Below are 72089 nucleotides of genomic sequence, written 5' to 3' on the forward strand. Positions count from 1 at the left end.
GCTCTGATATTCCAGACTCCCATCCCTTTCAAAATTGCCAAGGCCCCATCTACACTGCCATATAATGCAGTTTGAACTACCGGCTGTTGGGAATTGTGGGAGTTCAAGTCCAAAACACCTGGAGGGCTGAAGTCTGTCCATGCCTGTACTACACTGTTAAAGCACTGTTATTCCCCTTTAACTTCTATGGCTGCCTTCTATGGAATCCTGGGATTTGCAGTTTAGGGAAGGTCCTTTGAATTCTCAGTCAGAGAGGTACTGAGCCTCTCTAAACTACAAACCCCAAAATGCCACAAGATGCAAATGGAGTAGCAGCACTTTATCAGTGTAGTGATGGTATTATCCAGCCCACATTGTGCAAGTTCGGTCCCGTTGGACAGTCATCCTTAATGTGTCCATTATCTATCGCATGGCCATCATCTACTGCTGTATTGTTGTCCTTGAAGCTCCAGAGCTTGGAATATCTTAAAGAAGGAGCCCAAGTCTGAACATGAAATTCATTTATGTTTCCTATACATCTTATAAACATAGCTCGAAGGTAATATTACATTGTTGAAAACAAGACCACAAAATGATGATGAATTAGGGAGCCTGCATGGCCTTTACTCCTAGTTTCTGAATTATTTTCATTAAGCCCTGGGACTGTTGCATAAACACACTCTACACACCTCAAACTTCAGAGGATTGCAACATCTCAGGTCCCTTCCACACAGCCATATAACCCAGAATATCAAGGTAGAAAATCCCACAATATCTGCTTTGAACTGGGTTATCTGAGTCCACACTGTCATATATTCCAGTTCAAAGCAGATGTGGGATTTTATTCAGCAGGGTGGAAGGGGCCTTAGTTAACATAATCCCGCACAATGCCCCAGGAAGTCACATGGGGTACACAATGAGCCTTTGGGTCTTTTCTTGATATGATCTGACTTATTCCTGGGAATGTTTCCTCATCCCTGTCACCAAATTGAACCCCTTCCTGGGGTTTCCATTGATACAGCCAACATCCCGAGCACACTTTTGTTTACTGGAATGGCACCTATTGTATTAACCAGAGCTAAGATATCAAAACCCATTTCAGCCTATTATTTCTTTCCCCACCACATTTGTTTCCGATTGCACCTTTCTCCAGGGCGGATCAATAAATGGACACAAATCTTCAAAATGATCCAATGACAGCTTTGTAAAGTTTCCCACCATGATCACGCGAGCGGTCTAGCCACTTCATTTAGTGCCAGGGGAAGTCTCTGAGTTCTTTGGTTTCCATCACAGATAATCTCCGATGCCAGCTTGACCGGGGCGGGTCGGTGTTGCTTGTGTTATTGGATCTCACAGCAGCATTTGACACAGTCGATCACAATCTTCTGACCCACCGCCTTGCCGTTGCTGGAGTTAGGGGGACAGCTTTAAATTGGCTGGCCTCCTTTCTTCACAACCGTGGACAGCGAGTGGAAGGGGGGGGCCTGGTCTCTGAGAGGTCCCCTCTACATTGTGGGGTTCCTCAGGGGGCCATTCTCTCCCCTCTGTTGTTTAACATCTATATGCAACCACTTGCTCAGCTGGTCCGAGATTTCGGGCTCGAGTGTTATCAATATGCTGACGACACTCAGCTTGTGTTAAAGATGGAAGGCCAACCGGAGTCTGTACCCGACAGTTTTCACCAGTGCCTCGAGGCCATTATTGGATGGTTGCGTTCCAGTAGGTTGAGGGTGAATCCAGCAAAGACGGAGATCCTATGGCTGGGCCGACCGGGCAGTGGGGATATCCAGGTGCCAACCCTGGATGGCGAAGTGCTACGCCCGTCTTCACTAGTAAAGAGTCTGGGAGTCCTCTTGGACCCTTCACTGACGATGCAGGCCCAGGTCTCCGCCGTTACCAAAACTGCCTTTTTTCATCTTCGGCAGGCTAGACGGCTAGCCCCCTATCTATCTAGGCACAACCTGGCTACAGTGATCCAGGCTACAGTCATCTCGAGACTGGATTACTGTAATGCCCTTTACATTGGCCTTCCTGTGTCGGTGATCCGGAAGCTCAAATTGGTGCAAAATGCAGCTGCCCGGCTCCTTGCGGGAGTCCCGATAAGATGCCACATAACACCAATCTTACGGCAGCTGCACTGGTTACCAATTGAGCACCGGATCACTTTCAAAGTGATGGTGCTTACCTTCAAGGCCTTACATGGTCCAGGGCCGATGTACCTGAGGGACCGCCTCACCCCCTACAAACCCCAGAGATCCTTCCGTTCTGAGGACCAAGACCTGCTGGAAGTCCCCAGTTTTAAGACCTTACGTCTAACTGCAACTAGACGCAGAGCCTTTTCAGTAGTGGCGCCATCTCTGTGGAACACCTTGCCACCTGAAGTTCGTGCCTTGCGGGACTTGTTGGCCTTCCGCAGGGCATGTAAGACACACCTGTTTTGGCAGCCTTTTGAATTCTGTTGCTGATGTTTTAAAAGGTGCTTTTAGGATGTTTTAAAGATTTTTTTTAATGATGTTTTTAAAATGTTTTTTAAATTGTTGATTTTAGCCGGTTCTTGTAAGCCGCTCCGAGTCCTAGGGGAGTGGCGGCATATAAGTTTTAAAAATAAATAAATAAATAAAATAAAAGCCAGGTCCCTGTACAACACAAAGGGCTCTTTGCGAACCTTTGAGCACAACATCGCAGACAATCTGCCAAGAGCTGCCAGTTCTGACATCACGAGCCGCTTTGTGACTTCAGGAAAAGAGAACATGACCTCTGCAGACTGAAACAGGTTTCTTCCAACTAGACTTCTTAAGGAATTCTGCACAAAGCAACGCTACAAGGAGGCAGTATTTGGCTTGCTCAATCTCAATGGTGCCCAAGCAATGCACTAACTCACGGAATAACAAACACACTGCGTTAGATCCATTCCCAATTTAGTGCCTTTGGGATACGTTGGACTACAACAACCATCACCCCAACAGGCCAAGAGATGGGATAGCAAATACGGAAGGCACTGGAGAGCTATAAGGAGGTAACACCCGACTGGTTTTACACAACTGTTGCATGTACATGGCTTTCAATACAAAATGCCCTTACTGTCCGCAGAGGTTTATTATTTATTTATTTATTTATATTCCGCCCTTCTCACCCCGAAGGGGACTCAGGGCGGATCACAATATACACACACATGGCAAACATTCATTGCCATATGAACATAGAGACAGAGACAAAGACAAAGAGGCAATTTAACCTTCTCCAGCTTCCTGAGGGTATGCTTGATTCCAGCCACAGGGGGAGCAGCTGCTTCATCATCCACTGTGACGCCGAGTCCTTGGATACTTCCTCATTCCAAACGCTGCTGGATGATTTTATGGTGTCATTAATTAGTTAAATTAGCCTCCCCACATAAATGGTACCTACATTTCCAACTTGATAGATGCAACTATCTTTCGGGTTGCTTAGGTCAACAACGGGCAGGGCTATTTTTTTATTTTAATGTTCAGGTCCTCACTCCGACAAGGGCTGGCCTCGAACTCATGACCTCTTGGTCATAGTGATTTATTGCAGCTGGCTACTAAACAGCCTGCGCCACAAGTTGGGTTCCGGGATCCAAGATATCTTCTTATGTTTTTACACTCCTATGACTGATGTAGTGCAGATGTTGAAGTTTTAGTATATCATGGTAGCAAAGGACAAACACACAAGCAGCTGTACTATTGATCCATATCAACAGTTCTAGCACTTTTAATCCCTGCAGGTCTTTCCTAACACTAATGAATCATTACCTATTGAAAACTATGGATTATCTGCTTTGATATGGCAATGTAGAAGGGACCAGTATGACTTGGCCAAGGTTATCTGTGGGTTTCCATGGAAGGGATCTGAGCCATGTTTTCCATAACTAACCCAACATTGTTAAGATACCCTGTTGCCAGGATATCGCCTTCCTAGTTTCTGAAAAGAACGGAGGAGCCAGGGATGAGTTGGAGTAACAGATAACGTCAGCATATCTTCTTATCAAAGAGTCTTGGTACTTGAACCCTATTACATTTAACTCCTGATATAACACTGTTCAAGACCCCATATGTCTTCATACACAAAACTCCATAAATAATAGAACAAAGGAGGGTGGAGGACCCTTCCACTCAGCTGTATAAAATCCACACTGAACTGGATTATATGGCAGTGTGGGCTCAGATAACCCAGTTCAAAACAAATATTGTGGAATATCCGCCTAGATATTCTGGGTTATAATTTATATGGCTATGTGGAAAGGGCCTTCCTTTTTCCTTCCTCTCCTTCTTTGTTTCCCTTCCCTTCCAACTTTCCTTTTTGTCCTTCTTTCCTTCCTTTACCTTTTCTTCCTTTCTTCCCATCTTTCTTCCTTCTTTTTCTTCCTTCTTCCTTGTCTTCCTTCTTCCCTTCCCTTCATTCCTTTCCTTGAACATGACCATAATACAAAGGTTTGATACTTGAACCTGACTATAATCCCAATGTCTTGAAACTTGAAACAAGATTTGTAATCCCTTCCTTCTTTCCTTTCCTTCCATTGCTTCATTGATCAGGAAGCAATGAAAACTATAAAGATTAAGACAAGGTCCTTTGCAGATCAAGGTATGAAGTAGAAAACGTGCAGGTTCGTGTGAATGCTGAACACGTCTCCTCCTTTTTCCCCCCTCAGAAATCCTTCCCGCCTATTTGGTGTCTCTTCTGCACATGCGCCACATTCTGCCCAGCCTTGACAAAAGGGCTTTTCCACAGAGAGTCGAAAAGCGTCCCTTTTACGACAAGGAGGAAGAAAAGGACGGAACCAATGACAAAACCAAGTGATTCCCCCTTTTCCGGCGTGGTCTGAGTTAGCCGTAAAACGCGAGCGGGCGCCATGGAAACGGAGGGAAGGAGGGAGAGAGAGCGAAACGGGCGAGGCCACGCCCTCTCCTCGGCTCGCCTCCGCCCTGTCTTAAAGTGAGGCCACGCCCCCTTGTAGTCTTTTTCTTCGTTTTACAGCGAGGCCACGCCCCCTCCTCGGCTCCCCCGCCCTGTCTTAAAGCGAGTCCACGCCCCCTTGTGTTCATTCCCTTCGCATTTAAAGCGAGGCCACGCCCCCTCCTCGGCTCCTCTGTCTTAAAGTGAGGCCACGCCCCTCCTAGTCTTTTTCTTCGCTTTTACAGCGAGGCCACGCCCCCTCCTCTGCTCTCCCGCCCTGTCTTAAAGTGAGGCCACGCCCCCTTCTATTCTTTTCCTCGCTTTTACAGCGAGGCCACGCCCCCTCCTCGACTCCCCCGCCCTGTCTTAAAGTGAGGCCACTCCCCCTTGTATTCCTTCCCTTCGCTTTCAAAGTGAGGCCACGCCCCGTCTTATAGTGAGGCCACGCCCCTTCTGTTCCCTCTCTTCTCTCCTATAACGAAGCCACGCCTCCTTCTGAACCCTTCTCAGGCCACGCCCCTTCTCCTTTCCTCGCGAGCCAGCCGTAAAGCGAGGCGCCGCCGCCGCCGTAAAAACACACACACACTTTGGTCGCGGCCTGGTCCTGACAGGAAACCTCTCCCTCGCTTTACGGCCGCTGGATAAGGCGAGCGGGAGGCGACGCGGCCGCTGCTGAGGAGACTTCGGGGTGAGAACCAGTCCGGGCTGGATCTGTTTGGAAGGGGAGCTATGATGATTATTTGACGGAAGGGGAGTTTCAGGAGGTGTTTGTTGACTGAGGAGGTGCTTCTTTCTCTCTCTCCTCCTCTCAGGACATGGCGGAGGTACCGCCGGGGCCTAGTCGCAGCCTGCTCGCCTCGCCGCCCTCGCTGCTTCCGCCCTTCCCTGGAGCCGCCGAGGAGGAGGAAGAGGAGGAGGAGGAGGGAGAAGGGAGGAGGAGGAGGAGAAGGCCCGAGGAAGGGGAAGGAGGACAAGGCGAGGCCGGGGATGAAGGCCTCCCTCTCCGCCGCCCGCCCTGCCCGCCGCACCGCCTCCACCACCAGCTCAACGGGCTCATCGCGGGGCCCCACTTGCGGGGCGCCCTCAAGGGCAAGGCCTTGACCGGCAGCAAGGCCGCCGCGGGCCACGAAGAGCCGCCCCACAGCAACCACCGCCGCCGCCTCTCCCTCCCCAAAGCAAGGACTGCCCCCCAGCACCACCACCGCCGCCCCTCGGCCGGGGACAGGAATGGGCTGGCCCTGGGCGCCGAAGGGGACGACAGCGAGGAGAAGGACGACGAAGAAGGCGAGGAAGAGGAACAACAAGAGTCCCTGCTCCTCCTGTCCAGGTCTTTGGCCCAGAAGTGCTCCACCGGCCCCCCCACCGCCACAGACTCTTCCTGGCCCTCGGGGCAAGGGGAGGAAGGGGAGGAGGAGGACCCCACGATACGATACGTGCGCTACGAGTCCGAGCTGCAGATGCCAGATATCATGAGACTGATCACCAAAGATCTGTCGGAACCCTACTCCATTTACACATATAGGTATTTTATCCACAACTGGCCTCAGCTTTGCTTTTTGGTAAGTCGGGGGTGGAGGACGGGGAGGAAAAGGTGTTGGTGGTTGTACAGGTTGGGGAAGGGTGGGTCAGTGTGGAAAAACGTTGCCTAGAAAACCAGGTTCAGTTGATATTAGATGGCAGATACCATGAAGCCAGGCATGAGCCAACTTGGGCCCTCCAGGTGTTTTGGACTTTATTTAGTTACAGTATTTATATTCCGCCCTTCTCACCCCGAAGAGGACTCAGGGCGGATCACATTACACATATAGGGCAAACATTCAATGCCATAACATAGAACAGAGACAGACGCAGGCACGGGCAGGCCTCGAACTCATAACCTCTTGGTCAGAGTGATTTGTTGCAGCTGGCTGTTAACCAGCCTGTGCCACAGCCCAACTTCGGCTCCCACTATTCCTAGCAATTGCATATACCATGAAGCCAGGCATGGGCCAACTTCTGCACCTCCAGGCGTTTTGGACTTCAACTCCCACAATTCCTAACAGCCAGTAGATAGATTCTTAGGAATAGTGGGAATTAAAGTCCAAAACACCTGGAGGGGCCAAGTTGGCCCATGCCTGATGAAGCTGATCACCAACAATATGTCGAAACCCTACTCCATTTACACATATAGGTATTTTATCCACAACTGGCCTCAGCTTTGCTTTTTGTTAAGTCAGGGGTGGAGGACAGGGAGGAAAAGGTGTTGATGTTGTACAGGTTGGGGAAGGGTGGGTCAGTGTGGAAAAATGTTGCCTAGGAAGCCAGGTTCTGTTGCTATTAGATGGCAGATACCATGAAGCCAGGCATGAACCAACTTGGGCCCTCCAGTTGTTTTGGACTTCAGCTCCCACTACAGTGTTCCCTCACTTATTGCTGGGGTTAGGTTCCAGGACCACCTGCAATAAGTGAAAATCTGCGAAGTAGGGACACTGTATTAATTTTAATATTTATACATTATTTTAGTAGTTATATACTATTTTAAGTCTTGTGTTGATAAATCGCCTCCTCCTCCTGTTGCCGCTTGGGCTCCTTTTTTCTCCCTTTGGCTTCTCCTTCCTCCCTTCCTTAGGGTGTAAATTGTAATTTTTTTATAATTTATAATATTCTTTTAGAGCTTATTGAAAAACCGTGAAACAGCGAATCCGCGAAAAGTGAATAGCGAAATAGTGAGGGAATACTGTTCCTAGCAGCTGGCATATACCATGAAGCCAGGCATGAGCCAACTTGGGCCTTCCAGGTGTTTTGGACTTCAGCTCCCACTATTCTTAGCAGCTGGCCTATACCATGAAGCCAGGCATGGGCCAACTTCTGGACCTCCAACTCCCACAATTCCTAACAGCCAGTAGGTAGATTATTAGGAATAGTGGGAATTGAAGTTCAGAACACCTGGAGAGGCCAAGTTGGCCCATGCCTGATGAAGCTGATCACCAACAATATGTCGAAACCCTACTCCATTTACACATATAGGTGTTTTATTCACAACTGGCCTCAACTTTGCTTTTTGGTAAGTCGGGGGTGGAGGACAGGGGAGGAGACGATGTCAGAAGTATATGAAAGGGAGAGAGGGTTTGTGGCTATGTGTCCACAAAGGGTGTAGTCTGTTAAAGAAGTGGTCTTGCTGGTCATATTTTGCACCTAACTTGCTATGAATTCGAGCTTCAGATGGCAGATATCCATGAGACTGATCACCAAAAATCTGTCAGAACCCTACTCCATTTACACATATAGGTATTTTATCTACTGCTGGCCTCAGCTTTGCTTTTTGGTAAGGATGGATCATTGTGGAACAAAGTTGCCTAGAAAGCCAGGTTCTGCGCCTAATTTGCTATTTAATGGTGGATACCATGAAGCCAGGCATGGGCCAACCTCAGGCCCTCCAGGTGTTTTGGACTTCAACTCCCACTATTCCTAACTGCGGGTAGACTGTTAGGAATAGTGGGAGTTGAAGTCCAAAACTACTAGAGGGATGAAGTTGGCCCATGCCTGATGAAACTGATCACCAAGAATCTGTCAAAAGGATATGTAGGGAGGGTTGATGATTACACAGGTTGGGGAAGGGTGGATAGAGTAAAAGAAGTGGCCTCGCCAGTCATGTTTTGCACCTGACTTGCTATGAATTCGAGCTGCGGATGTCAGATATCTCTGACCTGTCAAAACCTTGCTTCATTTATACATATAGGTATTTTATCCACAACCAGGCTCAGCTTTGCTTTTTGGTAAGTCAAAAGAGTTAAGGAAGGATATGTAGGGAAAAGGGAGGGTTGATGGTTATCCAAGTTGAGGAAGGGTGGATCACAAAGTTGCCTAGGACATCAAGTTCTGCACCTACTTTGCTATTAGATGGCAGATACCACGAAGCCAGGCATGGGCCAACTTCGAGCCCTCCAGATGTTTTGGACTCGCTACTCCCACAATTCCTAACTGCCAGTTGAAGTCCAAAACATCCGGAGGGCCAAAATTTGTCCATGTCTGATTAAACTGATCATCAAAGATCTGATGGAATCCTACTCCATTTACATGTATAGGTATTTTATCCACAATTGACTTCAGGTTTGCTCTTTGGTAAGTCGAGTGGAGGAGGGGGAAGGAGACGGTGTCAGAAGGCTATGGAAAGGAGGGAGGGTTGATGGCTATGTGTCCAGTAAGGGTGGACCGCGTGAAGTAAGTGGCCTCGCCGGTCATGTTTTGCACCTAATTTGTTATGAATTTGAACTGCAGATGGCAAATATCCATGATCTGTCGGAACCTTGTTTCATTTACATATACAGTATAGGTATTTTATCCACAACCAGCCTCGGCTTTGCTTTTTGGTTAAGTCAGGAGAGGAGGTAAAGAAGTACAGTATATGTAAGAAAGATGGTTATACAAGTTGAGGAAGGATGGATCAGTGTGAAAAAACATTGCCTAGGAAGCCAGATTCTGCACTTAATTTGTTATTAATCCAAGCTGTAGATGACAGATATCATGAAGCCAGGCATGGGCAAACGTCATCCCTCCAGGTGTTTTGGACTTCCAATTCCTACAATTCCTAACAGCCGGTTGAAGTCCAAAACATCCAGAGGGCCAAAGTTTGTCCATGCCTGATTAAGCTGATCACCAAAGATCTTAGGAAGCCTAATCTGTTTACACATATAAGTATTTTATCCACAACTGGCCCCAGCTTTGTTTTTTGGTCAGTCAAGGGAGGAGTCATTATCAGAGGTATATGGAAGGGAAGGTCGATGGATATAGGTTGGGGACAGGTGGACAGTGTGGCATTGCCTAGCCAGGCATGTTTTGCACCTAACTTGCTATGAATCCAAGCTGTAGGTGCCAGGTATCATGGAACTGATAACCAAAAATCTGATCACCAAGAATTGTACTTCACAACTGGCCTCAACTTTGCTTTTTGATAAGTCAGGGGTGGACTTTGGGAAGGAGCCGCTGTCAAAATATGTAATAATAATGGTAGTAGTAAATTTTATTTGTTACCTGTCTTCCCTCAATTATCGAGGTGTTGCACAACATAGTTATGAATCTGTGCTGCAGCTGTATATAAAAGGGAGGGTTGACAGGTATTGGTTGGGGAAGGATGTAAAGTGCAAAAGAAGTGACGTGGCCAAGCGTATTTTGCACCTGACTTGCTATGAATCCATGCTGCAGATGCCAGATACCATGAGACTGATCACCAAAGATCTGTTGGAACCTTACTCCATTTATACGTACATAAGGGTATTTTATCCACAATTGGCCTCAGCTTTGCGTTTGGGTAAGTCAGGAGCAGAGGTGAGGAAGAAGTTGCTCAGAAGTACGCAATTCATAATTTTAGTAATTTATTTCTTAACCAGCCTCTCCTCACAACTTGAGGCGGGGTACAACATTGTTAAAAATATCTCATAAAACATTCAGCAACATGCATATATTAAAACATATTTCCAGCATATAACCAACACTGTGTACTTTGCTTGGAAACTAATTGGCAGCCAGTGGAGTGATTTTTAAAATAGGTGTAATATGCTCACTCCTAGATGTACCCATTACCAACCTGGCTAGCAAATTTTGAACTAACTAGCATTTCTGAATCTAGCATGGAGGTAGCCCAATCTACATCATGTTAAAGAAGTCCAGCATTGAGGTTGCCAGCACTGGCACTATGATCTTTAGGTCCTCTGATTTTAGGAAGGGGCATATTAGCCAGAAGTGATAATAAGCAATCCTAACCATTGCATCTGGAGGTGGGTAAAGGGGAGGGCTGATGGTAAAGGGGAGGGCTGAGGGCTATAGGTTGGGAAAGGGGAGATAGTGTAAAGTAGGTTGCTGAACAAAGCCAGATCCTGCACCTAACTTACTATGAATCCAAGCTGCAAATGCCATATATGAGATTCCGTCAAAGATATCTTGGAACCACACTCCAGATAGATACGATAGGCAGGTATTTTAACCACAATTGCCACCAGATTTGTTTTTTGGTAAGTTGGGGTGGAGGTGGGAAAGGAACTGCTGTCTGACATAGGGGCTTAGAAGAGAGAATAGATGGTTATATAGTTGGGGAAAGGTAGTTTAGTATGAAAAAGTAGCCTAGAAATTCTGCACCTGACATGACCACTGTTCTTTTCAAGGGTAAATGAAATGCCACATAAGCCTGTGATATCTGTGGCTTGGTTGAACCGACATAACAATGTAAATGCTCAAAATACAGGGGATCTGTATAACCCAAACTCTGTATAACTCTTATTTGTAATGAAAGTTTGTGTATAGGGAATAAGGTTTTTCTGACTATTTTAGTTCTTGAGGCCAGGATGTTAAAGCTCAATCACACAGTGAACTCAGAGAATACTGCTATTGATTTTTAGCAATGTTTTGAGCTGTTCTTCATTGTTCTCAGTTGTTTCTTAATTGTGTCTACCACTTTCCTTTGGTTTAAATTTTAGTTTTTATCACTCAATTTTAGCTTGGTAAATGGAGCGCCCAGTGACGCAATGGATTAAACCCTTGTGTCGGTGGGACTGCTGACATGAAGGTTGGGTTGCTGACCTGAAGGTTACCAGTTCTAATCCAACCCGGGGAGAGTGCAGATGAGCTCTCTCTGTCAGCTCCATGCGGAGACATGAGAGAAGCCTCCCACAAGGATGGTAAAACATCAAAAACATCTGGGCGTTCCCAGGGCCACGTCCTTGTGGACGACCAATTCTTGCACACCAGAAGTGAATTACAGTTTCTCAAGTCGCTCCTGACACAAAAAAGCTTGGTAAACATGAGATATAGCCGTATTAAAAAATAAATTAAAACATACTGAATGTGACAAGGATTCATATTCTATCTGTAGAGTTGATTCTTCAGGATTTTAACTTCTGAAATCATAACATTTCATCTATGCAACATTGTCTAGTCCCATTTTCCTGCACCCTAGGATTAATTTCAACCAGCATAAATTCTCAAAAGCAATTACAATGTTAAGAACTTATAAAATAGGTATCCCATAGTATTCAGAATACTAATTATGTATAGTTGTCTTAGTCACTATGCAGTCTCTTGCATTATAATAAGTTCATATTCTCCCAAATTCAGTATTAACAATTACTTATCTTTTTATAGATTCAGAAATGTTGCCTTCTTAGTCTTCATTTTAAGTGATTTCATTAATTTACTTTCCATTCTCCCAGGATTTTAAAAAGATTGTTATTTTATGATATGAAAACAGATACAGTAGCAAGGCAAAGAAAAGTTTCAGAAAGTGGAAATAGAAATGACAGCAAATTACACACTTGAAGGGTTTTAAGTTTTTCTGTAACACATAACTTCACTTGGTCCATCCAGGTAACTATGTGAGTATAGCCTTAGGGAGATTTTTCTTTGAAGTGCAGCTTTAAAGAAAGGGTTGTATCATAGAAGAGAAGGAAGAGGAAACCTGAAAGCATAGTCAAGTGATTCTGCCATGCTATATATGTTAAACTTGTTTATCCCTTAGGGATAGCATTCCATTTTACTTCAGACTGACAATCATACCACATGGTTACACCCCAAATTTGCCAGTCCTTCTCATATTTCATTTAATAGAAGCTTATAAAAACTTCAGAGTTAAAGCTGTTCTTTTCTCAGAAGATGAGCTATTGAAGAGTAGTGGTGAACAGTCTTTAATGGAAGGGTAGTTCTTCTAAAATGTGTCTATGTAAAAATGAAATTGAAAACTTTTAGAAGAATTTGATAGAGTGCTTTGTTCTTTAATACCTGTGGAGGTATTTTGTTTGGTTGTACTGTTTTCATATTATTATGGGGCAAACTTTGTAAGAATCCAGTAAAATGTTTGCATAATCTTTCCTAGAGAAAAATAAAATAACCAGTGGATATTGTTCCAGCTGTCCTAAAGCTGGTGTGATGTTTATGAGCTGCTGGTAAGTTAGAGGTTTTTAAGGATTTAAAATATGTACAAACACTGACAAGACTGTAAGTGATGGACAAGTTTGAATGGTTGATTGCATCAGGAAAAATGATGCCTTGAGAAATCTTCACAATTTTATCCATTCATACTGACATTGATAATAAGTGCTCATTACCTTTGTCTTTTGGTACATGAATCACACATTCTTTGTTTGTAGCATCAGAACTCAAATAACTTTATTGCATATGTGATTTTAGAAGCTCAGCAACAAAACGGAATGTGCTTCAGTATATTGCTGACTTCATGCTGCATTTGGTAAAAGGGCTGAGGATGTTCACAGACATCTGCTTTTCAGAAAAGTGATTAAGCATTTCAGCTTGAGTCAGCCAGTGTTGTTGTTCAGCACAGCTTCTGGCATTTGTGAGGCTTGTCTCTAAGTACCTATTTGTAAGGTTGATCATCCAGAAAACTACACAAAAGCAAACTATAAAACAGCAGTTTCAGAGGGATTCTAGTCCTGTGTGTATGAATTTCCATGGGTTTCAGTGTTTTATCACCTCAAATAATAGTTCTAAAGAAGTTCTTCCTAAATCTAGATTATTTTTGCACTTCAGACATAGTCAAGCTAACATTTCTTCATGATGCTTATTAATATTCAATATCTTGCCTCAAACAAAATTAATATCTGTTCAGTGCCTGCTTGATATCACTCAGCATCACAATGAAGTACTGAAAAGAAATACTTCACTTCTCTGTATTAACCAAATTTCTTGCTATAAATTTTAAAAAGTTTTGATGGCATGCCATAGTTATCTCTTGCTTATATGTTTAGATGTCCAGTAATTTGAATTCTTGTAAAGTTCTGGGCATTATTTTCTGGGAACACATCAATATGAAATGTGAAATTGCTTGAATGAGACACATCTGCATTAAACTAAAAGGGACTTGTAGTTCTGTAAAGTTTTAATTTGGTTGCACTCTGTGTTTTGAAGAATAGTGGTTCATTTCAGCAGTCCCGTTAGCCATCCTATACATTGACTATTATTTGGTAATCAGAATGCAATCTATTCTCCCGTCTCTTATGATGGATTCCACTTTCTTTCATGTTTTGTTTGTTTCAGAGCTCACAACAAATAATTGCTAATGCTAACTAGAACTGCTTCCAAGCAATTATATATGAGTAAATATAAGTTCAATTTATATCCCCTTTCTCCTGGAATGTAAATCAATTCAACGTACAACAAGGCTTGAATAAGATAGAGCTTAAAGGGATATAATGTAATTTTAAAAGCCATCTGATTAGAACACCATTAATTTTAAAAATGTAAGATCACTTAAAAAAACAATAAAGATAAAATGCATCAAAACTTTTCCGTAAGAATACTTTTCTGCACAGCCAGTTAGCCATCACAGGTCTGTTTAAATAAACAAAAGGAGATCAGAGGAAACCTAAACTTCAATGAAAAGGAATTTGACATCATGGGAGTAGTCACTGACAAGGCCCTTTTCCATGTCCTCTCCAAACAGTTCTGTGACTGTAGAGGGAATGAGAGAAAGCCTTCTCTTTGGGATCTTAATATAGGTAGATACTGTCTGTTAGTTATGGTATACAAAGGACACAAGGAAGAAAACAAACATTTATGCATCAGAGAAGAATACGAAAATAGAAACCTATGGCAATATATAACCCTTGAAAGGTGTTTTGTAACTTGAGCTGGCACGAAGTCTGAATCAGGCACTGATTATGAGGACTCCCTGGACAAGTAAATTTGAAGTTGATTTCAATTACAGTGCTGTTCAGGTGAATTATATTTTAGCTTTGTTAGCAGAAAGAAAGATTTAAAAATCTCTTATTTTCAGAGAGAGCAGTCAGAAATCCATAATGCACAGAGGGTTTCCAGGGTTGTTGTGATTTTGGTTTTTGTTTGTAGTTGTGTATCTTTACAGTTGTTTGTTGTTTCATTATAGAGTTTGACCTGGAGTTGTTCCTGCTGTCAGTGAAAAGACAAACCAAAGTATTGAATTGAGCCTGGTTTGAACATCATGGTAAACAAAACACAGACAGAAGGTTTCTGATTTGTTTACCAAATAACAGTCAGCCTGCATATAAGATGACACAGACCTGTCCACAACAATTGAGAATTCTTTAGATTTCTAGCTGATTGCAACATTTGAAAATGCTTTGTCTCAGAAGGAAGGGCTTTATGGTTCTATCATAAGTCTGATCAGTTTTTGTTCCTGCTTCTTAAAATTTTCATTAAAGCACTTGTTAGTTGCTGTTGCCCTAAGGGATCTTCTAATACTAATCATAATCATATTTGTTACTTGCCTTTCCTCATAGCTTGAGGCAGGGTACAACACGGTTAAAACAACCAGATAAAACACAATATCTTTAAAATATATGGGACAAAGATGGAAACAACATTACTAATAAAATGTAATGTTAAAATTCATTGTTTAAAATTGACTGTGTGAGTCTGCCAGAAGAGATAAGTCCTTAATTGTGTCTTAAGTTTTGATAGCTCGTTTAGCTGTTGAATCTCTTCTGGCAAGTCATTCCACAGTCTAGGGGAGCAGCTGATGAAAAGATCCCCTGGATGACAATTGCCAATCAGGTTCTAGGTGTTTAAAGTAAATGTCCCCAAAAGGACCTATGTGTTGGGCACAGAAACAAGAACCTAACTGAAGGCACAAAGTTGGCAGCACAAGCTTTTGTAGAACTGAGGGCACATCTACATAGGCTGTCAATGTCCCTCTTTCCCCCTCCTTTCTCCAGTTGCCTTGCCACTCTGGCTATCATTATTGCATGCAACAAGGGGGGAGATTACTATATTCGTGCCCAGTGGGCACTGCAAAAGCCAGATCAACAAGGTAGGTGCCATCTCCTGTCCCCAGGTGACCCCAGCCCGGGGAAAGTGGGATAGCAGTGTAAACAGCCACAGCCACTTCCCAAATAGGAAGCGGCCCTACTATTTACACTGACCCAAAATGCTGATGAGCTCAGGAGCTTAAGGAAAGTTCCAGTGAATGGCCCCTTTGCATCATATGGATGCTACAGAGTCCATTGTCAGCTGACTCATATGTCTATGAAGATGGGCCCCATGTTACCTTCCACAAATACACCTGCACCACATTTGCCTAACTATTTTTCTGGGTGATTAACAATAATTAATTGGTTTCGTCTTACAAATTGTGACATTGGTTTGAGTGTGAGAGTGGAATCTGAAAGATGGTAGCTTGAACTTCCATTTATTGTGTGCCACTGCACAATAAAATCAGCTCCGTCTGCCTCTCAATTATGCAACTTTAACTCCTGTAGAGTAAGAAACAGAATATAAGAGAGCAGCTGTGCTAACGTGAGGATGCAAAATGCTTATGTTGTATGCCAGCCTAAGCATTTTAAAGATCACTCTACCAGTTGTGTTCACCCTGCTGAGCAAACACTGGAAGTTGGCAAGACAAGTGAGCCTATTGTGTACTGCCATGTGGTGCGCCCTTGAACTCCTTACATGAATATACTTCCTGCAAGAAGCTTGTCAGGAAAAGATGCCACACTGATCTCAGACTTTTAAACACCTGCTTATTTCAGGCCTATGGGATGTCTGGAAAAAATAGAATTTAATTTTTTAAAAATGTTTTAAATAATGTTATAGTATTTAACATGTTTTGTTTAAATGCTGTAGTCAAACATAGTCAGAGCTTTATATGAGCGTTGTTTTTTGACATATATACTTTTTCCTGAAGTACAGTAGAGTCTCACTTATCTAAGCTAAATGGGCCGGCAGAACCTTGGATAAGCGAATATCTTGGATAATAAGGAGGGATTAAGGAAAAGCCTATTAAACATTAAATTAGGTTATGATTTTACAAAGTAAGCACCAAAACATCATGTTATACAACAAATTTGACAGAAAAAGTAGTTCAATACACAGTAATGCTATGTAGTAATTACTGTATTTACGAATTTAGCACCAAAATATCACGATATATTGAAAACATTGACTACGAAAATACCTTGGATAATCCAGAACCTTGGATAAGCGAGTCTTGGATAAGTGAGAGACTACTGTATAACGAATACTTTCTACTTGTGTTATTAACTCTGCAATATTAGCCACTACTGTTTCAAGTCAAGAAATACACTGATTCAGTACCACAGAATGAACATTTTCTTTCACTAAAGGGCACAGAAAACCTGGCACATTTTGTCTTGATTACCAGTACCTGGGACTGATTGATAGGTAGAACTTTCTGTGAAATAAAAACATTTTGTGTGTTTGTTAATCTGTTCCTCAGAGTACTAGGGTTTGTCAACACGTTTTTCCTTAGAAGAATAATACAAATGTAATATTCTGTATTCAGCTTATTTGACATGATTGATGCAGTGAAATAGTTCAGACAGCTATAGATAAACATATAAACATACATACACACATGCACATTTATTTATATATACTTAAAACACACTGGATTTTTTTCACAGAAAAATATAAAATAAAAATCTACCCCACATCTTTGGTCCTGTTGATGGGCTTAGGAGTATTTGAAACTTACTGAATTTTGCCATTGGTCCACAAAGCTTTATGATCCCAAGAGATACTGGATTTTCACTGTATGAATGTCTTTAATAAAGCAATTGGTTACATATTGATATAGTGATGGTATTTTGCACAAAAATACTCTTTTCAACTTCTTCATAGCCTACAGTTGATTAAATTGTGATATCTTAAACATTTAGGGACATCTACTAAATTAAGAAAATATAATGATATTTAATTTTAAATCCAGTTTATTTGGTTCAAAAGTGAAATTTCTTAGATGGGTCTTTGGTTTTGGCTTGCTATGGGCATTTTAGCAGATGTGGTAAACAAGAGGAAAAGAGTACAGATAAAGGTTACTCTATACTTCGGATATGTTTCTATAAATTCAAAATGTTTAAGGTTGCATAATGCTATTGTACAACATGTGTTGGTTGTATATTTCTATGTTTTGCAAGCTTTCCCTTTTTGCAGTTTCTGTCTTTCTAGTTAAAATTCATTGTTCCCTAAATGAATGTGAAATGTACAGCTGGCATCACTCAAATATTTTGTGGCTTAGTCTAGTCACCACTGAATGACATTTTTTTAAACCACAGGACGCTTAAGCAAAATTACCATCCATATAGATTGTGATATCTGAATGCAGGAAGGGGGGGAGATTATTGGCTGAATTTTTCAAAAGGGAAATTTATAAAGAGATTTTAAAGATGTTAAGATATTAATTATGCTTAAATTAGAGTTGACCAAACTCTATTTCAGATTCTGATTTTAGCTTCAGAATGCACATGGTTTTTCCCATCAACTTCTTAGCAAATTGTTCTAGAATAGTCTCTGGAGTCATCCCTTTGATTCCAGTGAGAAAGTGAGCAGCCTTTATTTAATTCCAGTGTGATATTTATTAAAGTAATACATGGATATTAAATAATAAGAGGTAATGATTTTCTGTTTAGAATTTTGTAAGTTCTCAGATAGTTAGAAGGTGCACGTGAAAATATTGTACTAATTTTATGCCCTTTTTCAAAATAACATTTGTGGAATCATTTATGTTACTTAGGAATTCTGGGTCAAACAAGTATAATCCAGTGGTTTGGATTCTGAGTTTCTTATAAAGGAATACTTTTTCTATATTTCTGCTTGTTGGGGTGATCAGGAAATCCAAATAATAGCATGAAATACATTGTGTAAGCTTTGAAAGCTTCACTGACGTCTTTTTAAAAATATACAGGAAAAAAAAGTTGTCCAAAATAAGTATTGCTGCTTGTAGATTTTGAATTTTCTTATTTTTTGCCCAAATGGCTCCCCCTGAAATGCAAAGGACTACAAAATGAGTGGAATACGGTACTTTGTGTGAGCTTCATTCCAATTGTCCTTGGTAGTTCCCTGCTCTCTCAGCAGCCACCCATGCTTCATCCTTGCTGTTTTAAATAGATTATCCTGAACCTTCAAAGTGACTTGCTCTGCGGTAGTGAAGACAGCACACAAGTCTGGTAAAAATGGAAAAGTCTTGTACAAGCTTCCTTTTCTTTGTGCTACTTTGAATCCATGCCAATGAGTGTAATACTCCTTCTTTGAAAAAGCCTATCTATAACTTAACATTCAACAGAATTTGCAGTGGATGCTTTTTGTTGCTAGGAGATACATCTATCTGTATAACAATTTTCTGCATGAAGTCTTTTCATAAATATGTCTACAAGATTGTCGGTTTTGTGGTAATTCTTTACCTACAAAAATGTGTTTGGGTTCTTTCTTCCTTTTCTTTTTTAAGGCAATGGTAGGAGACGAGTGCGTAGGTGCCATCGTCTGCAAGTTGGATATGCACAAAAAGATGTTTCGCAGAGGTTATATAGCCATGTTAGCAGTGGATTCCAAATACAGAAGAAAAGGCATAGGTAAGAACTGTGCTTGTGTACTTTTAAAGCTCACTTGAAAGAAATACAACAACCAGTTGCTGTTTTAATATCAGACATGAGGAAATATCCTTCCTTGTTATGGATTATTTTGATCCTTATCATTGACCTTTGCAGCATCTATCACTTCTGTGCTGCAAATCAGTCTTTATCTTGAGAGTGTACACTTTCACCTGGTATACTTATGGCACAAGTGAGAGACAGAGTGTGATTAACTGGGTACTCGTCCCTTTCTATGATTTCCCAAACACACCATCTTAGGGAAGTTCTGAAGACGTGGTGCACCAAGCATGGATTTTGCTTTGGTGCTTAAAACCCTTACCTAAGCTGCTTTGAGTTCTTTCATGGAACAAAGGCAGAATATGCACACTGTAATCTTTTTTTTTCATTATAATAATTGCATAATTATATTGTGCAATGCTTAAGAGTTGTATTGTGGATGAAAATTATATGCTGCTCATATTAAGTGCCTATTGTTGTGTGCCTTCAAGTCATTTCTGATTTATGGCGAACCTAAAGCAAACCTATCACAGGGTTTTCTTTAGCAGAACTTGTTTTGGGGAGGTGGTTGCCATTATCTTCCTTTGAGGATGAAGGAGTGTGGGTTTCTATGTCTGAGTGGGGATTTAAATCTGGGTCTCCCACTGTCCTAGTCCAACAATCAAATGTCTTTGTATGCGTTTGTGTGCCCTAAGCAAAAGCAAATGTGTAAAAGATAAAGATGAAACAAAGAATGTGTGAAACCAGCAAATATACTGTCATTTTCTCGTGTTTCTTACTGTTTTTGTGAAATATGTTGCATATATTATAGATATATTTTGGAGAAGTTTTATTTATTTACTTACTTACTATATTTATACCCCACTCTTCTCACCCCAAAGGGGAGTCAGAGCAGGTTACAAACTATGGCAAAAATTCAATATCTCATCATACAAACAACAACAAACATATATCCAATTATAAACAGTTAAAACTAGAACATCTCTAGTTTGTAGCACAATTCACCTAGATGGCTGTGGCACACAAAACCTGGCCTCTTCATTTATAAAATTGCTTTCCCTATGAGAACAGATAACAACCTTTTCTTCCAGTTGCTGATCTCTGGATTCTACTGGACTCAACACTTCCAGAGTCCTGAGATAATTACCAAATTTCTACCACAATTTTTAATGCCTGCCCCTTTGTTATAAATGATTGATAAACTTAACATGATATAGAATTATGCTATTCTCCCACTTCTTATTTTGGCAGTGTTTCATACAGGATTGGTAGGCTTCTACTCTGGATTTCTTTCCAGAAATTTGTAATTCTAGCTGTTTAGTTAAACCACATGTAAACATGTTCTGGTTGAAAAATGATCCTTCCCACTGACCCAACAAGAAGGAGGGGGTTATTAGAAGAAGTGTGTTTTAAATTGTAGCAAATAGATATAGGCCACTGCTTCAGACCACTTAATAAAACATATTTAAGCGATACTAAGTCCTTTTGGGCATATGCCATGAAGTCTCACTTTTCTCTGTTCACCTCATCAGCAACCAGGCTCTTTTTCTCTTGTTCAAAACATCAAGAACCTCTTTCTTTTTCCAGTAGCCTATAACTAAACTGACGTCTTACTTCGGGCACACCATGAAACAATCTAGTTTTAGAAAGATAATAATGCCCAGCAAAGTGGAAGACAGTAGGAAAACAGGAAGACCACATTACAGATGGGTGGACTCAATCAAGGAAGCCACATCCCTGAGTTTAAAGATCTTAGCAGGGCTGTTAATAATTATATCTTGGTGTCTTGAAGGTCGCCATAGGCTGAAGGTGACTTGACAGCAATAAACAACAACCACAGTGCCTTGTTCATGTGCAATGCATGCTCTTAAGTTAGCTGCTTTTCTTTGTGATGCATTTTCATATGATAAACAGTAGAAATATGGGCACAGAAATCTAACCATACCAAAGGCTGTGTCAATAATACTTCATTTTGTTTTGTGAAGTTCAGAAGTGCAAACAGCATAGCAATCGAATTGGGGGCGGGTTTAAATGCCAAGGGATCTTAAATATGATATGCACATTTTTGATCTCTCATTCTGCATCCCAACTCTTCTCTGTCATAAAATTCACTATTGCATCCCTCTCATGCAGCTGATTGTATCAAAAAACAAAACCCAGAATAAAGATCCTAAGTAAGGCCAGAAACTGATTTTAGGGAATGGCGCATTCCAAGTTCATTGCAGAGGCATGTATAGTTTTTCTCATTTGAGGTAAATTTTTCATTCTCTTAGTCATGGACAATGGCAATAGTAAACCTAAATTTTGCTTAAATTAAATCATATATTTTAAACCTCCATTGGAGTTAATTGTACTGAAGCAATTATGCCTGTCCTTGAAATGTGTTGCTTTATTCTCTGTTCTAGGTACAAACTTGGTTAAGAAAGCTATTTACGCCATGGTTGAAGGAGACTGTGATGAGGTGAGCTTTTTGTTCCTTTGAAGGCAGTGTGTCTTTATGCCATGTTTCACTTGGAGGCTGTCCTTCCAAATGCTGTTTGCAGTATAAGCAGTTCTGTGTTCAGAGCAGAATATAGAAAAAAATCAGATAGTTATGTTTTCCAGAAAACTTTCTAGCTGATTATCTTGTTTGTGGTATTGTAGTGAAATCTGTGAAGGTAGCTTTTAAATGTACATATTTTTCTGCAGACAGAAGAAAAACAATGTAACGCCTAAGATAATTTAAAGTAGTATTAATGGTTTATTAAAATACTGCATTGACAGTTGAATCTTTTAATGGTTTGCCCTATGTAATACTGAGACCTTTCAGAAAATTTACACTTTTAAAGAAGTGAGTGACTGGCTTTTATTGTAGTGTGGGAATTATAGACTCATAGAATAATAGACTTAGAAGAGACCACATGGGCCATTTAGTCCAACCCCTGAGATGCAGAAAAAACACAAAGCACTCCTTCATGTAGTCCTTCATGTAGTCCTCGATATGCTGAACTGCAAGTTCTAGCAGCCCCTAGTCAGTGATGGTAAGGAGAGTTAGAACTCGATGTCCAACAACATCTGTTTTGTTACGTGAAATATTATCTCATGTTTGAATGGGCAACTGAGGTGAGTCTAAGTTTTGGACTCAATTCCAGAAATACCAAAGAGTGAAAAGACAAAATCAGAAGGGGACAAAAGAGTTTTGGGTGCTACAGAATTTAGTGGGGTAGGGAGAGCTGCAAACTATTTAAAAGGCAAATTGTTATTTTTTCAGATGTCTGAGGAAGACAAATTACGCTCTCTGCAGGACTAAAAATGGGGCAGTCTATAAGGGCAAAGGTTGCAAAAGTAATCATGTCACATATCTTTGCCCAGATTGTATTTGATACTGATTCGGTAGTGGTCTGGGTCCCAAGTGTGTGGTGCTACATGAACAACTCCCTTACGTGTTACCAGCAGGGCTGTAGCCAGGGGGGAAGGGTTAGCGGTTCAATCATCCCCCCCCCCCAATTTTTCGGTTAAAAAAAAACTGGTGTACTCATGAATTTTAACTGATTAACCAAATCCCCATGAGTGTCCACTGGCGTTTATCGGAGCCTGATTTCTAAATTATTTTTGCATTATGGAACTACTCTTAATGTTTCACTTTAAAAAAGTTTCACCCCTCCCCCCGATTTTTTTTTTCTGGCTATGGCCTTGGTTACCAGTTATACATTTGATGCTCAAAATAGATGAAATATTTAAAGTATAAAATCTATATATATAAAAGGGTAATGAAATTTCGGCCTAGGACAAAACAACAAAACTTCACATCCCAGAAACACTAAACTTGGCAGCACAACCCCTCATCCATGCTTCTACGTTCATACAACAAAAAGAAAAGAAAAATAAAGTCCTAATTAGAGGGAGAGGAATAATTGTTTTTATCCAATTGCTGCCAGTTAAAAGGCTAAGCTCCACCCACTTGGTCTCCTAGCAACCCACTCAACCCAGGGGACAGGCAGAGTTAGGCCTCACTTAGGCCTCTTCCACACTGCCTATAAAATACAGATTATCATAATTGAACTGGATTATATGGCAGTGTAGACTCAAGGCCCTTCCACACAGCTATATCACCCATTTATAATCTTATATTATTATGCTTTGAACTGGATTATCTTGACTCCACACTACCATATAATCCACTTCAGTGTGCAGTCGGACACAACTGGACTTAATGTCAGGAGAAAACCTTTACCCTTTACCTTAACTACCACCAATTCCTCAATACTTTATTTCCCATACCACCATACTTCGCCACAGCAACGCGTGGCTGGGCACAGCTAGTTTCTTTTATAATATTGTTTGTGTTTGTGCATTGTGAGAGCAAAACTTTGTGCAAAGGTTTGAACACACCTGATTAGAATTGTATTGGGTTGTTGCGGGCCAGATAAAATTGTTCCAGAAGCTACCTCTAACAGGCTGACCCTTCCCGTCTTACATGAAAGCAATACATCTCAAAATAGGCTTTCTTAGAGTGCCTTGGTCAGGTGCCAGGTCAGGCATGAATCTTTCACTCAGTTCAGAGCAGTCCAGAGGAAGGCAGACACTCCTTTGAGCCTAAAACAAGAGCCTGATCCTTGTAGTCTTGATCAGCAGGGTATCTCTTTATCTGCCTTATTAATCTTTATGGTTTTGTGCTATGCATCCCTGCAGTCTGACTTCATCATTTTTCTGCTTGAACTCGTGCTTAGGCTATGAGGCAAGTTTACAACAGGTGAAAAGTCTTGCCTTTGTTGCCTTGGATTTCCCTTTAGGGAAACTATAGCAGTTCTTTTTAATTGACTCAGGCAGATACTGTGTGTGTCCTAGCAAAGCACTGAAACTAACACTGATAGGCTTTTAAAAGTATCTCAGCATGTTAGATTGTATTGTGTTGTTGAGTACAAGAGGGACTGCTTCCTTTTGTCACCATTGATCATTCTCCAGAGTACAGTAGTTTTCTAGCATTTTGCTTCTCATTATTAAACTTTCATGCTCCAGTACTTAATAACTATCCAGGACAGAAACTGCCTCATCTTGCCTGGTTCTATTTCTACTACAGATATTCTGTAATTTACCAGTCTGGTGTGCCATCTGATTTCCAGATTTAGTGAAATTTAGGAATTGTTCTGCTGTTCACTTGTAGCAGTGGCAAGTGATGTTCTCTTGTTACGAAATCTAAAATACTGAATGTAGAGGAATCTATATAGATATGAGTTATGGAATGCTTCTGGAAGTATATACAACACTAATCAGAACTTGTTTTTAAAATTTCATCAGATTGCAGGAGATTTTCGCAGGTGTTGGCTGGCTTAGCTTTGTGACCCATTCCAGTTACGAGTGCTAGTTTGGATGCACAAAGGAATTTAGGAACATTTCCCTGAATCGTCCTGCTCATGAATTGAGAGTCATGGGGAAGACCACTTTGGTTATACCCCCTGCTAATGAATTTTTTCTGGTAATAGGATTCCCAGATGGGGAATCCTTTGACCTACCAAGTTGTCATTAATTTTGGACACCTTTTGGCACTAGGTAAAACAAGCCTTCAATCAGCTGGCTTGGCTTGTATATATTAGAACAAGACCAATGGTTGGCATATGTAATATTTCTAACATGTGCCTTTGTACTGGCTTTATGCTGACTTATGGCAAGCTATAAGATGCCCAGGGATCATTTTTGTGATGAGTGATGGAATATATAGTTTGTAAATAAATAATATATCTTAGTATATTGTGTCTTTCTTCGACAGGCTTGTAAATGTTGCTATAAAAATGTCGTCTTAGAACTGTTAGATGTTTTATGGCTCATTTACAATCCAGTGAACTGCCTTCTAACAAGATGACCGGCCAAAAATGAATCCCAAAGTACGCATCTCAGATATCATACTAAAACATTGATTTGTGCTCATCACTGTTAGGAATGCAGGCCATACTACAAATGGATATTATCTTCTTCACTTTTTGTTTTCTGTTTGCTGACCTGTATTTGCAGCAGTTTTCAGTTGTTGGGGTACTGCCATAACAGATCAATACAAAGAAGTCATGTTCTCTGATACTCAGATCATGGGTTTCAAACCCATTTCAAATTTTGGGTTTTTTATTGTGGTTTGTTGGTTGATAGCAAATTATGGCTTCCCAGTTCTGACACAATGTACAGTTCCTTCAGTTGTGATTTTATGTGATGTTGAAAAAGCATATAGCCGTTATTATTTTATAGCACACTAAATAGGAATCTGTCAAAATTAACCTATGCAAAATCATTCAGAAATATTTTCTTCCAAGTGTCTTTTTTGTCAGGAGCTTGCTGACAAATAGGCTTTCCTGAAAAACTGGAAAAGAAAATCTGGAAGTACACACAATGCCATTAAACTTGAATTTCTACACTGAATCACTGCTTGAAAAGCAGATGACTTGGCAGGCCCTGTCTTGAGAACTTAATGTAGCTAGCAGAGATAGCCAGACTTCAAGTGCAATATAGATCTTAATTATTATTTGATAAACACAGTAAACACTGAAAGGGGTGGTGCTGGCAGCATTCTCTGATCTGGATAATATGTGCTCCACTGCACATTTTTATCCTTTCCTGAAAATAGGAAATAAAGAATTTTAGATATGAGCAATTTAGAATTGTAATTTTCCTGTGTTCCTACTTCTGGCCATCAGTCATCAAAAGATGACAGTGGTTAAACCTGATAGTAGTGAACCACTTGCCTATAAGGGAATACTTAATTCTGAAGCAGAAGTTGAAAATGTCTCTTCAGATACTTAAAAGACAGCACAGTCAACCCTCCATATTCGCTGGCATCAAGTGAAAAATCACAAATAAAAACTTAGCTATTTTTTAATCTGAGAGAACACTGGGAATTTTTAATTCCTCCAGTTGCTGAAGAATAAAAATTTAAAACTTTTTAAAAGTTAACCTCATGGCCTGATTATTTTAATTTTAAAAAAATGTTCAGACATTTCGTTCCATCTTGCTTTCAGCTTGCCATAAGTCACCTTGAGCCCTACATCATCAGGGTAAAAGAGGGATAAAAAATTAGATAAATAAATGGAGGTCTCCACAAGTAGTTTCTCAGCAATTGTGACTTAGCACAAGCCGACACAAGAGGCTGACACTCAGCCAGCATAGTTGATCTCTAATAAGTGCTACAGTTGAGTTGTATCAAAGGAATTGTTTTGAATTGAGCTCTACTCTGAAGAAGCCCTTCTTACATTTCAAAACATGTCAGATTGTTTAGATTAGTATGTTCAAGCTTGCACCTATTATTAGACTCTAGGATGGAGTGAGCTGGAAAGCTGAAATGTGAGCATTCAGCATGCTTCCTCTTGCTTTGCTAGGTTTTTAAAAAACTCAGTTATATTTAGACCAGAGCCTTGCGTGTGTATACACTCCTTGCCACTCAGCAACTTGACTCACAGACAAATATGTGAATTGTCCCCGTTGAAAGATTTGGTGTGTTTGGCAAGGGAGATGATTGCAAGTTATCTCCAGTGTTTCATTCGCTGCTATTCTCTGCTCATGAATGATTGCTTTACATAGCAATTATCGTGTGACCTCAAGTCGTTTCCGACTGACGGTAACCCTAAGGCAAACCTGTCATGGGATTTTCTTGGCAAAATTTGTTTAGAGAGGATTTGTCTTTGTCTTCCTCTGAGGAATGTAACTTGTCCAAGATCACTCTCTTGGGTTTCCATAGTCTAGCAGGGATTTGAACCCTGGTCTCCAGAGTTGTAGTCTAATGCTCAAGACACTATACCAAACTGTCTCTCTTAGCATGTTGCTACTACTTTTACTAGCTAGCCCGCCCATATATTCAGCCTGTAACTATTTTGGTGATGTTTCAAAATACTGACTTTGACAGTCTTTTGTGTATCGAAGGACAGCTGAAGGTTTGAATGAATGGAAATGAATGCTGCCAGAGGCACTGATAGCATAAGCATCCCTTGGGGAAATGTTAATGAAGTTTAAATGTTTGGTTTATTCCATCATAAGCTTTATGGTTGTTGCAGCTTGAGCCCTCTATTCTCTCCGTCTGTGGCCTCTTGAGTTGTATAAGATCGCTTGTGGCTCTTTCTGGAAGACACTAGTTTTGAGTCTGCGACATATGGCTATTTATCACATGTCACAACAGTGGAAATAAAATGCCTTCAAATAAAATGCCATGAAGAATTAAATGTGTTTACCTATATTGGTCTTTCTTTCTGCTGCCCTGTTTTGAAGCCTTCTCCCTCTCACTGAGACTCCCAGTGGAGTAGATTTGCTGTTTACTAAGGAAGGATATGATTTGGAATAAACAACAGGAAAATGATCAGATATTTGAATGAGACATGGATGCAATTAGGCTGTGGATAAACTGAGAGTAACAACAAGAAAGGTAATATAGGTACATGCAGAAGCACAGTGGGACCTCTAGAACTGCAAGCTCTGGATCTGCAATTTCCAAGGGCCGCTGATCATCATACACCATATTAATATCACCACGATGTTAAACTGTTGTGCTGGCAGGACTGCTGACTTGAAGTTTGGGTTGTTGACCTGAAGGTTGCCGGTTCAAATCTGGGGAAAGCGCAGATGAGCTCCCTCTGTCAACTCCAGCTCCCAATGCGGGGACATGAGAGAAGCCTCCCACAAGGATGGTAAAACTTCAAAATATCTGGGCGTCCTCTGGGCAGTGTCCTTGCAGATGGCAAGTTCTCTCACACAGAAGCAATTTGCAATTTCTCAAGTCACTTCTAACAAAAAAAAACATGATTTAATAATATGGTGCATGATCTTCTGCAGTTTTTCATATCTGCATAGAGCTCCAGAACCAAAGCAGGCTCAGTTTATTCTGTAAGCTGATAATACTGAATATCATTAATACATGCATGCTGTGTAGGGAAGGGATCTCAGATCCAGCTTTTGGTGGTAAGGACATATCTTTAACCTGGTAATCATCTGTCAGGACACAAAGTGAAACACAAGCAGGGACCAGTCATTGATATTGTCCTGAGGTTGGAGGTATTTGGAAGCAGTAACACTTTAGAGAGCATCCAAAACTTAACACAGTGGCAAAGCTGTGGCTTTGTAGTTGAGAAATGTAGTTGAGATTTACCACCAAGGCCATTTTAGATTTGCAGAAACTTTGTTTACAAGAACAAATTCCACTTTTGACCTAGGGCATATCTACACTATAGAATTAATACAGTTTGCCCCCACTTTGACTATCATGGCACAGTGGTTTTGAATCATATCAATTGAGAAGTGAGTTTAAAAGGGTGGTATTTCCCTGGAGAACAGTGAGCTAAAAAGGGTTGGTGCTTCCCTTGAAAGAAGTGAGTTTTAAAAAATGGTGCATTCCTTGAAAGGTTCTAAAAGGCAGTCCCCAAGTTACAAACAAGTTAGGTTCTATAGGTTTTTCAGTTAAATTTGCATGTAAGTCGGAACAGATACATTTTTAATTGTAACTCTAGCTATATATATGCACTTTGGATAGCATAGGGAAGGGTTTACACCCCTGTAGTGTTTTTTTTCACTTCACTTTCTATCTCTGAGAATTAGATTTTGAAAAAATTGGCTTGTTGTGTAAACAAAGATTTGATGATAAAGCTTCAGTTGAGTTTTCCCCATGATAATAACTCTTTCAAGAGTGAATTTCCCTTCCTAGAGGTAGATTTCTCTCACTTTCTGTTGTCTCACCCCCGTTCTTAACTCTGTGTCGTAAGTTGGATATTTGTAACTCGGGGACTGGACTTCTCTTGGGTGTGTGGAGGGCCAGTCATATCAAGCCTGCAATTTGTAGGCTTACACTTTGAATTTGGTGGTAGAGAAGCAGTGGCTAATTGAAATATGTATAAAGAACAATTGAACTGAAATCATTTTAAAGCTTAGTGCCAGCCAATATGCAGACAGAAGAATAGTTTGTCTGCACCTTTCTCTGAGGCAGACAGTATGACTCAAGGCTGATAGAGAGTGACTCACTCAAGGCAACCATTTATTAATAACTAGCTTTTGTATTTGGCATTGTCTGGGTATGCATTTTCTGATACTAATTATTATAAATACTCATTGTTCACATAAGAATTTTATGATTGTGAAGTGCTACATTTTCCAGGTTTTCTTACTATCAATATTCAGTTAATTAGCCGAGTAATCTTTTTCACATTGATGTGATTTCTTAAGAAGTAAAAATCTTACATAAGTGTAATTAATATTAATTGAAGCTGCCCTTTTTTATTATACGCTTTATTTGCCCAATAATTTATTTATTATAGCTTTATTTGGAAAGTGAGGTGTTAAAACCTATCTATGATCCTATTTTAATTTCTGGCCCTTACTATTGCCAAGTTGTTCAGGCTTGGTTTAAAAGGTCAAGGCTTCTTCTGAGACACTGACTTATTTGGGTGGAAATAACTTTAGTGCATTTAGAGCAATAGTGGGTGAAGTAAGGCCCCTTCTCTGGGATCCCAACACTTACGGTGTTCTTCCTCTTACACAATATTTTATTTACAAAGAATGGGGGCTGAGCCATAATACCAACTTCCTTTCACAACAAAGTTGGTTATTAAAGTTGATTGTTGCTTCAGTATGCATCCATTTGATGACTTCATGAGTTCTTGCAAACTAGTTTGGATTTTGTTCTCTGCGAAAGTCCCAACGGTATGCAACTGTCCTTAAAAATATATCTCTTCTTTTATATAGGTTGTCTTGGAGACGGAGATCACAAACAAGTCCGCATTGAAACTTTATGAAAACCTTGGCTTTGTACGAGACAAGAGGCTGTTCAGATACTATTTAAACGGAGTTGATGCACTGCGTCTTAAACTGTGGCTGCGTTAACCGGAGGACTCTTCTTCCCAGCCAACATGGCAGCGGCGTCCTTTGCATGCAATGCAATTTATGTGGAATTGCTTTGCAAGTGGACTTAACTTCCATGCAGCTCTTCTCTGTGAGTGTCTCATCGACCGTCGCCCCTAAATCGTTGCACTGTGTGGCATGGCGCATCTTGTTCTGAATTTACGACCGGTTGTTTCAGACTCCAGATCCTCTTGGTAACCAAGAAGATGTGCCACTAGGTAGTCAAGATACTATCTCTTCATTTGCAAGTCTACTGACTCCTGTTATATAAATGGTGAACATTTTATCTAAGAACCTGTGTATGTGGAACACAACTTTCTTTTGGTTCGAGAGAGAGAAAAGCCAATGTAGATTGTAAAATTCTATAAGTATACTAACATTTCATACAAAAACTCACCATAGTTTTTTTTCTGGGGAAAATGAAAACAGCTTCAACTTTAGGTTTTATTTTTCAATATTGAACTTTCCATTCTTAAATATTGGTACCTCAGTGATTAGTGGATGAAAAAAATGTATTGTAGGGTGGGGTGTGTGTTACATCGAGTAACGGTAACAATTACATTGCGTCTGCCAGTGCCTGTATAGAAACGTATATTTGTCTCCACCGCTAATTTTTGAGTGCATGCTTTTTTTTTCTTGATTTTATTTTTGTCTTTGCAAGAATGGCTTTTATTTAAATTCTGGATTTGATAATAAATTATTTCATTTATAATTTGGATACTTCTCCCATGTGAGGTCTTACAAAGCCCTTCTCTTCAAGCAAGAATGGTAAGCTATCTTTGTAACAAAAGAAAAACAAACCATGAGTAGCTGCTAAAAGGGAGTCTGATGCACTTTTTCCTTTAAAGAGAGTGAGGGATCTTTTTTTGAACAAATTAATGTAAATCGAATTGATTTTTTTATTTAATCAAAATTATCGCCAGAATAGTACACTCATTATTTGAAAGCAGTTGGAACAACCTAGTGTTCATGTGGATTCATATTATGTTGCTTTCATACTCTTAAAAATATTCCATCAATTTTGTTTTTTATCTTGAAAGCAAGTTTCCAAGTGCTTCACCATGTGCTTTCTCTCCATTTCCTCTTAATGTTTTTCATAAGCCAAAACCCTTGCAGTTTTAATTTTCTTTCTGATTTTTTTTGTTTGTTTTTTTTGGCAGAAGAATATCCAAAGTCTGGATTGGAACATTTCCCCTTTTAAAAATGGGCTCCATGGGCTTGTTCAAACTAACATCCCTTTTTCAGCAGTTACACAGCGTGTACTTCTGTCTGTCAGTGCAATATGTAAAGCAAATCACTTCTTTTTGGCAGTTCAGCAATGACAGCATTGGTAAATAATAAATAAATATATATATATGAGTAAAACATAAAAACGACCCTAGGTGACTCATGGGAAAAATGCTTCCTTCTATTGAGAGAAAAAAAATCTTCAGAATTCAACTTTTGCCTTACTATGTTGTATGTTAAGGATTCAGCCTGTCATTTTGTAAAATGGTTCGAGTTACTGTACATTTGAGAGGACCTGGACCTCCAGTCGCCCTTTGAAGAAAAAGACCCGTTCTGGACAGCTTAGTAAGTTTAAAGGAAGGCCATCCTTATTTTGCACAGACTGAGCATTTCCCCCACTATGTATAAGTTGTGAATTGTATTTGGGACAAATAAAGGATTTTAATTTAAAACTGGCACTTCTCTCCCGATACAATGTGTATGGCTCACCACCTCTTCTCCCTTCGCTGAATTGGTGCCTGAGTAGCAACATTTTACAGCTCAGAAGATGCTGTTTCCAGAACCACCTGCCATCTCCATGCCATCATCTGGCCTCTTTCTTTCCACCAGGTAACTCGGTCCTTGCCACTACATCTGGGTGGCCTTTTGTGCCACTGAATGCTTTTGAACTGTAAATCCCATGAGCTAGTGATGAGAGATGATTGGAACTGCAGTCCCAACAACATTTGGAGGACCACACCTACTCTAAGTAAGCTAGAGCAGTGGTTCTCAACCTTTGGTCCTCCAGGTGTTTTGAACCTCAGCTCCTACAATTCCTAACAGCTGGTGAACTGGCTGGGATTTCTGGAAGTTGCAAGTCCAAAACACCTGGAGGACCAAAGGTTGAGAACCACTGAGATAGAATATCCCAACTCGACTATATCAAGGAAAACGAGTGAAAGCACTGTGATGACATAGGTATAAAACAGTCATATTTTTGCGATGTCTGTTTCATATGTATGTCTGACATTACAGAAAGTGAGCCAGAATGTCTGGAGGTTTCCTAACTATTGCCATTCCTGAGGTTCTTTGTTTAAATTGCATTCTAGTTCTGAATCTTTCCAAATCTGATGAGTCAGTCTAATTTACATGTTCTCCATTAAACCACAGGGTACTAAAAGATCATATAGGTCTTCATATATAGGACATTCTCTAGGGCTGTTGGGAAGCAAAGCTCACCGATCTGTGGGGTGTATAATTCTGCGTGAAGGGGTCTGGAAGGCTACATTTTCTGCGAATTACATTGTTTTTAATATTTCTTGCACATAGAATGTAGATTGATCAATGAGTAGGCCTTTTCACTGAATCTCCACTGCATTTTATTCCCTTTCGTTTAATGTGAAATCTTCTTCCTCTACATTGTGTTGTTGGTATGAACTTTCAACATGAATTGTTGATAAAAAGTTTACAGTCTAAATGGACTGCAAACCTAGTTCTGTTCTTGAAAACAATGTCTTTGTTTGAACCATATGCACATCATCTCAGTGTTCTTCAACTGGTGTATATTTGCCTTGAGTAGTTATTTTATGCTTTCCTCAGCCTTGCGACTTTGCTGAAATACAAAAGTGGGTCTTGGAAGCCTGAAATTGGTCTACTACTGACTCAGACTGCTTCATCACATGCAAAAAGGTTTTCTTTTTTGTGTTTGACAGAAGCATTCGGAGACGTTATCACACATCTGCTTTTCTGGTCCAGTGTTTGTCACTCCAGGGATCACCCAACTGCCTATGACAATTCCACAAGGAGAACATAAGGTTGGTGGTATACACCTAGTCCCATTTTCTGGGAGTGAATACTTCCTGTGATCCTGGAGGTAATATATAGCCATCGTGACTAGGAGATGTTAGTCTTATATATGAAAAGGGGTATAGGTGTGTCTCAGTGAATGAATACATTGGTCATAACTCTTTTAAGAGAAAATTTGGAACAAGAGGCAGAAATAGCATGGCTAAAATAAGGCTGTGTTCCTGCACCACCAAAAGAAACAACAAGGATTGCAGTGGGCTCTTGGTATCCACTGGAGTTTTGTTCCAGGAGCCTCTGTTTGGATATCAAAATCTGTCGTAAGCCATCTTCAATTCTGAACTGAAGGGAAAGGTTAGATATAAATAAATATCTGACATTCTTTGAATTGTTGTTAAAGGCAGTCTTCGTTTGACACCAAAACGGTGTGGTATTGAATGTAGGCTGTATAACCTCTATAGAACAAGAAAGGCTATTCCAATAATCATAAACACAACAATAATAATGTTAATAACAGGATAGTAATAGTAATACAGGTATACACCAGTTAACATTTTTAACAAAGGATTTCTATGCCTGCCCATCCTTCCTTTCTTCCTCACCCTCTGTTCTAGGAGCATTGACAGTAGGAAAGCCATCAAGGAGGAATGGAAAATAAAGACTTTTGTATCAGATTACAGCAGCAGTAAGTAATGCAGTAAACTAATGTTGAGCTTGGAAAATGCCAGATTCTTGCAGGACCTACTGTAGCTGTGTGCCTCTGCAAAAAAGGCAAGGAAAACAGCAGCTGCCTTTCAAACTTCTTATTGAGCAAGAACAAACAGAAAAACAGAGGGAAAGGGGGAAGACGAGATAAACCTGACAAAATCTGACCGCTCCAATAATTGTCTTGGTCCTCCAGGCAATTCTGTGGTAGGCTTCTGACAGAAGTAACCATAGGGTGTCAAAGGAGGACTAGAGAGGATGCTGTAGGAATTTTCTAGGTCCTCGAACGAGACACTATAGTAACTTCCAGGGATATGTTGCTCATTTCAATAGAATTTGCCACTGTACAGTTTCTTGTTTCCATGGTATGGTCAAAAACGTATCCCTTGCTGATATGGGAGTCAGGCTTGTATATGTTTGACCATAAAAATAGAAATAATATAAGCAATTGCTGGTTAAAAGGACGAGCCATCCACAGATGAATTTTGGAAGTCTGTAGGTGGCCTCTAGAAGGTACGAAATGTTTCTGCTTACTTATGCAAGTCTTGCCTGAGCTGGTTGTCTCATTTCTGATATTAGTCCTGCTAGAGTGGATCCATTCAGTCAGTTCGATTTACCTTTATGCTGAATTCACCATTCAACCATTACTGTCTTTGGAGTAACCAGCAGGATGCTAGCTAGCTCATTTGTGTATTGTTAGCTTAAAATACAAAGTTAACTAAAAGAAGCTGAACTGCTCTTTCTTTTTGTGATGTAGGAATTTATCCCCCCTCTTTCCTGTGGTATTCCTGCCTCTGGTATCAAATTTTCTGCTGCTGTAGTTTATTATGGAAGACTACATTAATTGCATGAGATCACACTAAACACATTTACAATCACTTTCTGTCATATAATTTGGTTCACAATGCTTCTACTGTCAGCCTAGCCTTCTGTTAAAAATGGGTCAGCCCAGACACTATGTTAAATGAATGGCATTTAATGCTGAGAGAGGTACTTTCGTATTCATCAGTATATTGGGATGATCTGGACTGGACTGGACCCATGGTGTGCAAGGAGAAATTGTTGAAACCTCTCCTCAGCCTCCTTTCCCATTTTTAATCCCCTAATGTGGGTTCAGATTTGATCAAGACCCCATGTATTACTTTTGCCTTTGGGCCCTTGGTATCCAGGACCCCCATGGATACCAAAATCCATGGATACTTTAGTCCCATTATATGTAATGGCATAGTTAAATGGTGTCTCATATAAAATGGAAAAAATGAAGGTTTGCTTTTCAAAATGTGTTGGGGTGGATATTTTCAAGCCATGGATAGTGGACTCCATGGATACAGAGACCTAAATGTATTTTTTTCCCGTTCCCACCTTGGAATGTAATGCAATTTGCAACAAATAAAAAACATATTAAGAAATACACAAAATACAAATATTAGAAAGAGAATAAATAACAATCCAAAACAGATTAACATATACAGTAGAGTCTCACTTATCCAACATAAACAGGCCAGCAGAACGTTGGATAAGCGAATACGTTGGATAATAAGGAGAGATTAAGGAGAAGCCTATTAAACATCAAATTAGGTTATGATTTTACAAATTAAGAACCAAAACATCATGTTATACAACAAATTTGGCAGAAAAAGTAGTTCAATATGCAGTAACGCTACGTAGTAATTACTGTATTTACGAATTTAGCACCAAAATATCATGATGTATTGAAAACATTGACTACAAAAATGCATTGGATAATCCAGAATGTTGGATAAGTGAATGTTGGATAAGTGAGACTCTACTGTATAATTAACAGTGCATTAAATACATATGCCTGTGCAACAAGTAGCAAGGTCCAGCACATTGTTTGGGTTTGACAGGACTTCTACGTCACTCATCTGTCAAAACAGAAAAATTTCAGAAAAGTTCTTGAGAGCAGTTGAAGTTTCCAAACACTCTCCAAAGGCAGCCCCATATGGAGCTCTGTTACAGTAATCCAACTGGACTGTAACTAAGGTATGTCTCACTATATTTTCTAATGCATAACAAAGAAACTCTTTAACATTATGTTGTTTGACCAAGTGGCTAATATAATAGGATTTGGGTTTTGAGTATTGCCCCCATTCATCTAGGTAATCTTCCCATTCCTCAAGACTTGCATCTTGCCATGCTATCCTTAATCCGATTTCCGTTAACAGAAGATGTAAAATTAATTAAGAAACAAACATCCAAACTATTATTCTTGAAGACTTGGCTATTTGGTCACTTATACAGTAGTCTCAATTATCCAACATAAATGGGCCAGCAGAACGTTGGATAAGTGAAAATGTTACATAATAATGAGGGACTAAGGAAAAGCCTATTAAACATCAAATTACATTATGATTTTACAAATTAAGCACCAAAACATCACATAAAAGCAATTCAATACACAGTAGAGTTATGTAGTAATTACTGTGTTTATAAATTTAGCACCAAAACATTGCAATGTATTGAAAACATTGACTACAAAAACATTGACTACTAAAAGGCCGACTGCGTTGGATAATAGAGAACGTTGGATAAGTGGAGGTTAGATATGCGAGACTCTACTGTACAACATGTAGTTCCAATTCAAGTGGCAACCCCAAGAAAGAGCTTTGAAGGAATATACTGACTGGGTATGGCCATATGCCATTCCAGCTATTTCTCTGTAAACAACTTCCCTTTGAACACACGGTGCCCATCTTAAATATCATCACTCTCAGCAACTTTCCACAGCTATCTCATTTGATATCTTCTGTTTTCTCCGAGTGCAGAGAAATGTATCTCATCTCACCTCCAATTCCCTGAACCGTGATCTCTACAGAAACCTTTAGCACAAAATTCGGCTGAATATATAAAATAGTATTTGAGAGTAAAGAACAGCTACAGCCCTTGGAGGCGGCTGATGTAGGCAGAAGTAAAAAGGTTTCAGATTTACCAAAAGGTCAACCAAATCCCAGATATAAAAATTATCTGTCTAGAGACATTATTGCACCATGGTTTATTTACACACTGCAAACCCATTCCCATAGAAAGCTGGAATACATCAGAATAATCACCCTAAATAGTGCTGTAATAACACAGGTTGTGTTATCTGCTTATTGCACCACCTCATAGACAACTCCTCTGAGTCTCGTTTAAGAGAGGAAAATGGAGTATAAATATATTATTGATTACGGTGGTGGTTATGATACCTGTGCTTTGCCCTCTCAGGCCCATGCCCTGCCCTTTTTTGACGAAGAACTACACAATTTTGAGATTTGGCTGGTTATTGTGAATCCATCTCTCATGTTTTGTGCAGTTAAGCTTTCCCAGGTTCCTGTGCACATATTCATTTCCCTATACCTCCCATCATCACAATAAATGTGAATTCACTGTCAACCCGAGTTGCGAATACAAGACTTATAAAAAAAATAGTTTGTGCTGCTAGTAATGCAGTTATCTGTACCAAACATGATTTTGGGGTGCTGGAGCCTCAATAGGGTTCTAATTGGTGACATTAATAGTTGTTACAGATTGATGATGATAAATTGAAGCTCTTAGTTGTGTCTGTGATCCAGAGTCACCCGCAGAACAATAACACGCCACTCAAGTTTGCAGAACAAAAATACAGGAACTTTACTGATTCCAAGAGATCAAAAACAGTAGTACAGTATTTACAATGGTCCCTCTTATCACTTACAGAAGTCCACAGTCATAAATGGTCCTTTCTCAGTCCACAAATCTGCTTCAGAGAAGAATACAGTCCTGGTTCTTCTCTCTTTTTCCTCAGCAACAAACAGACCTCCAATTAGCAAGGCCTCACTGAGTACACAGCAATATTCACTAGCAGTACTCAGTCAGCAACTGAAAACTTGTCCAAACTGGTTCTGCAGCAGCAGAACAGAAACAGTATCAAATCAATCTTGAGTTCTTTGCAGGCTCAGCCAATCGGCTTCATGCACTTCATTTTCCAGTTAACACACACACAGCACAGTGCTTTTGCAAACCATGACAATAGTTATCCATCTGAATCCAGCACATCACCTCATAGTTAAAATTATGGGTCCACATTCAAAAGGTAATCCTTGCTAACAATTCAATGCTGTTAGCATATGTATGAATGTAGCTAAATACAGGAAGCAGTAACTCCCAAAAATGTCTCTGTAGTATGAAGGAAAAGCATATCCAACCAATGAGAAACCAGGATAGCACTAGGAGGAAACTGTGAAAGGCACAATTACATTCAATTTTCAAAAACTTAGAAAAAGGAGGCGTAAATTAGGGAAGTAAAGATGTTGTAGCCAGAGGTTATCTCCGTCTTCTCTCCAGAAGTTGAATATTCACTGCTTGGGAGTGGGAAAATGACACCCACAACACCATTCATCCAGTATTGTAGTAGCAGCACTACTGTCAACACCAGAATGGCATGGTTTTAGGAGCCTATTCACAGATTTCCCCCGTGAATTAAAAGGTACGCCTGGCTCAAACCCACTCACAGGCTGTTGAAAAAATGCATAAACATTTGTCAAAACAATTCGAAAGATGCCTGCAAATAGCCTCACTGGAAAGAAGAAAAACAAGGAAGGTAACTTTTGCACTGTCTGGACATGGAAATCCTGTCTATGCAATCTTCTTGGTCATCTAAACCATTTAGCCTAAAGACATTTCATCTGATGTCTTCCTTCCTTCAGTAGGTGTTTGGTTACTAATGTCCCGTACAAGGAAAGGAAACAGTTCCTCAAGCTTAGAATTAGGTACTTATTTATTGATTGGCTGAAATGGAACCCGGTTCGTCCTTCCACCGCTTTCAACTACTCTACTAATCTATTTGGTGCACGCACACACACACACACCCAAAAAAGCCAATGAAGTTCTGAGCAGCATCAACAGGAGTCTAGTGTCCAGACTGAGGAAAGTAATAATCTCACACTATTCTTTTTTGGTCTGATCATCACACCTGGAATAACCCTGTGTCCAGTTCTGGGCACTGCAATTCAAGAAGGATATGCAATGTGTCTAGAGATGGGCAAGCAAAATAATAAAAGGTCAGGAAACCATTTGAGAAGTGACTTAGCAAATTGGGTATGTTTAAATTCTGGCAAGTTCTTGATGGTATTGGGATACCAAGTCACCTTGTCTGTCTCCTGAGAAATCTGCATAAAGACCAAGTAGCCACAGTCAGAACAGACCACGGAACAACAGACTGGTTCAAGATTGGGAAAGGAGTGCGGCAGGGCTGTATCCTCTCACCTGACCAATTCAACTTGTACGCAGAACACATCATGCAACGTGCGGGGCTTGACGAATCCAAGGCTGGAGTTAAAATTGCTGGAAGAAACATTAGCAACCTTAGATACCACTCTGATGGCTGAAAGTGAGGAGGAGCTGAGAAGCCTTATCACCAAGGTGAAGGGAGAAAGTGCAAAAGTTGGGTTGCAGTTAAACATCAAGAAAACCAAGATGATGGCAACCAGACTGATTGACAACTGGCAAATAGAGGGAGAAAACATGGAGGCAGTGACAGACTTTATATTTCTACCCTGTTTCCCCTAAAATAAGACATCCCCTGAAAATAAGACCTAGTAGAGGTTTTGCTGAATTGCTAAATATAAGGCCTCCCCTGAAAGTAAGACCTAGCAAAGTTTGCATTAGGAAGCATGCCCGCCAAACACAACACCAGAGCATGTAGGATCGGTAAATGTACATACCATAGAGTGTTGTACATGGAAATATTGGTAGTAACAAGAAGTTCTTGATAGGATTCACAGTTTGTCTGGTTATGCTGGTTTATGATGACAACTATTGTACAGTATATAGTAAATGTTCATTTTTTGTTCAATAATAAATGTGAATTCTTCATGGAAATATAAGACATTCCCTGAAAATAAGACCTAGCGCATCTTTGGGAGCAAAAATTAATATAAGACACTGTCTTATTTTCGGGGAAACACGGTAGGTGCGAAGATCACCGCAGATGCAGACTGCAGCCAGGAAATCAGAAGACGTTTCCTTCTTGGGAGGAGAGCAATGGCCAACCTTGATAAAATACTGAAAAGCAGAGACATCACACTGGCAACGAAGGTCCGCATAGTCAATGCGATGGTATTCCCCATAGTAACCTATGGATGCAAGAGCTGGACCATAAGGAAGGTTGAGCGAAGGAAGAGAGACGCCTTTGAACCGTAGGAAAATCCTGAGAGTGCCTTGGACCACAAGAAGATCCAACCAGTCCATCCTCCAGGAAATAATGCCCAATGGCTGCTCACTGGAGAGAAGGATATGAGAGGCAAAGATTAAGTACTTTGGCCACATCATGAGAAGACATGAAAGCTTGGCAAAGATCACGATGCTGGGGAAAATGGAAGGAAAAAGGAAGAGAGGCCAACCAAGGACAAGATGGATGGATGGTATCCTTGAAGAGACTGGCTTGACCTTGAAGGAACTGGGAGTGGCGGAGACGTCCAACAGGAAGATATGCCGTGGACTGGTCCATGAGGTCACGAAGAGTCGGAAGCAACTGAACAAATAAACAACAACAACAACAACCTGGAGAAAAGAAGGTCTTAACCTTTTTGACAATGGAATATGCTGCCTGGGAGTCCAATGGAGTCTCCTTCTCTGTAGGTTTTTCAGCAGAGGCAGAATGGCTATCTGCCCAGAGTGTTTAGATTGTTTATTCCTACATGGCGGAATAGGGATCGCTCTTGTGGTCCCTCCAGCCCCCAAGACTCTTTAAATCCATGGCAAGAACAGTTGTAAAGGTTGGTTTGTGAAGGTGCTCCCCACCCTTCTCATTCATACAAGTCTCACTTGGTGCCAAGTTTCTGCACCACACCTTCCAATCAGAACTCTTTATCAAAAAACTCATCAAATAGAGCAATCCTTTGCGTTTTAGTCCTCACTAAGGCGGGTCTGCGGCAAGGATGATTCCAGTTGTCGGAGTCACTGCTCGACGTATCTGAGAATGACTCTCTTCTTGCCTGCTGGTTCCACAGCCATGCTTCTACTTTCCCCCTCTGGCTGATTTGAACCTCGGATGGTCCAGGTTCTTTAAAAAGTTCTCCACTCCAACGATCGCCTAAGGAAAAGAAACAATAGCCAATCACAGGGAGTCCAGTAATGCTGTGATGAATTTACTATATTACTTTTTCTTGGATTAGTCAACTTCTCTAGCATTGCCCAGAGTGTCAATTTCATGTCGGCACGAGTGGCGACATCTATATGTCGAACTGTAAGTTGCAAGATTTGAATTGTATCATGCCTGATTTTGCCTTTACCCTGTAAATGTAATTGGATTGATTGGTTATTTATAACTGTCAATCAATGTTGTTTGCACCAGTTATATTGCTCCCTCAGCTCAATTATTTGACTTCACCCTTTCCTGGAGTGGGTCAGTGTTTCCTTTTTCATTCCACCACCAAGCTTTCTATCAGATGGACGTGAGAGAGGGACTTGGCTCTAAAAGCCCTTGATTAAGTTACCTCTCAGCACCAATTCTGAGGTTCTAACCCTTGAGACTTATGCTTCATGTTCAGGGCCAACCTGGATGACGTTGAGTCTCAAACATCAGAGGAAGACTGTGTCTTCAAACATAGGCCATTTGGACTGAGGCTGAGGATTGCTCTGGCATTCACAGCCATTGAGAAAAAGGGACCTGGAAAAGCTTCTCAGCTGCAGAGCTCCTTGGACTTAAGACAACCAAAGCCTGTAATGTATATTTTCATTTACCCCTTTGAAACATCCAGCTTGTTGGGATAACCTTTTGTGAACAATAAAACCAGTTTTGAGTTATCTTCAGTGTTTTGGTCCTTGGGAGTTCCAGTTTCCCTAAAGGAGGGCAAGAAGCAATCCCCTGGGGAAAAATGTCATGTCCATGCCTCTTTCGCTAAGAGTTATAGCCCCAGGCGCAACGGCACAGAGCTGGGCACTAGAAGTTTACTCATTTGCAGGTGATGAAGGATGGTAGGTAAAACACTGGGCAACACACATTTTGGTGCTTCAAATGTTTAGACCTGTTTTGGGGTATATTTGTCATGCTGATTCCAAAAATGACACCAGTTTCCCCTTGTCAGCTCTAGTTTTTGAGATACGGAACATATGGCACATACCAGTTTTGAAATGCTCACCCATAAAAAATCACAATAACCATATCTGAGAAACTAGAGCTGGTGTTGTCTATGCAATGCTATTTTCTGAATCAGAGCCACAAATAACCCTAGGGAACAGGCCTAAAAATGAAGACTCCAAGAAAAAAAAATATTTTGTTGGGCTGTGAAATCAATGGACACCAAGCAAACTACAGTTGGCCCTCCACTTTCACAAGGATTGTGGGTGTAGGATCCCTATGAAAGCATGGAAATGGGTCACACTTGAATGACTTAGAGTAGTGGTTCCCAAATGTTTTTTGTTGTGGAACCCTTCAGAAGGCCTTTTTGTCCTGTGGAATGCGAACTCCATCCTTGGTTTTTACTAAACATTGAGAAGGTTGAGGGGAGACATGATAGCCATGTATAAATATGTGAAAGAGTGTCATAAGGAAGAGGGAGCAGGCTTACTTTCTGCTGCCCATGAAACTAGGACTAGGAGCAATGGGTTCAAATTACGGTGAAGGAGATTCTACTTGAACATTTTCATGAGACCCCTATTGTGGAACCCTAGGGTTCTGTGGAACACAGTTTGGGAATTTCCGACTTAGAGATTCCTATTATTATTATTATTATTATTATTATTATTATTATTATTATTATTATTATTATTATATTGTATGACACAGCAAACAAGACAGATATGCTGGATTTTGTATCACAAAACCACAAGTCGAACACTTCCCAAGTATTTAGGACTGTGTGATGTATTTTCGGATAATGCGCGCAGATCCCAGTCGGGTGGCCTTTTGCAGTTGGCAGATGGTGATTTTGTCAATGTCTATTGTTTCCAAATGCCGGCTGAGATCTTTTGGCACGGCACCCAGTGTGCCCATCACCACCGGGACCACCTGTACTGGTTTCTGCCAGAGTCTTTGAAGTTCAATCTTGAGGTCCTGATAGCGGCTGAGTTTTTCCTGTTGTTTTTCGTCAATGCGACTGTCACCTGGGATGGCGACATCAATGATCCAAACCTTTTTCTTTTCCACAACCGTGATGTCTGGTGTGTTGTGTTCCAGAACTTTGTCAGTCTGGATTCAGAAGTCCCACAGTATCTTTGCGTGTTCATTTTCCAATACTTTTGCAGGTTTGTGATCCCACCAGTTCTTTGCTGCTGGGAGGTGGTACTTGAGGCATAAGTTCCAATGAATCATTTGGGCCACATAGTTGTGCCTCTGTTTGTAGTCTGTCTGTGCGATTTTCTTACAGCAGCCTATTATTATTATTATTATTATTATTATTATTATTATTATTATTATTATTATTTTATTATGACACAGCAAACAAGATAGATATGCTCGATTTCGTATCACAAAATCACAAGTCAAACACTTCCCAAGTGTCTAGGACTGTGTGATGTATTATTATTATTATTATTATTATTATTATTATTATTATTATTATTATTATTTATACCCTTCTTTATCTCCCCAAAAAGGACTCAGTATGTTCCTAGAGAGAACCTACTACCTACCTTGGTTTCTTTTAAAGGTCTGGCTAAGCAGGTCTTCATCATCCGAGCTGTTATTTCTCCGCACGAGCCCCAGTGTTCCTCTCCTGTCAAGATCCCTTGTTTGGAGCTTATGAATCCGGGCCTCTTCGTGCAGACGTCTCTTCAGTTCTTCCTGGGGTTGAAAAGAAATATGCACATCATGGGATGCACACTAAGCATCAGCTAATACTGTGAGTACAGTCATCCCTAGTCTTCAGGGAGTCATGGGATTAAGTAGTTCAATAGAAATTCCCAGTATCCTCAGTACATTAGCATTACATATGATGCTAATATGATGGGGCCTCTGTTGGCGCAGTGTGTTAAAGCGCTGAGCTGCTGAACTTGCAGACCAAAAGGCTGCAGGTTCGAATCCGGGGAGTGGAATGAGCACCCACTGTTAGCCCCAGCTTCTGCCAACCTAGCAGTTCAAAAACATGCAAATGTGAGTAGATCAATAGGTACCGCTCCGGAAGGAAGATAACGGCGCTTCATACAGTCATGGCGGCCACATGACCTTGGAGGTGTCTATGGACAATGCCGGCTCTTTGGCTTAGAAATAGAGATGAGCACCAACCCCCAGAGTCAGATACAACTGGACTTAACGTCAGGAGAAACCTTTACCTTTACCTATGATGAAATTGCTTACTGCTAAATAAAGTACTCACAAAAGCGTATTCCAAATACAACTTGTTAGTTTTGAAAGCGCCCATGAGATTCCGAAATTGTTTCCCCCCCAAAGGATGGATCAAGCAATTTATTTTAATTGAATACACATAAACAAATTGGTTGGGTCCAACTGTTAGTCCTCACCAGAATAGACTCAATGATTCAATGGGAGTCATCTAAGCATTGCTGAAGGCTTTCATGGCCAGAATCACAGGGTTGTTGTGTGTTTTCCGGGCTATATGGCCATGTTCCAGAAGCATTCTCTCCTGATGTTTCACCCACATCTATGGCAGGCACCCTCAGAGGTTATGAGGTATGGAGAAACTAAGCAAGGAAAGTTTATATGTGTGTGGAAGACAGGAATCAATCAGGGGCAGCTAACAACTCTGAACAAAGGATTCCCCCCAAGCCAGGATGTGAGGCTGGGAAGGCCATTTAATGCACCTGGGTGATTAAAAGTGATTAATTACAACATTCACACTGGCCTCCAACAGACAAGAGTTCTTCCCCCCATCCAGGAACTTCCACAGATATATAAACCTTCCTTGCTTAGTTTCTCCATACCTCACAACCTCTGAGGATGCCTGCCATAGATGTGGGAGAAACGTCAGGAGAGAATGCTTCTGGAACATGGCCATACAGCCTGGAAAACACACAACAACCCAGTCATCTAAGCGTTGACTCACCGTTCAACAGTGGATCCAATGAGTCTGCCTTTTTTTTGGGAAAACCAGCCAGATTCAGGTTGCAATGTTTAAACTGCAGTTTAATGGACTGAAAACCTTGCAATGGATCAATTAAAAGGCATTTAATTAGACTTCAACCTCATTAAGCTGATTCGTCAAGTGAACAGTGCAGGACTCCTGAACATGGCAGTGAATATATTGATAATGTTATAAACTCTAACTCTTATTATTTCACCATTTGAAACTATGAATCTTATATTTGGCTTAAATCAAATGCTGGCATCTCTCTTTCAACCTCTTTACCTCTTTTCTGATTTCTAGCATCTTCATCTGGAGTAAATACTGCCGTCCTCCTTGGGGATGTATAGCAGATTGCTTTCCCTTCACTTGCTCCTTGCAAGGTAGATAGAAGGAGAAAAGGCAGGAAAAAAGGTTAGAAAATAAACTCATGACTCCATTGGTATCCCATTTAATGCTGACTTAGGTTACCATCTACACCAGGCATGGGCAAACTTCGGCCCTCCAGTTGTTTTGGACTTCAACTCCCACAATTCCTAGATGTTAGCAGTCAAAACACACATCTGCTCAGGAATGAACATAATAAGCATTTAAGAATTGGTGTGTTAACAGAGCTAGAATTGATGAAGGTGTATTGGGAAAATATAATTCTTGTATTGGAAACTATATATTGAATATAATCATGTTAAGAAATAGAAATACGAAAATATAATCATAAGCAGAATTGTGTGCCTATAGCCAAATAACTCTATCCCCATAAGCAAGACCAAAGTTCACTCTGAGTGCCAGGGACATATGTTAAGTGTCAACAAGAATAGATAAGCTAATGGACAAAAGACAAATTAAGGCTTTTTGGGATGTCAAGATAAGACCTGGCGCCATGAGGGGAGTGCTAATGGCTCTCTGACAGCTAAGATAAGGGGGAACTCCTTAATTAATGAGAACCCCTAAAAGCTGAGATGAGAATTCCAGAGATAAGGCTAATGGAGGGTCAAAGGTCTTGAAGTAGTCTATATTTTAGGAAAATGCAAAGATAGCTTTTTAGTTAAGTGCCGAGTAAGACTTTTTTGACACTAATTGGTGATTGATAATACCTATGTGACGTAGATGGAGGCAGACAGAAATAGTATATAAGGATCTATGTTTCTTTGTCTTGTACCCTTTTTTCCTGGAGACTGGAGGGTCTATATTCTCACTGGCCACTGAGAATAAACGTCATTTTTTCTACAGCCACCGGAACTCTCTTTGTCTCATTTCCTCAAACCTTTGTCTGCCATTTCAGAATGTTATCTTTCAAAAGGAATTAGTTATTTTGCTTATAACTCTATTCACCCAACCGGTTAACCTGAGACTTTTAGTGGATTCAAAAATGGCAACTCATCATTTTCTCCATTACGAACAAGTTCCCATTGCTGATATTACCGTGTCATGGGAAATTGCTGGCTCTGTGTATTCCATCTTTATCCTTCCCTCCCTCGTTACTTCTGAACCACTTACTTTTGGTCTACATGTTGCCGATGCTCCTTGCAAGCTTCGGTATTTGTCAGGAGGAAGGTCACTGGCAAGAATGAAAGGCTCCAACTTCTGCAAAGGGAAGTAGAGTCAGATTAAAAACATATCTTTGTGTTAATGCTAATCAAGGTGATTAATTACAACATTCACACTGGCCTCCAACAGACAACAGTTCTTTCTCCCAACCTGGACCTTCCACAGATATATAAACATCCCTTGCTTAGTTTTCCAATATACTTCACAACCTCTGAGGATGCCTGCCATAGATGTGGGCGGAAAGTCAGGAGAGAATGCTTCTGGAACATGGTCATACAGCCCGGAAAATACACAACAATTATTTATTTATTTACAGTATTTATATTCCGCCCTTCTCACCCCAAAGGGGACTCAGGGCGGATTACAATGAACACATATATGGCAAACATCAATGCCAACAGACAAACAACATACAGTATAGACAGACACAGAGGCATTTAACATTTTTTTCCAGCTTCACGATTCCGGCCACAGGAGGAGCTGTTGCTTCACCGTCCACTAGTGACTGTACTTCCTCATTCCTTTCCTCGTGTTTTGCTGGCAGTTTTATGATGTTGTAAATTAGTTAAATTAGCCTCCCGCATAAAGCATACCTAAATTTCCCTACTTGACAGATGCAACTGTCTTTCAGGGCTGCATAGGTCAACAGCAAGCTGGGCTATTTAATGGTCAGGGGCTTAACCCGACCCGGGCTTCGAACTCATGACCTCTCGGTCAGTAGTGATTTATTGCAGCTGGTTACTAGCCAGCTGCGCCACAGCCCGGCCCATATCTGTGCATTGACCATAGGGTTGGCTCAATATATGAGAAAGGGATCTAGGAGTCTTGGTAGACAACAAGCTGAACAGGAGCCAAGAGTGTCATGCGGCAGCTAAAAAGGCCAATGCAATTCTGAGCTGCATCAATAGAAGTATAGTGTTTAGATTGAAAGAAGTCATAGTCCCACTGTATTCTGCTTTGGTCAGACCCCACATAGTTGCTTGTGAGTTACTATTAACAAATAGGCCTAACTAATGTTTTACCCCATATTTTAGCATGCTTATTTATTTATTGGGTCAGAAGTGGACCGAGGGTATAAGTTGTAATGTATTTGAAAACACAAAGTTTAAAAAACTTGGCATTATACTAAATGTCCTTTGACTAGAAGCTGGCCACTTGAGTGCCTCTGGTGTTGCTGTAAGAAGGTCCTCCATAGTGCATGTGGCAGGGTTCAGGCTGCATTGTCATAGGTGGTCTGTGCTTGCTCTTCTCCATACTCGGATGCCATGGACTCCACTTTTTAGCCCCATTTCTTAAGGTCAGCTCCACATCTCATAGTGCCAGAGCACAGTCTGTTCAGTGCCTTCCAAGTCACCCAGTCTTTTATGTCCCCGGGGGGAGTCTCTCATCCAGTGTTAGCCACTGATTGAGGTTCTGGGTTTTAGCCTGCCACTTTTGGACTCTCGCTTGCTCAGGTGTTCCTGCAAGTATCTCTATAGATCTTAGAAAACTATGTATTGATTAATGCATTGGCATGCTGGCTGATATCCAAACAGAGGATGGACCTGAGATATCACTGTCTTGGACCTTTCATTGCTGGCTGCTACTTCCTGGCGGATGTAAACAGTATAATTTCTGCAGCAGTGTTGGGCATAGACATCCTGTGATAATGCAGCATGTCTCATTAAGAGCCACATCCACTGTTTTAACGTGGTGAGATGTATTCCATTCTGGGCATGCATATTCAGCAGCAGAGTAGCAAAGCGCAAGGGCAGATGTCTCCACTGTATCTGGTTGTGATCCCCAGGTTGTGCCAGTTAGTTTTTATTTCTAGCGCCCACTTTTTGCTTGATATTTGAGCAGTGCTTCTTGTAGGTCAGAGCACAGTCCAGAGTGACTCCCAGGTATTTTGATGTGCTGCAATGCTCCAGTGGGACTCCTTCCCAGGTGATCCTCAGGGCTCAAGATGCTTGTCTATTCTTAAGGTGAAAAATATACTATAAATTTTGTTGATTTGATGTTAATATTGAAATACATTGAAAATTAAGAAATGTAATGTAACTCTTGGTGGTTGTATTTATTTTCCATTTAAAGTATTATTTAAACACGTAAGCCATAAGGAAAGATGGGTGATATTATTATTATTATTATTATTATTATTATTATTATTATTATTATTGACACAAAGACTCAGTATGACACAGCAAACAAGATAGATATGCTGGATTTCATATCACAAAATCACAAGTTGAACACTTCCCAAGCATTTAGGACTGTGTGATATATTTTCGGATGACGCGCGCAGATCCCAGTGAGGTGGCCTTTTGCAGTTGACAGATCGTGATTTTGTCAATGTCTATTGTTTCCAAATGCTGGCTGAGATCTTTTGGCACGGCACCCAATGTGCCGATCACCACCGGGACCACCTCTACTGGTTTATGGCAGAGCCTTTGCAGTTCGATCTTGAGGTCCTGATAACGGCTGAGTTTTTCCTATTGTTTTTCGTCAATCTGGCTGTCACCTGGGATGTCGATATCAATAATCCAAACCTTTTTCTTTTCCACAACCGTGATGTCTGGTGTGTTGTGTTCCAAAACTTTGTCAGTCTGGATTCAGAAGTCCCACAGTATCTTTGTGTGCTCATTCTCCAATACTTTTGCAGGTTTGTGTTCCCACCACTTCTTTACTGCTGGGAGGTGGTATTTGAGGCATAAGTTTCAATTAATCATTTGGGCCACATAGTTGTGCCTCTGTTTGTAGTCTGTCTGTGCAATTTTGTTACAGCAGCTGAGGATATGATCAATGGTTTCATCAGCTTCCTTGCACAGTCTGCATTTTGGGTCATCAGCTGATTTTTCGATCTTGGCCTTAATTGCCTTTGTCCTGATGGCTTGCTCTTGGGCTGCAAGGATCAGGCCTTCTGTCTCCTTCTTCAGGGTCCCATTCGTGAGCCATAGCCAGGTCTTCTCCTTATCAGCTTTTCCTTCAATTTTGTCAAGGAACTTTCCATGCAATGTTTTGTTGTGCCAGCTGTCCGCTCTAGTTTGTAGTGCGGTTTTCTTGTACTGATTCTTTGTCTGCTGTGTTTTGAGGAGTTTCTGATTTTTGATTTCAATAATAATAATAATTATTATAATTATTATTATTATTTCACATTTTGCCAGTTGCTTGAGCTCTAGTTAACTGACAGTCTACTATACAATGCAGAGCTAGCAAAGTGTTTGGTTCACATCAATATGCAGTGTGCCTCAGTGAGTGATGCACATTGAATCACAATGCACATCAGGACACCATATGCACTGGTGCGCATCATGACCAATGCTCTTTGCACATCGATGCACATTGATGCACTTTGGGCCCAGTGCTCATTGTGCACTCTTGCTGGTATACTGCTAAGCAGATTTACAATTCAGTAAATGGGTTCCTTATTATTTCTATTTCATGGCTAGGTGTGTGTAAAGTTACATCCGCATAGTACTTTATATTGGATTCCAGTGTACATATTTGTATACATTAACATTTTCAAACAAAGGGTGCTGTTTTACGTATGACCACTAGGTGGCGGCAGGTCACACCACAAAGTTAAATGTTCTCCAAACAATGCCATATACCATACAATTGTCAAATAAATTATTTAAAAGTGCAATATAATATGAAGCAAACTGAATAATATTAATTTAAAAGTACAAAATATTTGGTAAAAATAAATTTTATGAGATTTTGAAATAACAGGGTGAGCAAAAGTCCACAAAGGTGCACAAATGTATAAGGTCTAAATCAGGTATGGGCAAACTTGGGCCCTCCAGGTGTTTTGGACTTCAACTCCCACAATTCCTAACAGCCTACCGGCTGTTAGGAATTGTGAGAGTTGAAGTCCAAAACACCTGGAGGGCCCAAGTTTGCCCATGCCTGAGCTGGAGTATTGGCTTTAAAGAGATTCCTGCAAGCAGCTCACCTGAAGCCTTCGAGGAGGATGTTGCTTGATGATGCTTGGTGCTCCACCTTCTGTTGTGAGGTCAAACACACCTGGTTGGGGCCCTTGGAGGGGAAGAAAGGAGTGTTTATTAAAGAAGTTATACTATAAACATGCATATAGGCAACTGTGGACTTTATCACACAAAGTCACCATCCTACAGCATTTGTACGATCCAAAACAGTGGAAACTTACCAGAATTGTGACCCTTGCTATCAGGCCTCTCCAAGCATTGCATATTGGCAATCTTGGATGGATACAAGAAAATCTATGAATGTGTTTAAAGAACAAGGGGATAGTGATAGATTGGTCTAGCAGTGGGTTTTATGAATGTGAAACGAAGCAGGCAGAATCAACTAAAAAGTGCGTATCAATTAAAGAAGTTAAAAATCAATGCATAATAGAGAAGGCAAACTCAGAGGTAATAGGATTGTGAACTTTCAAGCTGGAGATCAGTTTAATAATAATAATTAATAATAATAATTTTATTTTTGTACCCCGCCACCATCTCCCCAGAGGGACTCGGGGCGGCTTACAGATATAAAACCAGCATACAGTGATATCAAATACAAAAACACACAAATAAATTTAAAAGACATTAAAAAATCACAATCATTATAAAACACATGTTTCCCTGTGATTTGTATTACAGTAGTCTCACTTATCCAACATAAACAGGCCGGCAGAACATTGGATAAGCAAATATGTCGGATAATAAGGAGAGATTAAGGAAAAGCCTATTAAACATCAAATTACGTTATGATTTTACAAATTAAGCACCAAAACATGTTTTACAATAAATTTGACAGAAAAAGCAGTTCAATACACAGCAATGTTATGTAGTAATTACTGTATTTACGAATTTAGCACCAAGACATCACAATGTATTGAAAAGATTGACTAGAAAAACATTGACTACTAAAAGGCAAACTGAGTTGGATAATCCAGAACGTTGGATAAGTGAATGTTGGATAAGTGAGATTCTACTGTAATTTGGTTTCATTTCATTTTGTCTTGGGAGAGAGTTAGGAAGGTTAGATAATTAGCTAGTAATTACTAGTGTGGGTTTAAAGGGGATAGAAATGTCTTTGGCCCCACCTACACTACCATATAATGTACAATAGAGTCTCACTTATCCAACATAAATGGGCTGGCAGAACGCTGGATAAGCAAAAATGTTGGATAATAAGAAGGGATTAAGAAAAAGCCTGTTAAACATCAAATTACATTATGATTTTACAAATTAAGCACCAAAACATTATGTTTTACAAAAATCAACAGAAAAAGCAGTTCCATACATGGTAACGTTATGTAGTAATTACTATATTTATGAGTTTAGCACCAAAATATCACAATGTATTGAAAACACTGAACTGTAAAAACATGGACTACTATCAAATTGGCTATAAATAAAGGCCATTAAATAGTACTCAACCTGGCCAATTGACTATGCCACAACACACCGACACATCCAAGGTATGACCACCAATAAAAAAACAAACAAACAAATAAACAGGAATGAATAGCCTTGCAGCTTCAAAGCCTGCCTACTTCTCATTACAGTAGAGTCTCACTTATCCAACATAAACAGGCCAGCAGAATGTTGGATAAGCAAATATGTTGGATAATAAGGAGAGATTAAGGAAAAACCTATTAAACATCAAATTAGGTTATGATTTTACAACTTAAGCACCAAAACATCAGATTATACAACAAATTTGACAGAAAAAGTAGTTCAATACACAGTGATGATATGTAGTAATTACTGTATTTACAAATTTAGCACCAAAATATCACGATGTATTGAAAACATTGACTACAAAAATGCATTGGATAATCCAGAACGTTGGATAAGTGAGACTCTACTGTACTTTATTTTCCATCTCACAGCAACGCATGGCTGGGCAAAGCTAATATAATATAATATAATTCTGAGTTTTAATATAATATAATGCAGTTGAAACTGCACTTATGTGGTCAATGTTGACTCATATAATTCAACTGCATTATATGACTCTACACAGACCATATAAATGCAATTTGAAACTGCATTATATGACAGTGTAGATAGGAGATTTATTCTTCTTTTGCTTTCTTGCATTTTTGTATTTCCTGGGTGTTGCCTTATGCAGTTTAAAATGTACTTATTAATTTTCCAAACTGGAGAAAAAGAAACTGGGTTTGTACATTTTGTGACATGAAGTAGGAGAACTGATTCAGTTTATGTTTATATAACATCTAAATACAAAAATACAGGATTTGTTGTTCCAAAAATAGACAGCAAAAGGAAAGCTTAACCATGGGCGGACAGCCTATTTGCCTATCATCCCTAATAGCAGCAACAGCCAAGAGAAAATTGGGTTGGAAATTACTATCCAACCCAATTATTATCCTGCTACTGGAGGAGGCAGCATTGGCAGCTAATGGTTGCAGGAAGGAGCATATTTATCCTGGGTTTAATCGGAACAAACCAAAGGAGCTACCTTAAGTTCTGTTCCGTTCTGAGAGTAGGGTTCATCTGCTGGGACAGCTCTGTTAAAATGTGTACTAAAACCCAGAGCAGATTATCTGCTCCACAGATAAGAGAGATTTCAGCTGACATTGTTGAGATAATCCAATGTAAGAGTTTACTAAAAGCCAAGTATAATAAAAGCTGGATATATGAAAAGCAAGCAAATATTAAAAAAGGAACCAAAGTTCAAAAGGCTATGTCCATAAAAGCTGAAAATCCAAAAATCCCTTCAGGGAAAGTTCTAACAATTCCAGAGAGATATACAAAGACAAGGCACACAAATCCAAGGCAGGCAAAACTATGCCACACAGGACCAGGATGCAGCAACAGCTTGACACTTGGTTACATTAATTTCACAGCCTGTGACACTGAGAACTCTGTACCTGAATGCAGTGTTGCTCTCAAAAAGATTGTATCAACATGAAGCACTTTTTAAAAGCCAGAATCTCTCCCATGAAATCATTTCTTTTGCACCTGCTCTCCTTACCTCTAAGCCGCTTGGAGAAGCGAGTCCTTAATTGCAGGCCCTGCTGTCTCCCAAAATCTCTCCCATGAAATCATTTCTTTAGCACCTGCTCTCCTTACCTCTAAGCCACTTGGAGAAGCAAGTCCTTAATTGCAGGCCCTGTTGTCTGAATCTCTCTGACCTTGACAAACATTTATCTCCCCCATTTCCCTCGGTCTGCACTTCTGGCAGGGAACAGCCTTCACTGTTCTCTTGGGAACTGCCAGGAGATTCCAAAACATTTCTTTCTGGGCCCTCTGAATCTCTCCCAGCATCCCCTTCTTCATCTTCTGAACATTCTGAATCTGACCAGGCTACAACATTTAGCTAACTGCTAAAGGCGGGATTTCAGAGCCCGGTGCACTTTGATATTCCAAAAGCCAGATCAAGACACAAACCGGGTGTAACACTCCTGAGCGGCGTGAACACTGGGAACCAACACAACAGCCAATAACAATCTAATATCTTTATTAAAGCAATAAAAGTCCCAAATGGTAATAAGCAGTAAAGTAGAAGTAGCAATTGACCTTCCAGGAAAGATCAATTTTAGTCCAATAATATAAAGTCTTATGTCCGGTATTAGAGTTCAAAAATCCAGTATCCGAAACACACTCAAACTCTGCCTGAGTTTTGAGTGGGGAAAAGAGCAAAGGGCAAGAAGAGTTCTGTAGAAGAAATGTTCCAAAGAAGGTTTCAAGGCAAGGCAAACTGGAAGTTCAGGAGCTGAAACGCACTCCCAACATGGCAAGAAGGTAAACCAACACCCGATCTACTCCAGAGTAAGCGCACCGTCAGGCCGCTTGGAAATCAGGAACGAGAGGCGACATTGCTTCTTAGTCAAAAGTTAAGTTGACACCACACAGAAGATTCTCAGTGCAGAACTTTTAATGAAGTTCATAGCTCCCCCAAACCAGGTGTTAAACTCCCCAAAACTTCCCAAGAGAACTGAGCCTCCAAAACATCATGCCAGGTGCCTGCCTCCCTAATTCTTCCCAAGAAAACTGGGTTTAGCCACAATCGCCTCGCTCTGCTAATCTGGCACTTCTTCTTAAACTTTGCCTTTGAGAGCGGTTTGTTTTCAAGAAAGCCCTCCTATTGAACAGTAACCCCTCCGGAGAGCCGGCTCCTTCTCAAGGCCATCTCTAATTAGCTCTGGCACAGAAATGTCAACAGAAGGCATCTGGAAAGGAACTGAATCCTGCTCACTTGGGAAAAAACCCAAGTCCTCTTCAGTTTGATCAGCAATGGCTGCGGGGTCAGGGGCCAAAGGTGCCTGAGACATCACACCGGGTTTGAAGGCAACAAATAGAAGTTTTATTCTTTCTGGCCAAAAAGGATGTCAGTACAACGAACATAAAGCATACAGAGATCTGTAGAGCATTTTATCCACTTGGACAGCCATTCAAAATATCCACAACTTCCCCCAGGCTTGCCAGGCATCCCGGGTTTTAAGGAACTGTCTTTTATATCCCAAAATGTCCCACATTTTGGGGGATCACAGGCCGTGATGTCCCGCCCCATCTCCTTCTCCTCCTCTTCAGTGGGACAATGGGACAACTGACATCCTGTCAAAAGAACATGAAAGGCACTGCAGACTCACTCAACCAGAGAAATCAGCCTAGCAGAGCACTTGATGAACCAACCTGGACATAGTATATTATTTGAGAACACAGAAATGCTTGACCACTCCAACAACTATCATGTCAGACTACACAGAGAAGCCATTGAAATCCACAAGCATGTGGACAACTTCAACAGAAAGGAGGAAACCATGAAAATGAACAAAATCTGGCCACAAGTATTAAAAAACTCAAAAATCAGAACAGTAGATGGGAAGCAACACTCTGAGGGCAGAGGAGACTCAAGGATGGCTAATGACTCTGAACAAAGGATGCCCACCAGGCAAGAGACAAACCTTTCCAATGCTAATTAGGGTGCTTAATTGCAACATTAACGCTGGCTTCCAACTTACAAAGGATTCTTGTCACACCCTGGACTCTCCACTGGTATATATTTACTAGGCTTGCTCAAATAATTCAATTTCCCCGTTACCTGTTATTAATTCGTTATTTTCGTTTGTTTTGAAGCAATATACGGCCTTGATTGTCCACACGTCTGGATATCGCGGTTTCGAATCGCGAGAGGCCGTTTTTTCTTATTTCTTCGTTTTTTTCGTTAGGAAAAAAAAGCTTTTGCAAATCACCCAAACTCCCACCATTCAGGCCCTTTCCTTTTGCCCCTCAGCAAAAGGGGCGTCACGGGCTCAGCCAATGGGAGGGGGCGAGGGGGAAGGAGGCCGAGGAGGAGGAGGAAGACGGAGGGGGGAAATGGCCGCCGCCGCCTCGCCTCAGCTCAGGCCTGGAGAGACCGAGAGAGACAGAGAGGGGCCCGGCGGTGAGGAGGAAGAGGCCCGGGATGCGAGGGGGTGTGGGCCAGGCCCGTCCTCGGCTGCTCCCGGGGAGGGAGGGAGGGAGGGAGGGAGGACTACGACTCCCAGGGGCCCAGATTCGCACCCTCCCTCCCCCCAATACAGGTCTCCAATCCATACCACGCTACATGAACTTGAATGGATACTGTGGTTGTGTTGTCGAAAGCTTTCATGGCCGGGATCACACTGTTGTGGTATGTATTCCGGGCTCTATGGCCATGTGCCAGAAGCATTCTCTCCTGACGTTTCACCCACATCTGTGGCAGACATAGAGGTTTTGATGTCTGTGCGAAGCTAGGCAAGTGGGGTTTATATATCTGTGGAAGGTCCAGGGTGGGAGAAAGAACTCTTGTCTGTGGGAGGCAAGTGTGAATGTTGCAATTGGTCACCTTGATTAGCATTGAATAGCCTTGCAGCTTCAAAGCCTGGCTGCTTCCTACCTGGGGGAATCCTTTGTTGGGAGGTATTAGCTGGCCCTGATTGTTTCCTGTCTGGAATTTCCATTTTCTGGGTGTTTCTGGGAAGGTAATGGCACTCCATGTAGACATGCCGGCCACATGACCTTGGAGGTGTCTATGGACAACACTGGCTCTTGGGCTTAGAAATGGAGATGAGCACCAACCCCCAGAGTCAGACATGACTGAACTTAACGTCAAGGGATACCTTTACCTTTACCTATAAACACACACACACACACACACACATTATGCAGGGACTATATACACAGTATATATCACACACACACCAATTTAACAAAGTTTCAGCCACAAAAACAAAGATTCTGAAGTAGAACAATGACTTTCACAGTAAAGACAACCCAATTTAACAGGAAATAAGACTTTCAAACCAGGAACAGATTTCTGCAATTATTAAAAAATGGTTTATTATAAAAGCTATGAAAATTCTCCAAAAATCAGAGGATAAGGGAAACGTTCCAAATTTTGGTGAGCTATCAGTGTTAAATGTGTTCTACCACTGTACCAAGTTGGAAGAAGATCACTCAAAAAATGAGGGTGGGAGAGTCCTGTAAAGTCCTCTCCCTCTGTGCTGTTTTTGGGAATTGCGCATGCGCGTCCGCCATTAACGAATTAATTTAGAAAATAACGAATTTTCGTTAATTTCGAATTTTTTGGGGGGCAAAATTCGGAAATACCTTCAGAAACGAAACGCTGCCCCCCTCTAGTTTTGAAACGAGTTTAGAATCAAATTTTTCGTGGATCGATCAAGCCTAATATTTACCTTCCTTGCCTAGTTTATCCATGCCTCACAACCTCTGAGGATGCCTGCCATAGATGTGGGCGAAACATCAGGAGAAAATACTTCTGGAACATGGCCACACAGCCCGAAAGACATACAACAACCCAACTGACATCCCTTTGCCCCCTACTTGCTGGTTTGAATCCAGGTTCCAGTTGGCTGAGGAACCCTCCTGTTCTCACAAGCTTGAGGAGGTTCCCCCATGATGGGAAAAAGAAATAGTTGTGGTTGGTTAGTTCAAAACCCAAATCCAGGAATGTGTTGACATCAAATTAAATTAATCCCACGATTAACTTAATGTCCAGTCCAGGTAAACACAAAGAGAAAGTCCAGAAAACACAAAAGGGTGAATGAGCTGATTTTGCCTGCAGCAGGTCTGCTGATGAATATCAGCCAATAGTGTCCTGTTTTGTCTTTCAATAACAGCCTTAAAACACTGTGGTAAGTAAATGAAAACTGCTTTACTTCAGCAAAACATAAAGTACAGCACACTCAGTGGAATAATGCAAAAGGAAGCAAGGAAGTCATAGGGCAAACACAGTTCTTAGTCTCTGATAAACTCCCAAATCAAATAGCAGTCTTACTTCAGACAAAGAAACAGCAATAAATCCAGATGCAGACTCGAAGCAGGCACCAGGGGAGCAAAGGCATTAGAGTCAGTTTGTTACCAGCAAGCGTTGGCTGCACCTGGTTCTGCTTTATAGCCCTGAGTCCCCTCACAGCTGCTAGGGCAGTTCCCAATTACTCAGCTGCATTTCTGGCAGCTATTCTAGCTGAACAACGTCTTTGTTCTGTTTCCTTTCGCCTCTCCTGAAATGTGGGTACTTGCAAAGTCTCCTCCTCAGATTCCACTTCACCCTCAGATTTGCAAACACTTTCCTGCTCCCCTTCCTCTTCTGAAGAAGAGGAATCCCTAACAAATAGTTCCATACAGCCAACTCTCTACATTTGTTTATGTTAAGGCCAGAAAACCCCTATGAAGGTGAGAAACCACAAGCAAATGTAGAGGTCTGGCTGTACATACAGGGCAGTGCTCTTGCCCTGAGATTCCTCCCCATTGCTAAGAGAAGACTCATGAGATCTGACAAATCTAAGGTGGGGAGAGCACAGATGTGTTTATTTATTTCCAAAGCATTAGGAAATCTGGTTTTGGAAAAGTTACTTTTCTGGACTCCAGTTCCCAGAATCTATCCAACCAGGGATGCCAAAAAACAGAACTCTTTAACTTTTGGGGGAGATTCAGCAAAGACAAAGGCTTCCTCGGCTCCTATAGGCTTCTGGTTATGAATTAATAATGGACTCGTCACCTGAGTATGTCAGAAAGGCAGACAAAAGAAAAGAGTTTCCAAAAATAAAAAGGCAAAGAAAGGCAGTGAGCTGTACTCCAGAACCCCAGAGAGCCGCACAAGACAAAGATCGCTGCAAGTGTCATCTCCAAGCCCTTGAAAAGCCACCCACGGGTGTGAGGTTCATTATGCCGTGTAAGAGCGTGGCGTGGGAGGAGGCCGCAGAGGCAAAACAATGTACAGCATCTCCTGCAGTGGGTGACGTTTGCGGTCCAAAATGTAGTAACAATGGAAAGCCCTAGCAATCCGGGGCAGAAGTCTCATTCACATTCATCTATCTTGGTGTCCTTGGGCACTAAAATGTGGAACAAAAGGAATGAAAAAAATCCAGGAATTGATCAGGATAGAAGTGCTAAGGTAAATATAAAGGTTTTCCCCTGACATTAAGTCTAGTCGTGTCCGACTCTGTGGGTTGGTGCTCATCTCCATTTCTAAGAATAAGAGCCGGCGTTGTCCATAGACACCTCCAAGGTCATGTGGCCGGCATGACTACATGGAGCGCCGTGACTTTCCTGCCAGAGCGGTACCTATTGATCTACTTACATTTGCATGTTTTCGAACTGCTAGATTGTCAGAAGCTGGGGCTAACGGCAGGAGCTCACCCTGCTCCCTGGATTTGAACCACCAACCTTTCGGTTTGCAAGTTCAGTAGCTCAGTGGTTTAATCCACTGCACCACCAAGGGCTCCAGATTGAAGTGGTAGAATGTGGGAAATGAGATTTTAAGAGGAGCATGTATGCCATACCATAAACAACTATTCCTTTCAGCAGTGGTTTTCCTGTCTCAATGCTGTGGCATCCTGGAATTTGTAGTTTGCTGAGGCAGCAGCACTCCTTGGTAGAGAAGGCAAAAGACTTTGGAAAACTACAGGTTCCAAAATAAACTATCCAGCATTGTCACAGGACACAGGCACCATCTACACTGCTATACAAAATCCAGATTATCTACTTTGAACTGGATTATATGGCAGTGTAGATCCCGTCTCCAGCACAAATGAGTTGATTTTCATCATCTCAGTACCTTCACTGTCCAGCTTTCACAACCACATATAAAAATTGGACATATGGTGGCATGGGCCATCCTAACATTAGGATTTCAATGAGGTACCTTTATAATTTTGGATCTCGACTAGTTATTTTATAGTTTTCCTTCCAAATCATCATTGCCTTCTGATTTCTTGAGTGCAATCTCCATTTTGATTACTGGCTGAGCCAAAGGATGGAAAATCTTGAATTATTTCAATGTCTTCACTCTCTAGTTAACCTTCTCTGTATAAAGTACTACCTGTGCCCGGCCACGCATTGCTGTGGTATATGGGAATCCTTTGTTGGCCAGGTGAAATAGCAATGAATAGCCTTGCAGCCTCAAAGCCTGGCCGTTTTCTTCTTATGGGAATCTTTGTTTGGTGAGTTAGAATGCAACGGAATAGGGTTGCTGCTTGGAAGGTTGGGAACTTGCGTTCTAGGGGAATGGTTTTTTGGGCTGCTAGAACTGCAATGAATAGCCTCTCTGCTTCAAAGCCTGGCTGCTTGCTACCTAGGGGACTCTTTAGTTGGCCAGCTTCAATAGTACAGAGTAGTATCGCTGCTTCAAAGCCTGGCCACCTTCTACCAAGGTTAATCTTTTGTTGGTCTGGTTAAATTGCACTGAATAGCCTTGCAGCTTCAATGCCTGGGTGTGTTATACCTAGGCCAATCTGGTTTTTTGGGGGGCGGGGGGTTGAGTGAAGGACATATCTTGGATGTGTTGGTGTATTGGGGCCAAATTTGGTATGATTTGGTTCAGTGGTTTTGTTGTTTACTCAGTCCTACAAACGTACATTACATTTATATATATATATATACTAGCTGTGCCCGGCCACGCGTTGCTGTGGCGAAGTATGGTGGTATGGGAAATAAAGTATTGAGGAATTGGTGGTAGTTAAGGTAAAGGGTCCCCTGGGCTGAGTGGGTTGCTAGGAGACCAAGTGAGTGGAGCGTAGCCTTCTAACTGGCAGCAATTAGATAAAAACAATTATTCCTCTCCCTCTAATTAGGACTTTATTTTTATTTTCTTTTTGTTGTATCAACCTAGAGGCATGGATGAGGGGTTGTGCTGTCAATTTTCGAGGTTGTGGGGTGTTTACTTTTGTTGTTTTGTCCGCTGCCGTGATGCCATCACTCTTTTATATAGATAGATAGATAGATTGGTGGTCATTATTTTGTTTTCTGAATGTCCAACTGTAAATGCACCTTTGTACTTTCTTCCTTGACTTTCTTCAGTAATCATTCCAAATGCTGGACGCTATTTCCTCCTGTCTCCCCAAAAACAAGCCCTATCCCTTGGATAGTTTCTTTGAAGTTCAGACTAAAACCCGGAACAAATAAGCTACCATTGACTAATTTCAGTAAATTGTCACCACTTGGCGCTTTAAGAAATAAGTTGCTATGGTATAGCACAGATAGTGTGAAAATGGCTGTGTAAAAATAGAAAAATGTGTTTGTGTTGCAGAGAGGAAATGTGTTTTCCTAATACCTGGCAGTATTCCTGTTCTATCCCCTTTGCCAAAAACCAGGTGTTTATGTAAGCACTGTTGTGGTCAGAAAATGCTCAAGATGTGTTGCCGAAAAGCCCAGCCTTCATTTGTATTCTCTGCAGCATCTTCCGAGTCAAACACCGCGTCTCCTCTCAAAGCGGAATTACATTTCCTTTTCTGTTCGGAAGACTGCAAACTACTGGAAGGTGATCCAAGCAGAGTCATATCCTGAGCCAAATTAGTCATTCTAAAAAAATATATATTCAGGAAAGTCTCTGCCACAGCATCAGGCAAATGCATGGGAATGTTAAGAAATCTGACCCCAAATTGTGCTGGATCAATCCAGAGGTTGAGCTAAGGAGCATCTACACTGTAGAGTTAATGCGGTTTAACACCACTTTAGCAGCAATGGCTCAATGCTATGGAATCCTGGGAGTTGTAGTTTAATATAACTATAGTTTAATATTATCTCCAGCTTATGTACGAAAGAGTTCTGGGAGCTTCACTGTAGCACAATTTATCTCCAAGGGTCCTGGCTCAGGAGGCTTGCAGACAGAAAAATCCAGTCCCGGGAGAGTATACAAAAGCAAAGTTTATTTTCATCATAGCTATGAGAAGGCAAACAACCGCACACACACAAAAGGTCTGTACTTGCAAATGGCCACTGTGAAGCATGGTGCAGTAAACAAAGAATGTATATCTCGGCTTATCTAAACTTGACCAATTACTGAGGGTCTTCTTCACCTCCACACCTCTTTGGCACAAAGTGGTGTCTGTGATCTCACTTGTTTACTCTGAACTAGCTTATGTCCTTGGAACTTTCTGGAGAAAGGCACAAGCTCAAAGAAAGAGGGTCCTTTGTTACTTTCGTTCGTACAAAGAGCTTACATTGTCTATATAAAAGCTTTTCAGGCTTATGGTCCCTTCATCACCAAACTACAATTCCCAGTATTTTGTAGCATTGAGCCATTGCAATTAAAGTGGTGTCAAACTGCATTAATTTTACAGTGTAGGTGCACTCTTGGTTGTTTTTCTCATGGATCCATCTCTATATAGTCATATAATACAGTTTGAAAATCCATGATATGGTCAGTGTGAACTTATATAATGCAGTTCAGTGCAGTTAAATCACATTATGTGAGTCTACACTGAACAAATAATGCAGTCCAAACTACATTAAATCATCAGTGTAGATGGGGCCTCATATAATGAGTCCAACTGCATTATATACTAGTGTAGATGGGCCTCTGCAGTTTCCATTATGTGGTCATGTGGATGCATATAATGCAGATCAATGCAGTTAAATCACATTATGTGAGTCTACACTGAAGAAATAATGCAGTTCAAGCTGCATTAAAATCATCAGTGTAGATGGGTCCTCACATAATGACTCCAACTGCATTATATACTAGTGTAGATGGGCCTCTGCAGTTTCCATTATGTGGTCATGTGGATTCATATAATGCAGATCAATGCAGTTAAATCACATTACGTGAGTCTACACTGAACAAATAATGCAGTTTGAGCTGCATTAAATCATCAGTGTCGATGGGTCCTCACATAATGAGTCCAACTGCATTATATACTAGTGTAGATGGGCCTCTGCAGTTTCTATTATGTGGTCATGTGGATCCATATAATGCAGATCAATGCAGTTAAATCACATTATGTGTGTCTACACTGAACAAATAATGCAGTTCGAGCTGCATTAAATGATCAGTGTCGATGGGTCCTCACATAAAGAGTCCAACTACATTATATACTGGTATAAATAGGCCTCTGCAGCTTCCAAGACACCTCTGAAGAGATAGAAGAACATTAACCCTAATGCCATATTAGAGTAACTACTCTTAATACGCTATTACTTCTGGTGCCTTATTAAAGCACAACTGTTCATAGGTTTGATATCTTTCAGTCATTGCCCCATTATATGATTCTCTTGAGAAACTCCTCTCTTTAGAACTAAATATTCTGCATCTAATAAGGCAAATACCTGGGGAAATGTAGTCCCAAAAAAGAAATTTTCCCCAAGCTCCAGGTTCTTTTCATATGGGTTATATCATATCACATTACAGTCTTTTAAAACCCTGTGCGGGTAGCAGTTTCATGATAGATTGAAATATTTACGTGCCACCCAATATCATGGAAACTAAGCTATAGAACAGGCATGGGCCAACTTGGGCCCTCCAGGTGTTTTGGACTTCAACTCCCACAATTCCTAACAGCCGGTAGGCTGTTAGGAATTGTGGGAGTTGAAGTCCAAAACACCTGGAGGGCCCAAGTTGGCCCATGCCTGTTATAGAGCCAAGAAACAGAAATAGTGGGTTTACCTGTTGGATATCTTCCTTGCCATGTCTCTCTCAGTGGCGGAAGCTGCCTTTCCAGTATTAGATTTCTCCCAGTTGAGGAAGCAAATATGTTTGGATTTGTCTCTTGCAAAGCATTATGGAAACAGTACATAGCCGCCGTGCTTTGCGGCGCCAATCTTTCCCCTTTGCTTGGCACTGGGGCCACTTTGGTCACCTTCCGACGACCCTTCGAAGAACTTGAACCCATCTTCTTGAGTTACACCGAGTCACTCGCGAAGGGAAAAAGAGCCAGAATCACTACGGATGAAAACAAGATGCATTTCAATCCTCGGACTCGATATGTCTCGATGCAAAGGTGTTGTATTTGAAAACATATGAGGTCTCCGGAGTGAGATTTAAAATGCCGAATCGAAACTCAAGAACAAAGCAAGTTTTGGAAAAAGTAACCACAGATCGCGTGAGATTTAAAATGCCGAATCCACACGCAAGAACAAAGCAGGTGTTGGTTAAAGGTAACCGCAGCCACTATTTGTTTCTTCTTCTCAATGAACCTATGAAAGTTCTCCAAAAGTATTTTTCACTTTCAACAAGCCCAATCGGCCCCCTATTTCCATAGTAACTCTTGTACAACTTTCCCCACTTCCACGCTTAATAAGACCGGTTAAACATTGACCTGGTCTGGCAAAAGTCCTTTCACATGAAAGGACTGGCATTTGGCTTGTGCTAAATATTAAACTGTCCTGGAGCGTTCTCAGAGCCCAATATTGAATACCAAATAACAAGACTAAGGGTACATCCACACTGTAGAATCCATGCAAATTGGCACCACTTTGAACTGTTGAGACTCACTGTTATACAATCCTGGGTTTATAGCAGGCTTGGGCAAACTTCAATCCTCCAGGTGTTTTGGGAGTTGTGGGAGTTGAAGTCCAAAACACCTGGAGGGCCCAAGTTGAGACAACAGCACTCTTTGGCAGAGAAGGCTAAAGGCATTGAAAAACTATATCTCTCAGGATTCTATGGCAGTTAGCCATGGCAATGAAAGTGGCACCAAACAGCACTATTCTTCAATGTAGATGCATCCTAGGAATGTCTAGATCCTACAGAGCAACTCTGTGATATGCTACCGTGTTTCCCCAAAAATAAGACAGTGTCTAATTTGACTAATTTGACTAATCTGATCTCTTTTTTCGATAGAGTTACGAGTTGGGTCGATACAGGGAATGCTGTGGATGTAGCCTACCTGGATTTCAGTAAGGCCTTCGACAAAGTCCCCCACGACCTTCTGGCAAATAAACTAGTAAAATGTGGGCTAGACAAAACTACGGTTAGGTGGATCTGTAATTGGCTAAGCAAACGAACCCAAAGGGTGCTCACCAATGCATCGTCTTCATCATGGAAAGAAGTGACAAGTGGAGTGCCGCAGGGCTCCGTCCTGGGCCCGGTTCTGTTCAACATCTTTATTAACGACTTAGACGAAGGGTCAGAAGGCACGATCATCAAGTTTGCAGATGACACCAAATTGGGAGGGATAGCCAACACTCCAGAAGAAAGGAGCAGAATTCAAAACGATCTTGACAGACTAGAGAGATGGGCCGAAACTAACAAAATGAAGTTCAACAGGGACAAATGCAAGATACTTCACTTCGGCAGAAAAAAATGGAAATCAAAGATACAGAATGGGGGACGCCTGGCTTGACAGCAGTGTGTGCGAAAAAGATCTTGGAGTCGTCGTGGACAACAAGTTAAACATGAGCCAACAATGTGATGCGGCTGCTAAAAAAGCCAATGGGATTCTGGCCTGCATCAATAGGGGAATAGCATCTAGATCCAGGGAAGTCCTGCTCCCCCTCTATTCTGCCTTGGTCAGACCACACCTGGAATACTGTGTCCAATTCTGGGCACCACAGTTGAAGGGAGATGTTGACAAGCTGGAAAGCGTCCAGAGGAGGGCGACTAAAATGATTAAGGGTCTGGAGAACAAGCCCTATGAGGAGCGGCTTAGAGATATGGGTATGTTTAGCCTGCAAAAGAGAAGGCTGAGAAGGAGACATGATAGCCATGTATAAATATGTGAGGGGAAGTCATAGGGGGAGGGAGCAAGCTTGTTTTCTGCTGCCCTGCAGACTTGGAGATTCCACCTGAACATCAGGAAGAACTTCCTCACTGTGAGGGCTGTTCGACAGTGGAACTCTCTCCCCCGGGCCGTGGTGGAGGCTCCTTCTTTGGAGGCTTTTAAGCAGAGGCTGGATGGCCATCTGTCGGGGGTGCTTTGAATGAAATTTCCTGCTTCTTAGCGGGGGTTGGACTGGATGGTCCATGAGGTCTCTTCCAACTCTACTATTCTATGATTCTATGATTCTTATATTAATTTTTGCTCCCAAAGATGCTCTAGGTCTTATTTTCAGGGGATGTCTTATTCTTCCATGAAGAAGAATTCACATTTATTGTAGAACAAAAAAATGAACATTTATTATATACTATAAAGTAGTTGTCATCACAAACCAGCATAACCAGACAAACTGAATCCTATCAAGAATTTCTTGCTACTACCATTATTTCCATGTACAACACCCTATGGTAGGTACATTTTCTGTTGGTCTATGGAAGTTTGGCCCAATTCTATCTTTGGTGGAGTTCAAGGGGCTCTTTGATTGTAAGTGAACTATAAATCCCAGAAACTACAACTCCTAAAATCCCATTTTCCCCAAACTCCACCAGTGTTCAAATTTGGGGAAATTGAGTATTTGTTCCAAGTTTGGTCCAGATCCATCGTTGTTTGAGTCTATAGTGCTCTTTGGATGTAGGTGAACTACGACTCCAAAACTCAAAGTCAATGGCCACCAAACTCTTCCAGCATTTTCTGTTGGTTATAGGAGTTCTGTGTACCAAGTTTGGTTCAATTCCATCATTGGTGGAGTTCAGAATGCTCTTTGATTGTAAGTGAAATATAAATCCCATCAACTACAATTCCCAAATGATGAAATCAATTCTCCCCAGCCTTACCAGTATTCAAATCTGGGTGAATTCAGGTATTTGTGCCAAATTTGGTCCGGAGAATAAAAATACATCCTGCATATCAGATATTTGCATTATGATTCATAACAGTAGCAAAATTATAGTTATGGAGTAGCAACGAAAATAATGTTATGGTTGGGGGTCACAACATGAGGAACTGTATTAAGGGCTTGCTGCGTTAGGAAGGTTGAGAACCACTGTGCTAGGAGAAGAAGTAATTTAATGGCATTCGATTCTATCCATGAATTCAGATAACTATAATCTGAATGCGAACATATGCAGGGTTTTACAGTACATCTTGTAAATGCTCACAATCCTGAGTAAATTAGTAAAGAAGCAGATTCATGTATATAATGCCTTCTCTTGTGGTTTTTAAACCAATGCTGGATGGCCATCCATCGGGGATGCTTTGATTGTGTTTTTCTGCATGACAGGAGGTTGGACTGGATGGCTCTTGGGGTCTCTTCCAACGTTAGGATTCTGTGATTCTATCATTCTATGCAATAGGATACTGAAGACTGACAGGTAGTGCCAGTTGCAGCCATTGCTGTCCTCAAATTGTTGCAAATCACTAACGCACAGCATCAAGAGAATGACACTTCAGTTCTTATTAGAGGAGATAACTCATTTAGAGACCTCTGAGGAGCAGCTTAGGAAGACAGAGATGTTTAACTTGGAGAAGAAAAGGTTGAGAGGGGACATAAGAGCCATGTTTAAATATTTGAAAATATGTCACATCGAGGAAGGCGCAGACTTGTTTTCTGCTGCTCTGGAGACTAGGACATGGACCAATGGATTCCAACTGCAGGGAAAGAAATTCCACCTGGTAGAATTTCCTGGTGGCAGGAACTATTTGCTAGTGGAATATGTTGCTGTCTGGGAGTCCAATGGGGTCTCCTCTGGAGGTTTTGAAGCAGAGGCTGGATGGCCATCTGTCAGGAGGGCTTAGATTGTGTCTTTGTGCATGGCAGAGGATTGGACTGGATATCACTTGTGGTCTCTTCCAACCTATAGGGTAATGAAATTTCAGCCTAGGACAAAACAACAAAACTACACATCCCAGAAACACTAAACTTGGCAGCACAACCCCTCATCCATGCCTCTACGTTCATACAACAAAAAGAAAATAAAAATAAAATCCTAATTAGAGGGAGAGGAATAATTGTTTTTATCCGATTGCTGCCAGTTAGAAGGCTAAGCTCCGCCCACTTGGTCTCCTAGCAACCCACTCAGCCCAGGGGACAGGCAGAGTTAGGCCTGACTTAGGCCTCTTCCCCACTGCCTATAAAATACAGATTATCAGATTTTAACTGGATTATATGGCAGTGTAAACTCAAGGCCCTTCCACACAGCTATATAACCCATTTATAATCTTATATTATCTGCTTTGAACTGGATTATCTTGACTCCACACTGTCAGATTTGGCCACAAAAGACATAGTCATCCAATCTATGTCTTTCAATAAAAAAATCTAGAAAAATAAAGTCCACATTACAGAGGACGAGGAAGAGACGTTCTCCCCCTGGCTGCCAGTCAGAAGGGTAGGCCCCGCCCCCTTTAGGCTCCACCCCATTCATGTCATAGCATAAATCTCATTACACATGTAAGGCTAAAAAGTCATCATAATGTAACAGCTGTATTCTGCTGCAGAGACCACATGTACTTCGTCTTTGCAAGAGGCACATTGTGAGGTACACATTGTGAGTCCGCGTCCTATTCTTTGTGTTGTGCTTGACATTTTATATGTTGCATAGTGGTTTCAGTTGTGCATCCTGTTGTTGTGAATCCTAGACTTTCTATTGTGGCTGTGCATCTTATACTGCGATGTTTGTTTGCGAAGTGTGCATTTTGGCTTCCAACGACTGACATTCATTGTGCAAGGTTGTTATTTTGAATGAGGGTTGTTTAGTACTCTCGTGCCACATATCTCCATATCAGCATTTACAGTATGTTAGAGAGATAATGGACTGATTGTTAAATGATATCCCAGGATACTAGTATACTTGTGGAGTATGCAAACAAACATAATGGTCTATGCACAAAAGAACAAATAATAATAATACGAAGGTTGAATGAAAAGTAATGCCTCCACCTTCGTAACTCCTCAACAGATGGCAGTACTGGTATGTGGCAGGTACTGGCTTGTTCAGTAGACTCTCCTCTACGGTTCCATTTGGCAGGAAGCCTTTGCATTGAACGGTTGTGTTGTTAGTATGGAACCCTGCGCAATGTGCAGTCAATGTGTCGGTCAATGTGACTTATTTTATTTATTTATTTACAGTATTTATATTCCGCCCTTCTCACCCCAAGGGGACTCAGGGCGGATCACATTATACACACATAGGGCAAACATTCAATGCCCATAAACACATCAAACAGAGACAGACGCAGAGGCAATTTAACCTTCTCCTGAGGGGATGTTCGATTGTGGCCACAGGGGGGAGCAGCTGCTTCATCATCCACTCTGACGGCACTTCCTCATTCCAAGTCGTAAATTAGTTAAACTTGCCTCCCCACTTTTTTTTACAAGTGGTACCTTATTTCCTACCTGATAGATGCAACTATCTTTCGGGTTGCTAGGTCAGCAACGAGCAGGGGTTATTTATTATTTTTAATTGACGGGTGCTCACCCCACCACGGGCTGGCCTCGAACTCATGACCTCATGGTCAGAGTGATTTATTGCAGCAGGCAACGTGCAGTCATTGAATTCTTGACAGTAGAAGGTGTCACCCCAAAGGAGATTCATCAGAGAATCCATCTGTTCCCGATAATGAAATAAGATCTGTGGGGACATCATTATGCTTTTGATGAAGACGTTGAGAGAACTGTGAGACGCTGGATGCGGAAACAGAGTGTCGACTTCTTCCGTGACGGCTTCAGGAAACTTGTTCTTCATTGGCAGAAATGTATCCAATTGTCTGGTGATTATGTGGGAGAGTGAATAGTGGAAGTTAAAGAGCACATTCTAAGGATTATTTCTGCGTTCGATTTATTAAAATATTCTCATCCAAACCCAAGTAACGAAGGTGGAGGCATTACTTTTCATTCAACCCTCGTATTATGTATCTGACTCAGAGCTGGAATTCCTACAAGCAGATTCATTTCTTGTGAAGCTATGTATATATGGGTCAATAGTTGCTGATCACAGTATTTCCTGAAGAAGGGGAATTTTTCCTCGAAACAGGGTACAAAAATACCCCTGTAGCAGCAGCAGCACTGACATTGCATTGACAGCTAGACCTTTCTACTCCTTGTGTGACCTACCGTTTCTTCACCTTTACTTCTTTTGGAAGAATTAATCATCGAACTTGGATCCTTGAAGCTTATAGACTGTGAGACCTTGGAACTATATCAAATTGGGATATTTTCTGTTGGAACACATTTGCTCCCTTTTTCACTGTATTGAGCTTCGTATTGGGGATAATAATATTATGATTATTTCGTCATTACATGTTCTTTTGTGCATAGACTTTTGTGTTTGTTTGCATACTCCACAAGATAGTGGACTGATGTCATAGAATCTCAGTCATCATTGGGTGCATCTACACTGTAGAATGAATGCAGTTTGATATCAGTTTAGCTGCCATGACTTGATACTATGGAATCCTGTGAGTCATAGTTTGTTTGGCCACCAGCAGTCCTTGGCAGATGGATCTAAAGACTTTGTCAAACCATAACTCCATGACTGCATAACATTCATCCAGGTCAGTTCACGTGGAGTCAAACTGCATTCATTCTACAGTGTAGATACACCTTCAATCTTCCATAAGCTATTCCTGGGGTCACCTTGTGTTAAAATGTGAAGCCGACTCATTTCTCACCCCATTGTGAACTCCAGTTTCTGACATTTTAATTTCCGCAACACTTTTATACTCTGGGGCACCTTCTCTGCATTTCTGATGTAAATGATTGTTAGAGGAATATCTGCTGAGCCAGGAATGATCGTTTTAGTGCCACCGCATAGTGCCGTAATGAAATTTTTTGTCTGCAAGCAACATCCTTTAGCGCAGGTTATTCACCCACATGAAAACTCTGTTCATGCTTCATCGGTTTAATGTCATACTACTGTGAATGTACAGTGTGTGGATTGCTCTCTTTCCCAAGCAAATGAAAATCGCATGTGGGATGAGGTTGGAAGAAGGGTGGGCGAGATAATTGGAAAGGGAAATCCAGTTTGGAATTGATTTTGCATCCAGGCAAAGCTGGGCTCTCCATTGTAATATGTCAGGGGACATGCAGCAGTCTATGGGTGCATCTACACCAGGCATGGGCAAACTTTGGCCCTCAGGTGTTTTGGACTTCAACCCCCACCAGTTTGCCCATGCCTGATCTACACTGTAATATTAATGCGGTTTGTCACTGTTGGATTATGGTTGTATGTGTATGAAATGTAAATCAAGTGTTTCTGCTGTTTTGCAAGAGTGTGTGTTTCATTAATGAAACAGTTAACAACAGGCTAGTTTGACTGACAGCCTGTTGTGACTGCTGTTGACCTATCAGGCATTTTTTCCGGCTTTGGAAGTCGGAACTTCCTACAGACTGAGGAATGTGTTTATTATCTCTGTGTGTGTTGAACTGTGCTTGCCATGCGAAGAGGCTATAGAAGAATGCCAGCTCAGAGCGATGGCTTTTGCTATGCTTTGTAAATATGTATTATAGATATTGAATAAATGTTTGGACTTTAGACTACAAATGTCTTTGAGTCTGACATTGAACAGGAATTGATGTGGCAGTTGATTGCAACCAATTCATCAGGGTGCTGGTGTGCAGATGATCGATGGTGTTTGAAGAAACCCACACAGCACACACCCTGACCCCAATTGACAGCCACCACCTTAACTGCCTTGGCCCTATGCTATGGGAACTTGGGATTTGTGGTTTGGTGAGGCACCAACACTCATGGGCATAGAAGAATAAGGATCTTGCAAAACTACATCTTCCATGATGCCCAGAAGCATGAAAAAATACAGGTGTATTTGTGACTCCATTGCATTAAGTCGCTATTTTATGGCAGGTGCACAGTCACTGACAGTGACAACATACCAGGGTGAATACACTCACTATCACACCTCTTTTCATTTGCACAATTGTACTGACTTGCCATTCCATGGTCCTGTGATCATATGTCTGCATAATTACATAACTCCATCTTATTGTTGAATGATTTCAGCAACCGCAAGAACAGTGGGTTCGGAAGGCCAGCATGGCTAGCTATTCCAGAAAGCCAAATCAGAAACAGATGGGAAGAAAACAAGATCAGAGGTTTGTTCTCAATCACCAGAGAGGATGTCAGCAGGGAAAGCACTCCAAAGTACTGACACACTGCAATTGTGAATACAGAGTATTTTTATTTGATTTGACAGCTATTCAAGAGATCCATGCCAGCTCCTGATTGGTCCAGAAATTAACTGGCTAGGATCTGCATCCTGAGTGGCTCAGGGCTCTATCCAGCAATAGTGCTGGTTGGTTCTTGATGGTGGCAGGACATTCAATAAATTGTCATTGGAGCATTTGAGGTGTCAGTCCATTTAATGGTCTTCCTCTGAGAAGGGCACAATCTGAAAGGAATTGTCACACCTCAGGTTAGCTTCACCTTGCTAAATACACCAGGCTGTATACAGGTTGAAGTCTTTTGTAGTTTATTAGGAAATAGGAAATAAATAGTTCTTAAAAGCAAAGATAAAGTTCCAAAAGATTGTTGCAAAACCAAGGCTATAAGGAATAATCCAAGAAAACATTAGGCATAAAACAAGGTTCCATTAATGCATGACAAAGTCTCAAGAACTTATTTTATTTATTTATTTACAGCATTTATATTCCGCCCTTCTCACCCCGAAGGGGACTCAGGGCGGATCACATTACACATATAGGCAAACATTCAATGACTTTTAACATAGAACAAAGACAAGACAAAC

The 72089-nt window shown here is 41.1% G+C and overlaps 2 protein-coding genes across 3 annotated transcripts; one reads left to right on the forward strand and one right to left on the reverse strand.

Annotated features, from left to right (window-relative positions):
- The first annotated feature begins 2789 nt into the window (after window positions 1-2789).
- naa30 (N-alpha-acetyltransferase 30, NatC catalytic subunit) lies at window positions 2790-31751 on the forward strand. 2 transcript variants are annotated; one of them, XM_062968648.1, is made up of 5 exons: window positions 2790-2995; window positions 5703-6449; window positions 19091-19214; window positions 21638-21693; window positions 29913-31751. In XM_062968648.1, the coding sequence occupies exons 2-5, from the start codon at window positions 5706-5708 to the stop codon at window positions 30048-30050; spliced, it is 1062 nt and encodes a 353-aa protein (XP_062824718.1). In that variant the 5' UTR covers window positions 2790-2995; window positions 5703-5705; the 3' UTR covers window positions 30051-31751. The 2 variants fall into 2 exon arrangements, with proteins under 2 accessions (XP_062824718.1, XP_003225838.2); XM_003225790.4 differs by lacking the exon at window positions 2790-2995 and adding an exon at window positions 5312-5578.
- Window positions 31752-40597: 8846 nt separating this feature from the next.
- On the reverse strand, window positions 40598-63765 carry ccdc198 (coiled-coil domain containing 198). The gene is made up of 6 exons (XM_062968649.1): window positions 63176-63765; window positions 50265-50347; window positions 46280-46366; window positions 45068-45157; window positions 43395-43545; window positions 40598-40854 (listed from the first exon to the last, which is right to left on the reverse strand). The coding sequence occupies exons 1-6, from the start codon at window positions 63399-63401 to the stop codon at window positions 40619-40621; spliced, it is 873 nt and encodes a 290-aa protein (XP_062824719.1). The 5' UTR covers window positions 63402-63765; the 3' UTR covers window positions 40598-40618.
- Between the last annotated feature and the right edge of the window lie 8324 nt (window positions 63766-72089).

The sequence above is a fragment of the Anolis carolinensis genome, chromosome 1 (genome assembly GCF_035594765.1).
Source record: "Anolis carolinensis isolate JA03-04 chromosome 1, rAnoCar3.1.pri, whole genome shotgun sequence".
In the NCBI taxonomy this organism is placed as follows: domain Eukaryota; kingdom Metazoa; phylum Chordata; class Lepidosauria; order Squamata; family Dactyloidae; genus Anolis; species Anolis carolinensis.

What these genes read in the sequence shown, in the direction of transcription:
- naa30 (XM_062968648.1), top strand. Translation starts at nt 5,706, where the DNA reads ATGGCGGAGGTACCGCCGGGGCCTAGTCGCAGCCTGCTCGCCTCGCCG. An exon ending in ATACAGAAGAAAAGGCATAG is followed by an intron (nt 19,215 to 21,637) that starts GTAAGAACTGTG and finishes TCTCTGTTCTAG; the next exon opens with GTACAAACTTGGTTAAGAAA. An exon ending in TTGAAGGAGACTGTGATGAG is followed by an intron (nt 21,694 to 29,912) that starts GTGAGCTTTTTG and finishes TCTTTTATATAG; the next exon opens with GTTGTCTTGGAGACGGAGAT.
- ccdc198 (XM_062968649.1), bottom strand. Translation starts at nt 63,401, where the DNA reads ATGGGTTCAAGTTCTTCGAAGGGTCGTCGGAAGGTGACCAAAGTGGCC. An exon ending in GCAAGGAAGATATCCAACAG is followed by an intron (nt 50,348 to 63,175) that starts GTAAACCCACTA and finishes TTCCCCTCCAAG; the next exon opens with GGCCCCAACCAGGTGTGTTT. An exon ending in CGGCAACATGTAGACCAAAA is followed by an intron (nt 45,158 to 46,279) that starts GTAAGTGGTTCA and finishes CTACCTTGCAAG; the next exon opens with GAGCAAGTGAAGGGAAAGCA.